The sequence below is a fragment of the Nansenia antarctica genome, assembly GCF_963989245.1.
Source record: "Nansenia antarctica genome assembly, chromosome: 12".
Classification (NCBI taxonomy): Eukaryota; Metazoa; Chordata; class Actinopteri; order Argentiniformes; family Microstomatidae; genus Nansenia; species Nansenia antarctica.
The window spans coordinates 13,970,256-14,042,344 of record NC_137682.1 but is presented as its reverse complement, the minus strand read 5'-3'; the positions used below and the strand labels follow the sequence as shown (position 1 = coordinate 14,042,344).

General features: G+C 41.5%; 5 protein-coding genes across 5 annotated transcripts in view; 3 read left to right on the top strand and 2 right to left on the bottom strand.

Moving 5' to 3' along the window:
• commd3 (COMM domain containing 3) overlaps nt 1-5,178 on the top strand; it is a gene marked incomplete at its 5' end in the record, with an annotated part of 5,568 nt that extends 390 nt beyond the window's left edge. Inside the window, 7 exons of the mRNA XM_080542799.1 lie at nt 335-446; nt 644-707; nt 1,055-1,089; nt 3,078-3,138; nt 3,230-3,286; nt 3,394-3,453; nt 4,907-5,178. Coding sequence (XP_080398925.1) covers nt 335-446; nt 644-707; nt 1,055-1,089; nt 3,078-3,138; nt 3,230-3,286; nt 3,394-3,453; nt 4,907-4,966 — 449 coding nt within the window. The 3' untranslated portion in view covers nt 4,967-5,178. The remainder of the gene's footprint in view (nt 1-334; nt 447-643; nt 708-1,054; nt 1,090-3,077; nt 3,139-3,229; nt 3,287-3,393; nt 3,454-4,906) is intronic.
• Nucleotides 5,179-6,254: 1,076 nt separating this feature from the next.
• bmi1a (bmi1 polycomb ring finger oncogene 1a) lies at nt 6,255-14,649 on the top strand (the record flags this gene model as incomplete). The annotated part of the gene is made up of 10 exons (XM_080542798.1): nt 6,255-6,372; nt 10,393-10,523; nt 10,909-11,005; nt 11,120-11,175; nt 11,395-11,445; nt 11,811-11,934; nt 12,865-12,910; nt 13,687-13,785; nt 14,013-14,093; nt 14,320-14,649. Exons 2-10 carry the CDS (start codon nt 10,406-10,408, stop codon nt 14,647-14,649), a joined length of 1,002 nt encoding a protein of 333 aa, XP_080398924.1. The 5' UTR covers nt 6,255-6,372; nt 10,393-10,405.
• A 16,765-nt stretch (nt 14,650-31,414) lies between these two features.
• LOC308168881 (sal-like protein 4) lies at nt 31,415-43,173 on the top strand (the record flags this gene model as incomplete). Its single annotated transcript, XM_080543524.1, has 4 exons — nt 31,415-31,610; nt 40,213-42,318; nt 42,511-42,815; nt 43,084-43,173. 4 exons carry the CDS (start codon nt 31,415-31,417, stop codon nt 43,171-43,173), a joined length of 2,697 nt encoding a protein of 898 aa, XP_080399650.1.
• A 15,549-nt stretch (nt 43,174-58,722) lies between these two features.
• Nucleotides 58,723-59,564, bottom strand: LOC308168880 (uncharacterized protein; the record flags this gene model as incomplete). Its single annotated transcript, XM_080543523.1, has 2 exons — nt 58,723-59,156; nt 59,294-59,564. The coding sequence occupies 2 exons, from the start codon at nt 59,562-59,564 to the stop codon at nt 58,723-58,725; spliced, it is 705 nt and encodes a 234-aa protein (XP_080399649.1).
• An 8,597-nt stretch (nt 59,565-68,161) lies between these two features.
• pip4k2aa (phosphatidylinositol-5-phosphate 4-kinase, type II, alpha a) overlaps nt 68,162-72,089 on the bottom strand; it is a 28,616-nt gene continuing 24,688 nt past the window's right edge. Inside the window, exons 7-10 of the mRNA XM_080542702.1 lie at nt 69,574-69,687; nt 68,956-69,196; nt 68,683-68,786; nt 68,162-68,272 (exon numbers count right to left, since the gene is read on the bottom strand). Of these exons, the coding sequence (XP_080398828.1) occupies nt 68,192-68,272; nt 68,683-68,786; nt 68,956-69,196; nt 69,574-69,687 (540 nt within the window). The 3' untranslated portion in view covers nt 68,162-68,191. The remainder of the gene's footprint in view (nt 68,273-68,682; nt 68,787-68,955; nt 69,197-69,573; nt 69,688-72,089) is intronic.

Genomic DNA, 72,089 nt, shown 5'->3' with positions numbered 1-72,089 from the left:
CTGAGCCAGTGCAGCATCACCCGGTAGCCTAGCGGTGTGTAGCTACACTAGATGGGAGAGCTGCAGAGAGCAATGATCTCTGAATAATCGTAGCTGCAATTTAAGCCTGTTGCACCTGAGGAACGTATTGATTATTTGACTTCGGATTTCTTAAGACTGTCCGTTATTCGACAATGCAGAGGGAGAGAGAGACAGAGAGAGAGAGAGAGAGAGAGAGAGAGCGCGTTTGAATGTACATATTTTATTTGCATCTCATCATCTGCATCCCATCGTCTTCCACAGAGTGCCATATACACACATACATAATTAGACAATCATTTGTTTTGTATCGCAGATCAACCCGAGTTTAAGCGCATTGACCAGACCCTCTTGAAACACTGTCACGTGTCAGCGACCACCTGCATACTGGAGGGGGTTAAACAAAACGCGGACAAATCCACAATAAGGTGAATATTTATTCTGGCGTCTGATGTTTGAATAGAAACATTGAAGTCATTTGTCCACATTTTAAGTCATTTGTCCACACAATGTGGACATTTGCCTCCATGCACTGTAACAATAACAATCGACAAAACACCTATAACAACGTTAAAACCCTAGATTCTTCCTGTAGTTGATCTGTGTTGATCCTCTGTCCTTACAGCTCGTGTCTGGAGGAAGTTAGATTTGATGCGGAGCAAACGGAAGTGTTCTACACCTCATTCCAGGTGATAACTATGTTGACTATGTTAGGCCTAGGTCGATACCTAGCCTATGTTCAATTCAACTTTATTCGCCATGTGCAGTGCACTAGGAACATGACTTGGTATTCTACCATACTAAACAAGCTACAGTACATACAACAACAAGACGACAACACGACAGTACTCAAGACAAACTATACAGTACCGATATGAGTGGATACTATGAATAAATACTGTACAACTAAGTGCAAGAACATGTAAAGTGCAAGTTTAGTGTTGACTAATATGTTAGACCTATCATTATTTAATGTAGACTAAAGATTATTCAAACTGGTGCAGGATCTCAATTCTACCTTTTTTGTCCCCCCTAGAAATATAAAAGTGACCTGGAAACTCTATTGTCAAGGTAAGCTTAGTATGTCCTGCGCAATGACTGTGCAAAAATACCTACAGAATTAGGCCTAATTTGAGGAATGTGTTTCCACATCTTATTTTGTTGTGCCTTGCAGAAGCTTTTTGGCTTGTCAAACCAGCTTTTAATATGAACTTTGTCTGTAGGCATGGCGATTATTGTTACATTCCAAAATGCAATATAGCCTATGCAAGGACTTGTAAGCTTTATATCAATAGAAAGCTCTAGATGAGATCTAGCTAACGGCAAAACAATGTGGCTGAAATCCTCAAATCGACTGAAATAGATGGTAAAAACAAAGGTCCCATCACAGCATGAGGGGTTCAGCTTGATGGCAAAATTCAACTCATTGCTATTCAACTCAGCAACATGACTTGATCGTGTTGTGCAAAAGGCAAGTGACAGTAAATTGTTTGTGATTTTCGAAATATTTGTTCAGATTTTATTTTGCCTTCTTATTAACTGAAATCAGATCTTTCTTTAAGAAAACATAAGTGGTTTTTACATTGTTGTTGTTAAATGTAATAAACACTAGACTTAACAATCTCAGATTTGTTTTGGCTTTCCTAAAAATGTTAGAAAATGTCACTTATGCTTTGGTAGTCTACTTAACATTTTATGGAAATCCATTAAAAGGCAGTCTATTAGTACATCCATGTTTGGAATAATTAGATATAACCATTGGAGAACATAAATGCATCATGAGCTTAGTTTAACTTATCAGAACACAAAGTATGAGTTTGTTTTACTCCATTGTTTGTAAACGATCAAAACATGGTTAAAACCATCATTTTGGTAGTTCATAGTTTCCTCATGGATGGTCAGTCTTTGCATTCACATAGCCCAGTTTGTGAATTTGAGAGTGGTTACATTTCACCAGCCTCATAGTGTTAACCAACTAAGTGGTTGTTGCTAGTATCCCAGATTGCCCTTTAAATTGTGTGGCTAGTGTGCCAAATTTAGCATATTTTAACTACACAAATTCATGTTGAAACATGCCATGCCAAATAAAATAAGACATCAAACAGCCGACAGAAGCTGAATGAACCAGACTCTTCATTCCTGATGGGATTTTCATGTGACACTTTTGAGCAGTTAAGTTGTCCAGAGCACATGGCACTAGAAGCATTGAGTTAAATAGCCTACAATGATTTTAAAGCTTTTGTGAGGGCAGGCAAGTCATCCTTTTTTGCAAGCCCATGAGATGATTAAGTTAAGCCAGCAACAATGCACATTTCGCCAAATGATTTGGGGATGCATATTGAAAGGCCAAAGTTGTGAATCTATTTTCTAATTATTATTATTTTTAAATTTCTTCTAAAATATAGACCTGTTGCTACTAAACTATCATGATTTGAATGGGTAATTGTAAAGAGTCCAATAGCAAGTACGCTATAGACGTGAACCTGCACATTTTGTCATTTGTGACAATGTTTTTACCCCATTGTCCTTTGATGGCTTAAGTTAGTGAAAGCGTCTGCTTGACAGCAAACACTTTAAATCGGTTTATTTTTCTTAGAAAAAGCACAGCTCTTTTACAGGGAGCGTTTGTTTAGCGCATTGATAAAGGCAGCTTTTACATTGTAATTAATCACGCTGATTGTCCCTTTTGTCATTGTCCTGACAGGCAAACTTCCAAAACGTCTCACTGGTCCCAAGCTATATGTTCAAACGTATCTTTCCCGATGTAGATATTTTAATTTGAACCACACAAGTATGATCAACCTCATAGGACGAAAGACTACAGGGAGGTTACTACTACGGGAATTATTCACAAATCTGTAGGCCTATAGGCTATATCCTATATGTTAAACTGCCAGTACCTATTTTTTTATTTTTAATTCTGAAATCATTCCCGTTTCTTGTCCAGGAGTGTATTGCATTAAGATAATGTGGGCCTTCTGTTCTGTGTTTGTGCATGTTTAGTATAGGGAGATGCCCACCTCACATCAACCTTCTCTTCTGTGTGTTTGCATGTTTAGTATAGGGAGATGCCCACCTCACATCAACGATGTGTCCTGGCGCTTGGAGTACTGCATTAAGGTATTTTGTTTGACAGCGATCACGGTTGGTTGGATTTTGGTTATGTGGATTAAAGTCTTAAAAAGTCTAATTCATGTTGTCTCCATGGCAGAACGGGCACGTGCATAAAGTCAACGAGCCCTCCTACCTGATCTCATTAAATATCGAGGTAGGCTACACTATAATAGCCTATACGTCCAAGAAGAATTGAGTATGAAAGGCAAACTGTCCTGTATTAACTTGTGTGTCAGCATATAACAAGTGTTGCATTTACAGAATGGCGATAATGGAGGGTCGTCAGAAGTCAACTTTAGCTGCACGATGGAACAACTTCAGGTACAGTTATTTGGAACGCAGTAGAAATGTGGTATGCATACAATGCATTTGTACAGAATGGCTATAGTCATGTTTTACATTAGGCATTACATTACATGGATACAATTAGGCTACATGTATTAAATAATCTACAACTATCACCATACACTGTTGTTTCCATCCTTCGGATTAAATAGAATTCCAGAATTCAATGTTTAATAAAACAAAATAGCAGACAGAGCACTTGTGAACTCCTTTAACTCCACATTGATTTCCCGTTATTAATTGTGTTTATTTTGTTTAATGAATGAATGGGAAATGGCCAGAGTGGATGTGTGAAAAGTAAAGCATTGGAACTTGTATCGCCAAGTCCGTTGTGCTTCGAATATGCATCGAGTCTTTCAATTATCTTTCTATGATCTGTGTCGAGATGATCGTCTTGCTGACACAATGGCGACATTGGCCGTAACCTTTTGGCTACCTATACTGCAGATGTTTTTTTGATATCGAATATTTCTGGTCTATATAAATCCATTGATTGTGACATGGAGTCTGTGCTTCAAATAATGTGCTACTGTTTTGTCGTGTGTGAACGTCGATGTTGTAGTTTAAAGCAGCCTATCCTCCTGAAAGATACGTGCAGGAGGACCGTGCTTAAGTGACACGAGGCTTCAGTGACGTGTCCGGTTTAAATATGTGCCTGTGTTCATCTCACCTGTTCCTTCTATCTGTTTATAAATTGTCTTATTCGAGAGTTTGATGCATTATTTCCAACAGTCCTCCAGATAATTTGTCCGCAAGGTTTCCCCCCTTGCCCCTGCACTATACTGGTTAAAGTGTATTCTCTGTTCCAAGACTTTACTCTGTTATAGGTATATCTGTGCGGAGGCTTCGGTAAATGAGAACGCCATGTTTATGAGGGATAGCCTCATTTTAGGATTAATGAACTTTAACGTTTGCATTTCAATTGACGTCAACCTCCGTAATCCAAATAGCCTATACTTAAATGCAACACGCAGGCAATATTTTAGGACCTTTAGGCTACATTGAATCATCTTTAACCATGCCATGTTAATAACATTTTTGCCGCATGTGTAAAAGTTCAGTCATGGGCATGATTAGCTCTTATTGAAGCAGCGCCCATGTTTCAATACAGACACTTTACTTTTCCCGTTAGCCGATACGGAAGAATGACCCAGAACGTGGCTATGGACCATGGACCTGTGGTTGCACGGTCTACATTTGAGATGCAAGTCATGGTTCTGTCGTTGACTGCTCAGTCATGAATCGCTTAGGCTATAGAAATCCCTTGAATCCAAGTGCCTTTTTGATAAATTATTGAATATTTTTATTCGTGAAATGCTGCATTTCTCATTTTTCTATTTTTCCAAACCATAAAATGTATGGTGTTTTAAACTCCCCCCATACTCATTATGTTGAAGTGGACCGACTATGTGACCTTGTTTTTTTTCAGGATTTGGTGGGAAAGATGAAAGACGCGGCCAAGTGTCTGGAGAAAGCTACGCAGTTGTGAGCTCGCCCTCGAACCGCCGTGACAGAACAGCGGAATCAGGTTTCGCAAGTGACCCCCTTCCTCTCCTCGCATCACTGACGTTCAGCAATTCAACGTGGAGTTGATATCTATTTTTTTTCTTTGCATTTTTGTACTTGTTAGATTGATGCGGAAAAAAATCAATTATGTTCAACAATGATATTGTAAGCAATAAAATGTTCAATTACATTTTTCCTTCATTGTCTTCTGATTTATTTATTGCAGCTGTTTAGGTGAGAAATTACAAGGACTAGCCTAGCCTACTACTTAAACTTTGTACAGGTATTTTTCGGTGATGTCCTTGAAGCCCGACCTGTACACTCCAGTGTTCGACTACACTTCCTGACTGACAGTAAAGGTGTCCAATATAGCCCATCGCGTCTTTGTCAGTGCGATACATCAACCTTAAGGTCTGGCGTCTTTATGACAAATTAGAAAATCCACATGAAATGAAACTCTGTGCCACTGGCGAGGCGAGGACGGTCGTCAAACGCACTGGTTCGGTGACGTAGTGGCTTTTGCCAGCGCAAACACGAGCTGAACAGCATCTACATAAAGCAACGTCCCAAACGACCCATGGCTCAAATTCCTAAACATCCAAGACACTTCTATTGCCTCTATTAATTCGTAGTCTAATTTTGAGTCAACAGTGTAGCGTCTTGGTGTTTTATGCATTTATCACAAAGACGCATTTTTGCTTATAGCTGAAATGGTTTTGGAAAAGGAGACGGCAAACGCACCGTTCCGAAAAGAGAATCTCTATAGGCTATTGTAGAATATCAATGTTGCTGTAGCAGCTGATACAAACACACCGTAGCACCACTCGAGTGTTGTCAATGTGTTCAAAGGAAATGATGCGACAGGGCAACAACATGGGTTGAATATGTATATTTATTTGTGTCATTTCTCGAAGCATCGTGAATTGGCCCGACTGGAATAGCCTAGTGTAGTACACCGACACTAATTTCCAGGCCACCCTTAAGGAATGGGACCACGTGACCAGAGCGGGGCGGTCGAACTACAAGCCATTTTGGGGACGGTGTCAGTTTCCACACAGAGCACACACACTGCTGCATTTTTCAAAGAGCCGATTTTGGAGGCAAACTTGTCCGAGAACGAAGTCCGACCGTTCGGAACGCACAAGCCAGAAGTCTGGAACCTTCAGCGACAGAAAATACTTTACGCGCACGATTTGCAAAGCGGGAGAAAAAGACGAATTGTAACGCGTCTGAAATGAGCTCCGGGTTGCCTTGCGCTCTCCGCAATTGACAGCGTCTGCAGCTCGTTTCAAGATGGCGGCTCGGCTCGCATTCTGTTTCTGCTGATCGCCTTCTAACTTTCATTGTCTCCTCGTCTCCAGTCGAGCCGTTCACCAGTCGAGCCTTGGGGTATGTAATCATTCGATATCTTCTCTTACCGTAGAATAAATAACGGTAGGGTTCTCGGTGCGCGTATGTGTTTTTTTGTGGGTTCAAATGGAGATCGAGCCCGTGGTGGATGCGGGGCTTTGACGGTGGCTCGCGCTCACCGACGTGGAGCTCTTCTGTCCTCGCTCTGCTTTTTAAAATGTGTTCATTTCTCACGCACGCTTTGGCATTGCGCTACACAGTCCCGCGCATGAGATTCTGTACTATTTATTGTTGCGGTCTGTTATGTTTGTTTATGGAATGGGTTTGGTTGATGTTGTTAAAATGTCCACAAAGTCCGTGATCTCAAGCGAACGAGACCGAGATGGATGAGATGTTCACGGCAGCACGAGCTCTAGTGGTTCTCCTTATTGGTAAAGTTCCATCTAGTGTCCCCATTTTATAGAAATATGACCTCTTTGATGTTGGGAACAGGTTAGTGTAGTTGTATTACGCATATGTTGCGATGCGTTTGTTTTATTAACTTAAGTTCCCCCTTGGTGAATACTGGTCCCTGTACGTTGTGAGTGTTAAACCTTTTAATTATTCATCATCAAATCGTCGCTATCAGTTGGTAAAGACGGGATCAGAGTTATCCACGCCAGATGACTGTGTTACAATATTGGCGCACGTGAATTTGGAGTCAAACCACTTTTATGATTTTTTTCCTTACTGATTGGCAAGATGTTGGCTACGACCTCTGATTAATAAGGATCATTTCAGCAATAAGGCTCCTCGCGTGCAACTTACTTGACATTATCTGTCAAATGTAGATGACCTAATAAGAATGGATGGTTTAAACATGGCTTAATGCACCATAAACCTTCTTGATGTCAAAATGGACAGCCTATGACACCCTATCCTCTGCCAAAACAGAAGATTGTGTTGGTTTCTCGCAGCCTAATGTTTGAGTGAGCAATCTCACCTCCTCTTGTTGGTTCACTGTTAGGAATTGTGCATTGAATGTTAAAAATGCAGTTGATCGTGCGTAAAAATCTATCTTTCAACAATCAAACGCTAGTTTTGCACTGAGTGAGAACATCATGTCGTTTGATAAGTGCAGGCTGAACGAGCCAAATGTGTTGTTTGTCCCATATGCTTTGTAATAAGGTCCTTTTGATCATGCGTTATCAATGCAAATGCTCTTCTGTGGAAGTGAACAGTTTAAGTGGGAAAGAATATGTTCTTGCAGCTGACAGCCCATCCATGATGTTTTCATTGAGAGTGAGGTTACAAACGCGGATGCTTGTTACATTAGTCAGATCTGTGTTGATACAATGTTGCTACTTTTCACAGTTCTAGGAATGCAAATATGTATATTTTATGTCCAGCCATGGGGGCCAAGCAAACGCTTTCGCCATGCAGAAACACCCCTTTACAGAGGCCTCGACCCCCCCCCCCCCCCTTGTCAATGATGTTCATTTTGATATCTGGTAAAGTGGTCTCCCATCAGCTCCAGTTGACATGCTTGTGCCAGTATATGACTTGTGCACTGGCACCTCAGATGGATATAAAGATGGTCAGCATCATCAATTAGGCTACAACAGGAGAACTATTCAGTGATGAGCTGTCTGTCTTCATCCATTGTGATGTGCTGAAATGATAATAGCTGGGCTATAAGTGATCATGTCCATGTCCGTATACCTTTTGGTCGAAACAAATACAAATATAGCCTATATATATATTGACTGTAGCGTCCACGTCCTTACAGGGGCTATTTGTTGCGCGGGACACTGAATGCTGTTAGGCTACTGCAGATCACGACCGAAGATTAGAAAGCATGGGACCCGTTGCTTCATATTGAGATCATAACGTGTCTCCCAGTTCAAAGTTCAAAGTGGATATTGAAAATATATTCAACTTTGGTAGCCATCATTTGTTGCATATGTTGAAAATATTGAATGGTTTTCTACGTTCTGCTATGGATACATTTTTCGTGCTGCAGCTGCTTCGACATGGTGAAGTTGTCTTATATGCGTGTTTATGTGTTTCTGTCAGCATGGCCGTTTGGTTCTGCGATGCTCATCCCAAAGCAGTGGTATATAGGCTATAACAGTTGTGCAAACATCAGTTAGTTAATCGACTGATTGTGTAAAAGCTTACCTGTTTGCAATGCCATTCGTTTAACAATATTGAAGTCTTCAACGCTCCCGAAATTCGTGTTTTATTAATTTAGGCTCCAGCACACGATGTGCTAGTGGGTCGCTACCCCAGTGACCTGGATGGAGTTAGGAGGATATCTATAATTGTAAAGCCTTTCTCCTCGACATCAGAAGCCTCCTAATAGAATGAGATTGGAGGGTGTTCATCACGCACGCGGCATGCATGTTATCATTGTTGTGGTCCTAGCTACGTCACGCAATGTCGCTCGGACCACTTTTGATCCAACTCTGGATGTTTAATTTCTCGTGTACCATGTTTTATTCTTCATGCCAGTAGCTTAAACTAAAGCAACAATCCATGGTCATGTGTTTTAAAGGAGGGCGGCAATCTTTTGCAAGAGCAAGTCGTTGTATTGTTACGGCATTATAAATGTGTCTAAAATTAAAGGGTTTATGGTGAGAACAAAGATAGAGCGGTAGCAAGAGAATATAGACGATAACTTAACTTATAAGTTTGTCTGTCCTCCCAGACGTTGTTTCCAAACAACCCCGCGATGTCAGAGACATTTCCCCCCATTGCTCTATGCTGCTATTATTATTATTGTTGGCTAGTCCAGCTGCCCGTTGACACTTATTTAGTAGCCTCGCCTCCATGTCCCTTCGGCTGAATAGTGGCAAAGATTTGGTTGTGCTTCAACTTCTGTATTATAAATCACTTCTTCGCCGCCGCATTAGAGGTCGAGCCATGTTATTGCACTGTGCCTATGATAACCTATGTTGGCTGTGCAGGCAGCATGCACCACGGAAACAGCAAGCAAGGGAAAGCGATCAGAGATACAGTCTATTCAGACGAACGCGCACGACAGGGAGACGTGGCTCGAGAGCGACGTAGGAACCGTTTTAACACCCGTTGATGTGGAAATTGTTGTTCATTGTAAGAAATCGTATTATTTTCGAGCGAGACGTTTTTTTTTTTTTTTTTTTTTACAAAATGGCAGCCATGCTGTTGGGACTGACTGTAGCCTATTCGCTATGCGAGGGAAGGACGGATGATATTTATTCACATATTGTTGGGCTGTTCATCGGCACATCGTCAGCGCCAGTGATCATCGCTCTCTGGGCGAAGCACGTGTCCTCGTATCGGTCCCTGGCGAGATGCCAAGTGGTGCGAGCGAAGTTGCTATAGAAACGGTAAGAATGTCCATGTGTGGCACACCTGACAGCGAGTGAATTAACGTCTTCTGCATCCCCGAGAGAGAGGTGAGAGGATTAATTCACCCGAGAATGTCAATGACAAATTGTTGTTGCGATGGTCTCGGCCGATTTGATCTTGCGCATTTAGCCTACACAGTTTTAAATGAAATTCCAGAATCTAGATGTTCCACCACCGAGGCGCTCTTCAAATGTCTCGATGTTAAATATCTATGAGGCTACTTGATTCCAAAGCTACGACGTGTCTTGTTAGTTTTGTGGGTCTGCTATCAAATTCCCATGAGCGACCGAGGAGCACAATACTTAAGCGCTGGGAGGCATATGATCCATTCTAATAGATGGGGTTGATTTATGGCTACTCGGTGCGTTCAGCTTTATGTGCCCCCAACAAATCCAACGACGACATACACCAATTGTTGCCTATCAATCAACTGCTGGGTCCTCTTCTGAAACCGACCAGCCCCTCTCCTGGTTATTATACTATTAGCATAAAGTATGGTGTTTCTGTAGCAGAGAAACAAAACATCCTTCCAAATGGTTTACGCAATTTAAATGAATGCAAGCTTGATCAAGCTGTGAAAGAACTCATACCCTGATGTTGTTTTTTCAATATAAGGCGTTGTTCCGTGGTTACAGATAGCCTGGCCGTCTTGTTGTGTTTTAACTGTGCTCCTGTCTTCCATTGCAGGACTCTGCCTTCCATGACGATGCATCGAACAACTAGAATTAAGATAACAGAGCTGAACCCCCACCTCATGTGTGTGCTGTGTGGGGGATACTTCATCGACGCCACAACCATCATAGAATGTCTACATTCATGTGAGTGACACTCCTTCAAGATTGGGTCCAAGCACAATGGCTTGGTATTGGAGCCAAGCCACATGGTTTCTGAATGATCTGAAATTCGGGCTATTTTAGAATTGTACTATTCTAGGTAGGATAGTTCCTGCGGTCTTAGAACATTTTTGGTGGTAGGAATATAGGGCTATTTATACTAGCTACTGTATGTTGCAAAGCAAAGTGTTCTTAGGAGATAATCAATACTTTACCCTTTAATTTGTGAAAGATGCTAGATCGGTCCTAAATGTATGGTGTAACTGAAACACTTATTTTTTTCATGCAGGAATACAGATTTGCATTTACAGTAAATATGTTTTGTTGATAAAATAAACTAATCCAGAGTTTTTGTCTTTTATGGTTTCAGTCTGTAAGATGTGCATTGTGCGTTATCTGGAGACCAGCAAACATTGCCCCATTTGTGATGTGCAAGTGCACAAAACTAAGCCACTTCTCAACATAAGGTAGGCACATTGTTTTAGAAATATAATTTCTTATGCTCAGTGCTGCTACTATCTGGAATTCTGTAGTATTCGTTACCCATAATGACTGATCCTGAAACTGCTGTTCCTGTCAAGGTCTGACAAAACCCTTCAAGACATTGTCTACAAGCTGGTCCCTGGCCTCTTCAAAAGTAAGCACAATATATTTTGTGAATTGCTGCACCTCTATTTGCCATACTCTCTATGTTCCTTGTAAATGTAGACAAACGACTGTGTCCCGAAGGCGTCATTGGCCGGTGTTTTATACCAGAGAAGCCTTTTACAATAGGTTCTTCATTTCAGTGTGACATAAAGATTAAGCATATTTAAATATAGATGTATGTGAGTCACAACCATGTGTTTCCCTATAGATGAGATGAAGAGGCGGAGAGATTTCTACGCAGAGCACCCCTCTGTAGATGGTGAGTCTATAAGCGCTTGTACATACACACAGTGATGGATTGAGTTTCATTGGCGTAATCCATTGGAGTTTGATTCCATTGGAGTTGTGAACCGTCATGATTTTGCTTGATTTTGAAGTCATAGCTGGAAAGGTTGAACCCTATCCTCTGGACCTCTCTTCTGCTTCAGAAGTTTGATTCATTCATTTGAGTGAATGATGTGCCTGGTTGAGGAAATCATTTGTGTTTCTCTTAAATAGTCCTCTTCTGAGTCCAACCGATAATAACATAAATATTGTCAAATTATTTTCTTTTGCGATATACTTGTTCCCTTTTGGTTTGTGGTAAACTCTGCAACTTGTTGATTGTTTTTGTTTGTTTGTCAGCGACTAACGGATCAAACGAGGATCGTGGGGAGGTGGCTGACGAGGACAAGAGAATCATCACAGATGATGAGATCATCAGCCTCTCCATCGAGTTCTTCGACCAGAATAAGTACGTGTCGGACATGTCTGTCCATCTCATTTTCTAGTATCAAAATGGGGTACTGGTGGTGTGGTATAGGGGTAGTGGTGGTCTAGTGGATAGTGAGTTGGACTTGTGATCGGAAGGTTGTGAGTTCGAATCCCGCCTGAAGCCACACCACTACTAGTGTGCCCTTGAGTAAGGCACTTAGCCCTCAGTTACTCCAGGGGGAATGTCCCTGTAATTCGTAATTGTAAGTCGCTTTGGATAAAGGCGTCTGCTAAATGGCAAAATTAAATTTAAAATTAAAATGGTATTTGGGAACACTTCACCTTTTGACTTGTCTTGTAACAATAGAATGACTCTAGTGCAAACAATGTATTAGTGCCTGATTTGACAAAATAACATAATAATGGACTTTGAGCAACAAGAACATTCCCTATTACACTTCTTTAGTAAAAAAAAAGAAAAGAAAAGTAAACCCATTGCAATGGAATTATAAAGGCTTTTTTAAATCACACATTATAACAATTTTGTACTAAAAGTAATTTAAATATTAATCAGGGCAATATCATGTAAAGTGTGACTTTACATTTTGTATGACAAACATATTTGTATGATTTGTTTTGTTTCCTTGCACAGTCATGTTTTTTCTTTTAATTATTATTATTATACACTGTTGTGTTTTTGTTTTTTTGAAAACTTAAGTTCTTTTAGAACTAAGTCTTTGTTAGTGGAAGTGTTGTTTTTTGTGAACAGTCACCATTTAAAAAATCTTTGGTCAAAACACATAACTGAAACGTTGCTATCTTTCTCACATAAACGTGAAGTAGTAAGGAAGCGTGTGCTTGTTCTTTTTACTCTGTTTATTCATTCACCAGGAGCAAACTAATGTGTGCAAACATTTCTCAAATATCTTGTGTTACATTTCTGTGTGGTACTGTGAATGAACTAATTTAGTTGTCCTTGACCTAGGGTTAAACTGGCAGGCACAACAGAGGACAAGCAGACTAAAGAACAGGTACAGTGACCAAGTGTTATATTGATTATATTTGTGTAGTAGAAGTGGGATTTTATTTAGTTGTGATGTGGCATGCTCCTACCCAGAGATTGCAGATGCAACTTCAGATGCAATAGTTACATACATAAGTGTACATGTTAATAATATTATATATATATTTATATATAGGGGCCATTTAGCTGACACTTTTATCCAAAGTGACTTACATTGCAGGGAGTCTATACATTTTTCAGTACATATGGTCCCATCGGGAACCCTAACAGATGGAAAAGTATATTAAATGTTTCCTGTCTGTTCTTTGCTGTGTCCTATTGCTTGGTCTCCACTTCCTCTTGCTTTTTTACTGGACATGTTCTCTAACAAACAGCTTACCTACATTCTCATGCTGTTTAGTATTTACTATTACTAACAGCACTCCAATCACTTGGCACACACGGCTGCCGCTGCCTACAACACATCTACATAACACATCTATACAATGTCATCTATAGCTCTGTCGTATTGTTCACCGCCATTGGTTAACATTCTGTCACCACTGAACAGCACACCTCGTTTTTTAATTGTGGGCCGGAAATTTGAATTTACTTTGAATAGTCTGAAGAGAATTGTTTTTATATATCGAAAGGCAAAATGTGTATTACATCTGACTTTCAGTGGCTGTCTCTTGCTTAGACTGATGGTCCGATTTCTCTCTTCTCTCTTCAGAGATGTTTTATCTTAATTAGAAGGTAGGCCAACCTCATGATGATGATGATGATGAGTGTTTATTTTTGCAGTTGAATAATAAGAGGTACCTCCAGTGTCCAGCAGCCATGACAGTCATGCATCTGAGAAAGTTCCTGCGCAGTAAGATGGACATCCCCTGTGCCTACCAGGTAACTGAGCACAAAACAACAACAGAAGGGGAAATGTGATGTTAAATGATGGCTATAGGAGGATTCTGACCAAAAAAAAGCTTTTTCTCCGATTGTTAAAATTAACTGGCTTTAACTGTTATTTATTTAAATGCTGGTAAATTCACAAAGACTGCTTGCAGTTCAGGGGAACAACGAAGGGCATTCTACCGAACATACTCATGAAATGTTGTCTTTGCACAATGCAGGTTGAAGTGATGTATGAAGATGAGCCGTTGAAAGATTACTACACGTTAATGGACATAGCCTACATCTACACCTGGAGAAGGGTAAGAACTGACATAAAGAAGAAATCTGTCATTTTTAAGATTTTATTAGCCAAAGATATTGTTGGTTTTTATATGCTTTATATGTAGTTTTTATTTGGTGTCAACAGTTTGTTGGAGTACAATTTCGACGATTCTTTTTTCCCTTTTGTTTCAACATTTGATTAACCCTGAATTGGAATGTTAAAGTCGAAGTTTCAAAGGTTTATTTCTCCTAACCCTTTTTCAGAATGGCCCTTTGCCCCTCAAGTACCGTGTCAGACCCAGCTGTAAAAAAATGAAGATCGGTCACACACAGGAGGGCCAGAACACCACGGCGCGCTCTGGACTGGAGAGCGACTCAGCCAGCGACAAAGCCAGCAGCCCTGCTGGTGTTCCCTCGACATCCTCGTCGCTGCCCAGCCCCAGCACCCCGGTGCAGTCCCCACATCCCCATTTCCCCCACATCTCCAATGCTGTCAATGGAGCCTCCACCTCGGCACCAGCCCCCAGTCGGCCTTACACCTTTGGAAACAAACCACGGAAGGCTTCCCTGAATGGCTCCGCCTCCTCGGGATGACTGCACACACAGAACCGGATAGCCAACGCCAGACCGCTCAGCTATTTCCATGCCAATGTAGTTCCATTGTTGTAGACGCTCTCTTTTTATTATCGTTGTTGTTATAAATATACTATGTAAGTTTAACGTAGTGGAAGTGAAGCATTTCAATAGGAACATAGCCCGGATGTTATATTGCTGGAAGGTGACATTGGCGGTATGACAGTTGTAAAAAGGTTAGAATGTTGGAGCATAATGCCCCCTCAAAGCTGTGGAACACAATGCCCCCTCAAAGCTGTGTTTTATTTTACAGATGTGACTGAAGATCTTTATATTATTTTCTTTCCATTTTAATGTTTTCAAATCTAAATATGTGTCTATTTTAAGTGTGTATTTCAACCTGTTCCATAAAGCATGTCATGAAAACACATTTTATTACTCATGTTTGAAACGGTTGCCTCTGATTCAGTTCTTTCTACTGGCCTTTGAAAAGTGTTCGAGAGAGAAGTTGATAATCGAAATGATAGCCTACGGATACAACAATGTATAGTATTAGGCCCATGACATTGGGAGGAAGAGAAACTCCAACGATCTGCGAAAATGTACAGCGCTTTTATTACTCGGAAAGTTTCTCTCTTTTATAGCTGCAGTGGAATTGAATTGCTTAGCCTCGACACATATCCTTAACCCTGACACCAAGCAGTTCAGAGTCCACATGTATATAGCGAAATATATGCATATTTAATCAGCGATAATGTCAAATACTCTGCCCAGGAACGGACAGGCTGTTGGAAAGATACACCCCTCACCCATTTCATGCTGACAAATGTTTTGATGTCTCCCGTGTTCTACGTATTTGTATCGCTCGATTGTATGGACAACTATTGTATTGTTACTGTTGCACAGTATAAAAACATCTAAATAAAACATTTTACACTTGAGGTTTTCATTTGTGATAGGCCAGTATGAAATGCTGTTCGTGATATCTTTCAAGATTCCAACATCTTTTCATTCCAATCAATCGCTGGAATTTATTTAACTTTTTGGGTAAATTCATTTATTTCGAAGTTGAATATGTGTCTTATTTCGAAGTTGAATATGTGTCTTATTGTGAATTGAATTTTAATAATTTGCAGACAAAGCGCAGCTCCAAATGGCATTCTAAAGATGCACAGATGTCTCGTGCTGAAGCACCGTTGATTTCATTCAACTGACAAAACAATGTTGGACTAATGGGACGACTTCTGCTTTTTGTGTTTGATAACCTCTCCATCGCATGCAGATTGTTGAATGAAGCGGTTCCAGATGATTATTAATTGAAATTGAGAAACAAGCTGCAAACAATCTCGCGCAAAAGATAATATTTTTTCAGATCGCCAATTGCTTTAATGTAAACAGTTTCCTTCGCAATAGAAAATAGATGGTTTTTTCATGGTCAGTTTTATTGCGTTGGACAAAATACAAAACAAAAGAAAAACGTATTTTCTTTGGCTACATGAACCGTCGTCATTAACTTGTTTAAAAAGATGAACTGTTCTCATTGAATACACTTAGGCTCGTGGAGAGACCGATACAAATAGCGGAGCATGTATTGTGGTCAAATGTTTTTGCTGTCTGTGTAGACTATTTGAAAAGCAAACATATCATATCACGGTTTCACAGCATTCCTTTTTGGCATTGGTAGGCCTACTTTGACATTTTAGTCATAGGCTAGGGTAGGCTATGCCTGTGCTATACCGTGACGTTAGAATTATAAGGTTCTATCTCAATTTTTGTCAAAATTGAGTTTTTTACATAATCTGATCCATTAGGTGTTTATTAATGCCTGTGTGGTGTTATTTTTTTTAAATGTTGACATTTTTGAGTTAGTAATTCATAAAATACAAAGGTTCTATCTCACAAAACATAATGGAATGTCAAAACTTTGACGCTCAATATCTCTGAACTGCCCTAAACGGAGATAGAACCTTATCATTCTAAACGGAGATAGAACCTTATCATTCTAAGCTCACGATACGTAGGCCTACACACATCGTTCATGATCTTGGGAAAATACAGGGATCGGGACTTTCAAGTTCGTTTTCACTAGCAGCAGCTCGTGTTGTGACGTATACAATTTCGTGAATAGATAGAGACAATTTCGTTTTGCGATAGCCCATGTCTCACGTTACGCACTTAACATGGATCTGTAAATTCACATTCTAGAGTTATGGATGTGCTCTCCACCCTGCGTGGTCTCAAACGCACCTGACCATTGCCATTTTAAAATGTTTGGGAATTATTTTTCCGTAGTTCCTCCTCATATAATCCACACACACACACTCACACACACACACACACACACACACACACACACACACACACACACACACGCACGCACACACACACACACACACACACACACACACACACACACACACACACGCACACGCACGCACACGCACACGCACACGCACACACACACACACACACACACACACACACACACACACACACACACACACACACACACACACACACACACACACACACAGGTACACGTTTGTTCCTTCGTTTGTTTAAATAACATGTTGGCTACATAATGTAACATGATTGATAGGGTACATTGATGTAAGTGGTTTTATTTGTTCTCAACCAGACTTTCAAGCGACAACAAACCCTCCTTTTTCTCAATTGCTTCTAACACAACTAGGCCTATCAAAACCTTTGTCTATATTTCTGAACTTTTTTCATTGTCTTTACACAAATTGCAAATTTGCTTAAGACACTGCTTGCAAAATGTAGCCTATAAAATCTCCACTTTCATCTCATATTAGTAGTCAACTTGTCACATTTAAAACAATACTCTCCAATATAATTTCTCCAGACGGGATTAATGATAAAATAAATATTTCGGCCTGGAGAGGATTAATAACGAACATCATTTGTTTGGCATTGATGTTTTTAAACCAAATTGTTACATATATGCCTATATACAGTATTTATATACAGTAGTATATATACAGAGTTACAGTAAATGTAATGGTTTAATGGTTAGCTTTATTGTGTGAATGTTCACATGCAATTTTCACCCAAACATGCACTTTATTTGGCCTATTTTTACACATACATTTATTGACAAAAAGGGATTGTTTAACAATTTAGATGATTTATTTGATTGAAATAAATAATAAGATAATTACCTGAATTTTTCCCCAATGTAGCCTACTGAAATGTGTAGCCTATGTCGTATAGGCCCTTTATTGTTATAGGCCTTATGATAGTTAGGCTACCTTAATGAAAGACAAATCAAAACCATAACCATACTAATGTGATACACTTGATCACATATAATGTTAAGGTATGGCTTGTGTAGGTTTAAGACTAGAGTCTTGATTTGAGAGAAAGGCTGATGATCGGATAACGTGACACTCAAAGTTACCATCGTTTTATTGTTTCTATTCAAATCTTGAAGTAAACGTTGCAAATGCGTCCATGGGCCTAAACGAACCAGGTGGAGCCAGTTGGCTTTCATTACGTTTGACATTGTTCTCACTTTACAAATGTTTTTTGCGGGAGCGTGATGAGGGAAACAGGCAGAGGGAAAGAGCGATTTGATGTCCTGTATTTGCTTTCGGATTGCTGCTAGGGCCACAGTAACACGTTAACCTTAACAGACGCAGCGCACTTTTTTTTACTATTTATTATATATATTATTTTTTTAACAAAAATAAACATGTAGCCTATTGTGGTTGTGGTAAAACAAATCTATAGCAAAAGTGGCTTTATATTTTTTTAATGAATCTGTAAAAGACAGGTTAGGCTATACAAGGTCATCCAAAGGCAGGGCTGTCATGATTGTATTTCAAAGGGAAAGTTATGTAACGGACAGCCGCACCCAACGAATGTGATCGGCTAGGGCCTAGCTGTCTAGTTGCTATGTATATGGCCTCATAGGCCTGCATTAATGTTCGATCTAGATCTAAGCCTACATACACGTTTAGATTATTTAATCCTAACTTTAGCGGTCAATCTTAACTTTAGTTACCTGCAGCTTTAATCATAGGCTAACATATGTTTTACAATGCACACAATAAAACTCATATACAATGGAAACCACTGGCCTAGGCCTACTCCTAAATGACAACTAAAACATTGATCTTTGCAGTTGAAAGTATTAATAAATCAGCCATTGATTATGATTGTTCTTTTGCAGTTTTTGAGCAGTAGGCTACCATAAATCAAGAACACCATTTGTGCAGACTATTACTGAACCAAGTTGCTGAACAAGACCCCAAAATATAGAAACGTTACAAAATGCAGGTACATTGGCAGGAAGCCTGCTTCCTGAACATCTTGAGATGCAAGTGAGTGTGTGTGTGTGTGTGTGTGTGTGTGTGTGTGTGCGTGCGTGTGTGTCAGTCACCCTGTGAGGCCCCAGGGTCGGCCCCTGAATGGGAGGGTGTGTTGGCATTCCGCCCGGGGGTCACTCCAGAACCTAAGAGCCTCTTCACTTGAGAGCAGCGAGAGCAGAGGCTTTCTATCTCCCTAGCTTTCTCTCTCCCTCTCTTTCTCTCTGGCATCTCTCTCAGGGGATTCTAAGTGCCTGGGCAGAGGCAAGGAGTCTGGTGCTGTGCCAGGTTTTGGGGGTTCTAGGGGTTTGGCACGTCAACTGGTATTTTTTGGTTGATCATCTTTTAAGAATGGCTTCTTTGGTCTGGTTTGCTCGTAACCTTGGCTTCTGTGGTCTAGTTTGGTATTAAACTCTACTATAGACTTTAACCAACTAGATGTCTGCTCACTTGGCCGTTGGGATGACAGAGACCACACTGTGTGGCTATCTAGACAATGACAGCTACTCCTAGAAGCGAAAGCACATACAGATACGGATCACTTTCACATTCAGATTGTCCACCAATTACTTCCCTGTTAGTTGTACGGGTCTAGTCATGGGCCACAGTCACTGTTCTACATTTTCTGTAATGATTGTAGTTCTAGATAAGAGTGTCTGCTGAGTGAATTCAAAGAAGCCCTCATCTCCTGTGTGTGTATGTGTCTGTGTGTCTGTGTGTGTGTGTGTGTGTGTGTCCACACTCATCTCAGTGTGTAGACAAATCCCAGGTGGTACACGGGGGGCCGTGCCTCTCCTAGTGTTGTGTATCCAGGAGCCAGAGGTGGCCCTCAAATGCATCGCCACCTCTGCCCTCATCTCCAAGCGCTCCGCTGCTCTGGCCCAGGCTGTAGTGAACTGGAGCGTTGGGATGCTCTGGTCATCCCCATGCCTGGAGGAGTTTGACGCTAGGGTGAAGGAGGCTGCAGCCTGGGCACTGGAATACATAGCCCACCACAACGCACGCAAGGACAAATGTAGACAGACAGATACACAGATAGACAAACACACACACACACACACACACAGACAATGATCGTAAGGACACACTAACAAACATACACTTTATATAACAACACTCCTACATAAACATTGTATATACTGTAAGCACACACACACACACACACTCTGACACTCGTCTCTGTGCGTAGACCATTAATACATGCTTTTGTCACCTCCCTTCTCTGTGTTTCCAGCAAGGCCCTGAACTGCCTACAATATATCCAAAACTCAGCTGCCCGGACCTTCACCTGCACTAAACCCTGGGAGCACATCACTCCTACCCTGCAACAACTTCACTGGCTCCCCATAAAACTCTGAATCTCCTTCAAGACCCTCCTCCTCCTCACCTTTAAGGCACTCCATGGCCTGGCCCCTGCCTATACCTCACTGACCTACTCCAACTCTACATCCTTGCACGTGGTCGCCGATCCTCTGATGCTGATCTCCTGGTCATACCCCGCACTAGGCGTCGCACACTTGGCAACCGAGCCTTTTCTGTTGCTGCACCCAAGCTGTGGAACACTCCTTTCCACCAGCCATCCGACGCTCGGATACTCTCGACACATTCAAGTCCAGACTCAAAACACGTCTGTTCAGACCCGCCTTCGTACAGCATGGCATGGGTCCTGACTAACGCTATCCCCCATAGCTGCCTTTTTGTTTGTTATGTTTCTTTTTGTTGTTTATTGTCCTGCTTCTCTTCTTTTTTTTCTCTGTACAGTGTCCTTGAGTTTGAGAAAGGCGTTTTAAAATAAAATCTATTATTATTATTATAATTTTTAGGGCAGCATGGCGGCAGTGATAGATTACCTGGGTGATTGCCATGGTAACGTGTGGTTGCCATGGAATCATGATGCTGGGATGTGGCCGCTCACTCAAAGAACATGGCCATGGCCATCATTGTGTGTGTGTGTGTGTGTGTGTGTGTGAGTTACCCTCCACTCTATCAGAACATCTCACTATCATTTCCCTCCTCATCATATCTTTGGACCACGTTCTTCCTCCATGTTGTTTCCATCTCTTCCACGTCTCTCTACCTGTTGCTCTCCCTTCCCCCTGTCTCCTGCTAAGATTGGCCGACTTAAAAACGTATAGCCTATTTTTCCCTTTCTTTTTCTTCTTCTTCTTCCTCTTCTTTTCTTTTTTTCTTTTCATTGTTATGATCAGAGTTGAGGTCATTTCCATTTTAACTTCGGCAATTCAAAGAATTGGAGGAATGTTGGAGCAGTTCTGATCCCATCTCTCTGTGTCCCTGTGGTCCTCCCCTCCTCTAGCAGGTGTCCCAGCTGGCCAACTGCCTGCCTGAGGATCCCGAGGAGCACATCCAGGCTGCCACGGCGTGGACTTTCGGCCAGATCGGTCTCCACGCCTCAGAGCATGCCAGGGCTGTGGCTGCCTAAGCTGCTGGTGCTCTACATGGACACAAAACAACTCTGGGGACCTGCGGGTCAAGGTAGCCTCAACACGTGATGAGCCTGCAGATGGGAGGTCAAAGGTCAGAAGTCACACGACATTCATGTAGAGGTGCTGGACTGTGTTTTCAGAATAGGTCTAACTCAACAGCAAGATGCTTGGCCTCCTCTGTCTTGTCATTCTTCTCATATCTCCTTGTCTTGTCTTTCTACTGTCTCAATAAAATGTGAAAATACATCAGAGGGCTCTGAAGAGTATCCTACAGAAGTGTACCTACCTCCTTGCCCTGGATCCACGGCTCTATGAGGCATTGAGCGACATCCTCAAACAGGCAGTGTGCCAGTTCAGCAAGCTGGGGGCACATTCACCAAACTCAACAATACAAACACAACACTCGTCCAATCCTATCCATGAAACAGACTCAATACAATAGTTTCAGCAAGATAAGGGCACATTCAAGAACATAAATGATCTGACCCTTTTCCTATTGATGAGACTCTCAATATAGAACATCTCTGACTCCGCCAAACGGCCTCTCTTGTATAGGTGCGGCCCCATGACAGTGAGGTGCCCCGTCTGTTTGTGACCAGCGGGGGGCTGCAGAGGATCATGGCTGAACCAGGATCAGCCCTCCAGGAGTACAACAACTGCTACTCCGAGGATTTGTCCGGTAGACACACACACACACACACACACACACACACACACACACACACACACACACACACACACACACATGCTAGCACACACACTCCATTAGGCCTACTTTTCAGTTGTATGACGATGTGACCCCCTCTCATCCTGTTCCAGGTACTACTCCCCGAGTTACTCCGAGTCTCTGCTGGAGCGGATGGAGAGGTACCACAAGAGGACATGAGCTCATATCCTCCATTACCAACACATGTTTTAACATGCAATTAAAACAGTATTACGTCTCTTACAATAGCACCCAAATGTTGTAACTTCTACTCAGTAGTCCTGTGAATTGTCAGTTAATGTTGATTATTATGTAGCTGGGTATTTGTTTATTGTCACAGCACTGTATGCATGCATTCCTTAACAGTGAAACTGTTGCATTATTGATGAGAATAATGTACTGTAGATATGCTGTCCTCTGCATCTAAAAGTCACTTTCAAGTATGGACCTGGTAAATGTAGTATGCTGTATTCTTATTCTTCATATCATATTTTTTAGAAGGTTAGATTTTTTTTACAAGATTTTTGTTTTATTTTAAAACAACAAAACCGCATGCAATATCGTATTTGTGTATTCTGATAGATATGCCTAATAATACAGCTATGCAATTTCGGTGAGGCTAAACTGAAGAAATATTCTACAACGCCATAATACATGTTTACAAAGTAACGTGGTGGTAAAACATGATCTTTGTTTTACCACCACGTTACTTTGCAATCGGACATCTCCAGTCTTTTCGGTCCACATTTCCACCTTAAAATATTCATAGGAAGATCTAGGAGATGGATTTTCGTTCGCGGAAACATCTCAATCGTATCATCTCAATCGTCATTCATCCAGTTCAGTTGGACCATATCGACAAATTGATACCATCAGGTAGTCAAATGTTTAGTAGTAGCTGGTCGCTGTTTTCACTGCGAAGCCGATCCATCAGATGTGTTTTGTTCCCTGCCACTCGAAAAGAACTGACTATCTGCTGCCCTCTGGCGGCCGTTCTGTCCCCGAGTATCAGATTTCCTTTCTACAACAGCTGTGGCGCACATGGCGACCCCCTCTTTGTTTATTGTCTCCATTGGTTAATATTCCAGATTGCAGCCTATTGACCGTAAAAAAGAATATATATATATATTATAATATAAGAATATATATAGCCTATATATTATTTTATATAGGCCTATATATATATATATTACTTTTTACGGTCAATAGGCTAAATATATATTAATATATATATATTTGTGTATAATTGTATACACAATTGATACCAGAGAATAGCCAACAGAAAGTAAAAAAAATAGAAAGAAAGATGAAAAATGACATGTCATGTTGAGAATATGCAGAAATTCATTGGATTACATAATTTACAGAATAGGTGTTCAATATGGACATTCTCGAGGTTTGTGAATGAGCGTTAGTGACTTCAGTTTGTCTCAATAGGCTCATTTGGTATCCAAACAATTGGAAGAAAAATAAATAAACATTTTAATGGTAGCCCTCTCTGGGAGAATCATGTTAAGTTGAAAATGTTTAAATCCATCGCATAGGCCTATATCTGCCGTAGATTTTTTTTGTAGATGTTTATGCTATTTGAATTTCCTATATAAAATTGGCAGTATTTGTGTTCTATGATTCTATTCCTGATGGTATGGAAAACGTTTTTTTAAATTTATAAATAATTGATCTTTGGCATGCTCAGGTGGCCAAATTAACTCATAATTTACAAGAATGCTTTAATGCAGTATTTGCAATATATGTTTTCGTACATATGCCAAAGGTTGTATGCCTTTATCAATTACTCAATGACTGGAGATCAAATAAAACTGAACATAACTTGTTTTTCGTTTGGACATTACTGGCCAATTTATGGTAAGATCTTGGCACGTAAAGGTCAACACCAATGAACATTCAGACATACATGCCTAGGCTATACTTCCGAAAACGAATCGATGCGTTAAATGAGAACATTGCATATAGCATAAATTAATCGGTTCTGCCCCCAAATCTATATATTGTTTTTAATTCGCGGTTTTATCGGTACACAAATCGATTCACTTGATCCTCATGTGAAATATCATAGGCTATCTGTTGAAACAGAATTATTTTTGTGGTAATCCTTAAATTGCTACGTGATGAACATATTTATTACAGTAGCCTTAACTAATCGCACGAAAGAGATAGATTAAATTGGCCGAACATTTCTAAGAAAACATTGTGAAAGGTCATCCTTCACGCCCTGGAACAATATCTGACAGCAGCCATCGCTGCTTCGATTACTTCTCTGACATTATACACACATTATAACTTATCAATTCAATGTTTAATGTCAACCTACAAGAAAAAAAGAAAGAAAATATTGCGATACTGTTTTTTTCACACCTTTTTTCAGTGAAAAAAGGTGGGAAGGAGCTTGTATGTGAAATGTGTTATTGTTTTGTCGACTCTTCATGCTTCTGTCTGTATCTGTTGGTGTCCTGACCACACCCCCGTTGTCTCAATGTCAATAACTGGGATAATAAGCAACAAATTAATTAAGAAAAAGAAAAAAGAACAAAGTAATGAAGGGGGAAAAAATGACAAATTAGCAGCATGTCGAGTTTAGCAGACCAAGTGCTTTATTGATTTGAGCGAATGTTTATGGAATGGTGTGTATTAATTATTATTATTATTATTATTATTATTATCATCGTTATATGTGTAGAACAATAAACATCACAGAACATGTTAGCCTCCCTCGCAGGAGAGAGAACTCCCACTGACCACCGGCTGACAGCAATAAACACACTTTAGCAACGCTTAGGAAGTACTCTGAGTCACCAGAAAGGACAAGATCGAGTCCGCGGGGAAGGTTTCATATGCAATTTGTCTTCATATTCAATTGTACTTGTTCATGTTCTGTAACAATAGTTTAATAAACAGTTGAATCCGCAATTACTTAGATTTTTAAATCTATCTTTCTACGGGCATAAGAAAATTCTGCCCCTGCAGATTCCGTCTGGCCCAAGTCATCATCATCATCATCATCATCATCATCATAATTTTATATCCCTTAACACTTAAAATACCACTAGCCTATCAGACACACACACTTCCAGATTTCATACAGGAAATTAAACACATTCTATCAAGCCGATACATATACACCATACAATATTTTCAAGCTCAAGTGGGATCATTTGACTGTAGATGGATGCAAAGATAAAGGAACACTGCTTTTGTCAAAATGGAGGTGGGGTGGGGTGGGACCACTGGGCCTCACACGGGGGAGGGGTTTGGAACAGCGAGTGATATCATCCATCTCCCAGTGGAATGGGCTCAGGGTCGGAAGGGGTGTGTTATCATCTGTAGTTTGTGTCAACCCCCCCCCCCCTGTATGGATCCAGAGTTCATCTTCCCAGAGCCAAAACTCACTCTCCCAGCCATAGACGGATCATGAAAAAATGGGCCCCTGGGCCTGGACGTGTAGAAAGCCCCCCCCCCCCCCCCCCTCCCCAGCGCAAACACAACATTTTTTTAGAGCGCAAGTAAACACAATGCCAACAGCATATAAGACATAGCCTACGTTCACCTGCATCTCAACAGGTTTTACAGCGGAGGAACACTCAAAGCCAACAGCACAATAACTAGAAAAAATTCACCTGTATTTCAACGACACAGGATTTACAACACAGGCATGCCACACTCAATTGAAGCCAACAACAGTACATGTACAGTAACAATATACACCGCTTTCAACCAAAAACAATTGGCAACACTATGGTGTCATATATAGCAACCACAGGATGGCTTTATAAGACTAAATTAATCATAAAATAGTCTTACCTATGCAATGCATTTTTTCCTGGCTCTGCTTCGTGCAAAATCATCCACGATATCATTAAAGTCCAGTGATTTGGTCAGTTCGCTCTCAATTGCCATGAGAGAAAGAGCCTTGAGACGGTGTTGCGTCGTTTTAGTCCGCAATTCGTTTTTAATCCTGGACAGCACAGAGAATGACCGCTCCCCTTCGCAATTGGTTACAGACATTTGGAAACATAGATTGCAGGCCACAATCGATAATTACGCGGAGTAGTCCTTGTGGGCTTTTATCATCTTCAGCCTTAATAAAAGATCTGTAAAAGACCTGCACCAGTGTGACCTCGTGACCTGTCCCCAGTACACAAACTTTAATGGCGCCCTCTAGTGTCTATAGCCTACTCATTAATCTAATGGGAATGTAGCCTGTATTCGCATTATAATCTGAGTAGGCTATAGAAACTATGTAGCCCACACAAGCTTCTCTTTTTTTTGCAAGACGTGGGCCCCTATAAAATTGTTCAAAATAGTATATTCAAAATAGTTGTTTTACGTTCATATAAGGAATCTCATTTGTCCCAGTTACAGTAGGACATTTTCTACCGGCATCCCTGCGACAAGAAATGCAAAGGGCCCCCTGATCTCTGGGCCCCTGGGCCTGGGCCGTTCAGTAATATGTCATTGCTCCCAGCATGCTCTCTCCGGAAGCCTCCCAGGAAGTCTCCAGGGCCAAACAGCCAGTATTCTCCCAAGAGGTTTCTGTTCCCTATTTCTCCTTTTCTTTCACAAGTCTCTCTCTGTGTATGGGGACAGAGAGAGCTATCCATGTGTGTGGGGACAGAGAGAGCTATTCCATTTAGTGAGACTACATAGAGTGCCTCCAGAAAGTATTCAGACCCCTTCACTTTTTCCATATTTTGTTGTGTTATAGATTAAATTTAAATTGGATTAAAATAAAACATAATCAATCCACACACAATACCCCAGAATGACAAAGCAAAAACAAGTTGTTGTTTTTTATTTCAGTAAATGTATTACATTTGAAATACAGAAATACCTTGTTTCAGACCCTTTGCTATGACACTCTTAAAATGAGCTAAAATGCAAACATGTCATCAACAAACAAATCACTCAATAAATGGTTCTTGTCATGTTTTCATGTTTATTTTCATGTTAATTTTTTAATATCATTGTTTTTATAGGGTCTCTGATTTGCATAGGAATCAATTACAGCATGTAGATTAGGATGTCATACAAATGTCATACCAAATGTTTTTCTTGATCCTGACAAACTCCCCAGTCCCTGCCAGTGACAAATATACGGTCCATAACCTGATGCAGCTACTATTCTTCACATGAGAGATGATGCGGAAACTGCAATGCATCTGCTGGATTTGCACAAAATGTAATGCTTTCAAAAAACACATTTCCAGCCAAAACTTTAAAGACTATTCTAGTTTTAAGCAGAAAAAAACTTAAAGGGTCGTTTCTGATGTGGAAACAGTGCTTTTGTTGCTGGGCATGTAACAGAATGTGAGATTCTATCTTTAACAGATAAAAGTGCAACGTTTTGTTTAGTTTTAAGGTGCTGATGACCACAGAGGGTCAAGGGTGAACAACGTCTCACACAACCACCGCCACAGGAAATAAGCAACAGCCACTTCCTGTTGGGACTTCTGGGTATCCTGTTCGAATGATATAAACAAGGATCATACAGTGATGTCATTTGTTTTGCCAAATTCATCTTCCAGTGAATAGAAAATGATTGAAGCCATTGAATGAAATGTCAACTCTGTCAAATCCTTCTTTATTCCATTTGAAGGTTCCCTCCTCCTTCTCCCCAATACACCACCTACACATATGTATATTGTAGTGTGTGTGTGTGTGTGTGTGTGTGTGTGTGTGTGTGTGTGTGTGTGTGTGTGTGCTTGTGACAGGGCTATAACCTTGGAGTCTGGTCATCTAAAGACAGAAGGGTGAATGGGGGAAGAAACATCATTTTGTCAGTAGGAGGAGCTAAGGGGAGAGTGGTGGATTAGGGAACCAATAGGAATGATGGTTTGGCCGGGTACATGTGTGGCAATAGGGTGGAACGGCTGTCAGCCTATTGGAAGGCTGCTTCCTACTTCTTGAAGAGGAGCGATTGCATTGCACATTTACATAATTTTACATTTTTGGAATTTAGCAGATGCCTTTATCCAAAGCAACTTAGAACAATTACATTTGACTAAGTAAGTGAATCATCTATTCACCAGTCATAGCAGGAAAAATAAATCTATGATTGGGCTAGGGGCCATTGGCAGTCGTAGTGCTGGAATAATTAATATTTATTTTCTTTAATTTTAACAGTAGAGAAACACTGTACAGGGGGGTAGAAGGGAAGTCGATGTCTCAGAACGAACCTCAAGTTGCACTTTCTGGTCACTTCCTGCTCAACCCTATTTCCTGGGAAAGTGTCTGTGACAGTGATTACCCAATCAATGAGTGCCGTTGAAAATTGGCTACATGGGGGTCCCCCATATAATCACACTTAATTTGGGGGGAGTGTGCGAGAGGAGGGTGGTTAACTAACTCTTATGCCCTCCACTCACTGTCATTGCTCTTGATGGCGTAGACGTCTATGGTGGGGTCAATCTCCCCAGGCGAGAGGAACTTGAGAATAGAGAGAGAGAGAGAGATATGAGAAGGACAGAATCAGTCTCCCCAATCTCCCACTCCCACATCGCCCCTTTACCTCCACGTCTTTCCTCAGCTTCTCCAGGTTGTCTTTGTAGGTGGGCAGCTTCTTGGTGGGGCAGTCCGGTGTGGATGGTGACCAGAGCTCAACCACAACCACAACCGCAAATCAGAACAGGATAGCGGAGAAGGCTAAAACCTGGAGGCCTGTTGAGCCGGTCTACCTCTGCTTCAGCCACAACCACAAAGCAACTGCAGAACAAGCCAGGCTGAAGAAGAAACACAGGGCCACAGGACTACGCGTTTACCTTCTTATAATAAGATGATCCTCGAACTAGCTCCTTCTAGATGGATCCCAACGTTCTCCAGCCGTGTATATCTGTAACCCAAAACAGTAGAAACAAGTATATATAGGATATCTATTCATGTTAGAGTCCCCTACCCCTCTGGCCCAACTGTCTGCAGTACCGGGTGTTGCCAGTGGAGGGCAGGTGTGTTATGTTTGTTAATGTGAGAGGGGAGGAGGTGTTGTCTGTGGCAGCGTTTCTCAACCTTTTTTCAGTCACGGCACCCTTCAAAAGTTGATAAAATCTCAAGGCACCCCAGTCTAAAATATAGCTATTCAAAAACGACACTGCATCACCCAGACAGCCACACACACACACACACACACACACACACACACACACACGCACACACACACACTCAGCGGCTATTGATACAAATAAAAGTTGTATTATTATTATTATTGAGAGAGAGAGAGGAGGGAGTGAAAAAGGCAAGTGTGCATCAAAGGCATCAGGCACGTAACCGTGCTGTATAAACATGACACAGTGACCGAACAAACGCGGGAATTTATGGAACACATTCATTTTCATATTCCCACATTTGATTGGAAACACCTATCCAGTCCATTCAACGTAAACACCGGGGATGCAGAGTTATTAAGCCAGAAAATGCGTCTCTCTCTCCCGCTGCGCGCATCCTTGTCTGGATGTATTAAATTCATTGCATGAAAACGAAACCGTGCGTTATTTCCCGAACTTTCCAACCCTGCTTAGCTTCCGAAGTCGGACGAGAGAATAATGTCACCGATCATCCATATAGAACAACCACCTCCACACGCTGCCGGCGAGCGAGACTGCCCTGCCCGATCGTACCCTTTTTCGGGAGCGGGGAACATAGGATAGGACCCTTTTACATGTCATTGATTTGCCTTCCAATTGTACAGTCAGACAGCAGGACCTTTGCTATCTCTTTTGCAGCTTGTGGGCCTAGCATGTTATTAACTATTGCTGTGCATGCTGGCAATATTACGGACTCGGCTATAGTGTGTGGCTTCTTCGCCTTAGCAATAATTTCGGCTACGAGGTAGCTAGCCTCCAACGCTTTATCAGAAACTTTGGCGCACTTCATCATTACCTGTTCTGGACGGCTATGGTGACTTTTCATCCGAACAAAATATTCAGCATCCTTGCTAGCTTGTGATGGATGATCTGTTGTCAGTTTGTCATGTTCCATGATTCTGCTTGTTCGCTTGTTCATTGCTCTCGAAAATGTCTTTGCGCGGTAAATGAAAAAACAATGCAGGCTAATTGCAGACACACTGACCTTACGCTGAACCCGGTATTGACATTGTGACATGGGAAAGGGGCGCGTGAGACAGATTTTGATGTATTGCATTTATTTATTTATTTATAGATTTATTCATTCATATGAACGTCAGAATATAGAATTATTTGACGGCACCCCTGAAGACGCCAGGCGGCGCCCCAGTGTGCCGCGGCACCCCGGTTGAGAAACGCTGGTCTGTGGAACGGAGGCTGTAGTGAGCAGGAAATGGGGCAACGGGCAGCAGCTCTGATGAGAGAAGCGTTTCTACGGCAGCAACACACAGCAGCATGGCGGCGACACTGGGTTGAGCATCTTCATCTTTGCAGCCTCGGAGGATAAACCGTTCTGTAAACCACTTAAAAATAAAAGAAAAATTGTGATACATTTTAAAAATTATTATTAGATAATTTTCAGATAGAATATGAGCATTTGATTCTGACTTTCAGTCTCTCTTGCTTGTGCAGACACGAGATGTTTTATCTTAATTAGAAGGTAGGCCAACTTTATGATGATGATGATGATGATGATTATTTAAGTCATGCATCTGAGAAAGTTCCAGCGCAGTAAGATGGACACCCCCTGTGCCTACCAGGTAACTGAGCACATTACCAACAAAACAACAACAGACGTGGAAATGTAATGTGTACTTCTGACCAGTATTTTCACACTTTGATAATGATGTATCAGCTTCATCCGAGTTGTAAGTATTGAAGAAAACGTTGAATCATTAATGTACACGAATTTACAATTTAATAGTGGTATTCTATTTTTACATTGTGTTCACTTAAGCTTTTTATCCAATTGTTAGAATTAACAGGCTTAACTGTTATTTATTTAAATGCTTGTAAATTCACAAAGACTGCTTGCAGTTCAGGGGAACATCAAATTGCATTCTACCGAACATACTTATGAAATGTTGTTAATTTGTTCATGTTTGTTTGTTCATAATATGCTTCATGTTGTATTTGGTGTCAACAGTTCGTTGGAGTATAATTTAGATACTTTTTTCTTATTTTTTCATTATTATTATTATTATTATAATATATTTTTTACATTGTTTCAATATTTGATTAACGCTGGATTGGAATGTTAAAGTCCAAGTTTAAAAGCTTTATTTTCCATTTAGGGAAAGATTGGGAAATGTCTCTTTAAATATGCAAATATACATTTTTTTTTCAGAATGGCCCTTTGCCCCTCACTGAGTCAGACCCAGCTGTAAGAAAATGAAGATCGGTCACACAGGAGGGCCACAGGAGGGCCAGAACAGCACGGCGCGCTCTGGACTGGAGAGCGACTCAGCCAGCGACAAAGCCAGCAGCCCTGCTGGTGTTCCCTCGACATCCTCGTCGCTGCCCAGCCCCAGCACCCCGGTGCAGTCCCCACACCCCCAGCACCCCGGTGAAGACTCAGTGGCGGCTGGTGCTAAACATTTTGGGTGGGGCACAGCAGTGTTTCCTCCAGGATTTTTCACATTAGTGGCGGGGGGTTCTGTTTTTTTCGCGTGCACGATTTTTTTCGCGTGCACGCGCACGTTTACCCGTACCTCCGCCGTTCTGTTCGTGGTGATTTTAGAGGCAATAGATTTTTAAAAAAGATATTATTACTAACACCAGAAGACAAGACATACAAACTGTGGTGAGCTACATTGCTTGTGTAACATTAGCTAGTAGCTATCCATTTTTCACTCATACATGGCCGGAAAAGTGAACAGAAATACAACGCTGACTTACGGTGGTATCTTGCGGCTGTCTTCACAAAGAGCTCCAGGATGCTTTCGCTTGAGGTGCTCGTTCATTGCAGATGTACTCCTGTGATAGGCCATTTCATTTCTGCACAGTTTACAGACCACCACATTGTTTTCTTTTTTTGTAAAAGCCGGAAATTGCAAAACGTCACGTTTGACGTCAGACTTAACAACCGGATATTCAGCCTAGAAATAGGCGGTGGGCCGAAGCTGTCTATTTGCTTTCGTTTGTGAAATGATCGATCTACAACTACAGAATAGTTGATTTGTTCATATAAGCTAAATCGTTTTTTTTGGAACATGTTTCTGTCTGTTGGTAGCCGATTTTCGATCGACGTTTTATGAAAAGTAAACTTACGATCCATAAGTTAACTCTTTGACTGCCAGCCATGTTCAGAGCGGAGAGCTCCACACTGCCAGACTTTTGGGGCATTTTCGCTGAACTTTGAAGACCCACCAAATATTGACTTTTCGGACTACATAAACATTGAACATATCTAGCAAAACTTTAGACTCTCTTCTTTCATCAGAAAAAGAAAGTTTGTTTCTAGCCTCTTTGAGTGTTTAGAAATCGGCCGTAGAACATAGGGTGGTTTCAGCAAAAACACCTGATTTTGACCAATAAACAGAGAAAACGAGCTTTTTCTGCAGAACTTTTTTTTTTTTTTTCTGCACTTTTTCTGTATCATCCGACTCTGAACTGTTTGAAGAGTCGCGCGATGGCCGCGCTGCTCCGCGATGCTCCGCAATGCTCCGCGCCGCAATGCTCCGCGCCGCGTTTGGCACATACCCTGATCCGTTTCGCCATTACTACAACCCACAGCAAGCCACTTCCTTCTCCAGGCTTTTATCGAACTACTGCCCCCATCTGGGACCGAAATACATTACACCCAAGGCTGAAATTCAATCGCTAGGTGTAGAACATGTCAATAACGCGATCCCCGCGATTTTTTTTTTTTTCTTCTATAAGACGCCAATTGGCTACTATGCCGCTAACCAATCAAAACCCGTTAAAGCGTCACCTGACTTGACGTCTGCCAATGATATTCCTTCAAAATACGTAAACAAGGAAGTAAACAACGTATTATCTGGAAAGACGAGAAGACTGAGTTGTTTCGGATAACTTTACTGTCAAGTAATGTTTCAGGTAAGATTTGCATGTCATACTAATTCATATCACATATTAATGAACACGTCCATGTCATGTTGTGTCAATACAAACATGTTCTAATATGCTATTTTAGTGAAAAATCCGACCTAACCTCACCCGCGATTGTGAAGCTAATTAATTAACAAGCTAGTTATCTAACTTTAAAGGGTACAACAGCTAATTTACCTATGTCAACTATGTCTATTCTCAATAATTTCAGTAATAATTGTGCCAAATTGGGACCAGTAACATTAACTTGTGTGTGAGTATGTTATATGTGTGTGCAAGCATGTTTTTGATTGTCAATCGTCTCACTTTTACGAGGTGAGCTGGTAAGACAAAACCCAGATTAAGTGTATCTTCACTTGCCTTGCCTATAATTGACGAGACTAGACAAAGATTCAAGTGTTAGAGAACATTTATAACACTAGTGTGTTTTCGCAGTGCAAACACAGACACATGTCTGTACATGGTAGGTTGTTAGATTTGCATGTGCATCTCCCTTTCACACATTTTGTTTTTTTGCAGGAGCAGTATACAAGCTCTAAAACTGCGACTGGGGCTGGGGCAAGTGACATCCAGTCAATCTCAAAGAAATCTCCCTCTATCTTCCAGCCATGGCTCATTGGCGGAGGGATGTCTGGCTGGCTCTCAAGGGACCTCCTGTATATGGCTGCCTGGTAGTTTGCCCGCTGAGTATGTTTGTGCAAGGCATCCTTATTTGGTGGTAGACTTCGGTCATTGCACTTCCCACTCTTAAACATTTGACACCTAGCTAAATGTACATCCCTACAGCCTTTGTGGTCGTAGAGGTCGCATGTAAATGCCTCAATTTCCTCATAAAGCTGTTGGCAGTTGAAAAGCTGTTCCCAACTTTTGGAAAGTAGCACAATGCTCTTTGTTGGACAGGAGTGTTTTTACGGCCTTCACTTTTCCATTGCCGTGCAGTGCACTTACTGTATCACAGCCGGTGAAACAGTGAAATCCAATTAGCGCATCAGAGACTTCATCTCCAAGATGGCTGTGTATTCTCTGTACGTGTATGGTGCGTTTGTTTGTCCCTTTCCCTGTGTGGAAGTACAGGTTTGCTCCTATTTCCTTACAGAAAGCGATAGCCAGTACAAACACATCTGTGTCAGGACTGCTGATCACAACATGTGAGCTATACTGTGAGGCATGTGCACAGTGAAGCAACAGCCGGGTGTCTGCCTCCTCCTGTATTGAGAACAGTGTGAGCAGTGCCAACCTCAAGTTCTGTGCCACTGCTGTTGACTCTGATCACATGACACTCAGACCCATTTTATTTAGGCTGAACGTAGTGGTAGTCTTTGAGCGGAGAAGTCTAGGCTTTGGTGGTGTATCATTTTCAGTTTGACCTGGGAGAGAGAGAGAGAGACATATGATACTCTATGCATTGTAATAGTAATGCTTCCAAAGTTATAGCCTAGTTTATTTACAACTCTCCTAATCTGTTTCCCCAGGTAACCCCAGATGCTCAGCCCTGGACTGCACTGCCATTGATGCCTTGTTCATATCTTGTTCATGTCATATCTTAGCTTGTTTATATCATATTGTTAATAATGTTCATGTCATATCTTAGCTTGTTTATATCATATTGTTAATAATGTTCATGTCATATCTTAGCGTGTTTATATCATATTGTTAATAATGTTCATGTCATATCTTAGCTTGTTTATATCATATTGTTAATAATGTTCATGTCATATCTTAGCTTGTTTATATCATATTGTTCTTATAAATAACTTATATTGCTATAAAACACACCTGCAGCCTCCTGTACTGATTTTTCCCTTCTCTTGCGGGCTCTTTCAATGTTTCGTATGTTGGCATACTGCATATAGCATTGTCTATGATAGCCAATATTAGCTGGCACATCTGGAATGTAACTGTCTACTACTTGGCTATATTTTTTTACAGCCCTTTCTGCAATTTGGCTTTCTGCAGTGTGAAGATTCACCCACTGTAGAGAACAATGTACAAATTTGGTCCAACTTGCATCTGAAAATGCTATAATATTGTCCGTTCGGTTTGTTAAATGCATACAACACTCCATCATTCATCACATCTCGTTATTTTCCCGCGGGGTTAACAGCCAGTGTTTACATTTCGGGGTCCTAATGAAGCCGTACTCGAATTCTGATTGGTTTATCAACTAGAGCGACCAGCGATGTGCCTGAGCAGACAGACTATTAAAAAATAAGTTTGTGAAAATCTCCGACATAAATACAGCTGAAAACAAATTGTTATAGACTTAAGAGAATTACTTAATATCATATGTAAGAGATCGTTTACTCTGTAGATGGAAAAAGATAAACTTCGCGATAAACGCATTCGGCCCACCACCTAAAATAGGAGACAGCCAATTGGAGCGCTGCTACAGCTCACGTGTAAGCGAAAAGTATTCGGCCTGGCATAGACTTGCATTGACCGGCGCCCCGACGCCTCCCTCTATGTATTTTAACAGTGAATTTTACACACACACAGATAAAATGTTTATTGTATTGGAGGATTTTTAATGAATGCTGATAGGCGCCGACAGAATATCAGCCGCATTTTGTGAATAAACAATGTTTATTTAAAAAAAAAAACTTTTCCAAATCAATAGGAAGTGAAGGTGGGGAACTAGGAAGTGAAGGTGGGGGCGGCGCCCCAGCGCCCTCTAATCGGCCAGCCGCCACTGGTGTGTTCAGCCAGCTGATCCTGTATCAGTTCGTTTTCCAGCACCCCGAATTTACAGAGGCTGGCTAGTCCCCTCAGATCAGCCACGTAATGGTGGATAGACTCACCCGTCTGCTGCCGACGTTGGCGAAACATTATCCGCCGGAGCATTACATTCTGTGGAGCAGCAAAATGTCCATTGAGCAGTGTCACACAGTCCGCGTATCTCGGAGCGGGTCCGAGAGTCTGAAAAATCCGCTGTCCCTCGCCGCCCAGTGAGTGAATCAGCAGGGCTTTTCTTCGTTGGTCACTAGCACCGGCCAACCCGGCGGCTACTATGAATGTCTCGAAGGACTCACACCAGCGAATCCACGGGACCGGTGGATCGCCAGGCAGGGCGAGGAACGGGGGAAGAGGTGAGAGTAGAGAATCCATAATCCTCGTCGCCAATGTTATGATCAATAACTGTCCGCACCTTGGATAACAGTCAACACTTTATTCGCTTCACACATCGCTCTGCTTGCACTCTAATGGTGCTTTTCCATCAGCAGCCCATGTCGGCCCAGTTCGGTTCGCGTCAGGTCGGCCCAGTTCGGTTTAGATCAGTTCTGGTTTTCCATTATACACAAACCGACCCGGACTAGTAGGAGGAGTAGACGATAGTAGGCGGAGTTACGCGTCACACGCAGCCTGGCAAAAAGCTTCCGGGTGTACACAGCAACAAGTGCTTTTTTTGGAGAGAAAGAGAAAGAGAGAGAGGAAGCTATGTACACATAATAAAGTCATGTTTTTTGAACCCTTAAAACCACTGCCTTCACTTGTCTGCTTTATGAACTGTAGTATCATCATCGGGAAACGCCGACAAGACGCGAATCTACCGGCATTTGACTCATGAGTGAACGGTGAAAATGGCTGGACAGCACAGCAGCAGCGGCCGGGTGAACTCCCGGTTCATCGAGTTTACGGTTAAAAGCATAACTTCTCGGGGTGTCAGCGCGGTGGTTAAGGGCTCAAAATGACCGTAGACAGATGGTGAAGTTAGCAAAGGAGTATTGTGTTTGTACCACCTCCACAGCCGGAGTTATTCACAGACAAAGACGGTGCATAATAGCGATTTTTGTGTTGTGCTTGTTGTAAATAAAAGTTCTATGATTCATTGAAATGACATTAAACTAAGATAATACGATGGTCAGCATAATTTTTCGAATCTTTATTAATAAGCTATTACAGAAACTGTAGTGACATTTTCCTAGAGTGAATGTGGTATTTCAAGATGGCAGTTAGTGAAGAAATAAATATGGACTTGGGATGACGATTTTCCATTGACCAATCAACGGTGTGCAGCGTCACACGTCACACGCAGCCTGGCAAAGAGACCCGGATATGAAATTGTAGACCCTGGGGTCGATGTGGAGCTAAAGAAGCGAGCTGACCTGGGACCGAACCGACCTGGGACGACTAATGGAAAAGGGGAACGAAGCGGGCTGACCCGGGTCAGCACCAGGTCAGCACCGTAGTGGAAAAGCCCCATAACAACACGTTTCAACCGGGGTTACCCCACTAACTTCCTGTGCCTCTTAAAGGCGCAGTCCCACAAACATAACAGGGAGGAGGGGGTCGGGTGTAGTGTGAGTACACACACACACACACACACACACACACACACACACACACACACACACACACACACACACACACACACACACACACACACACACACACACACACACACACACACACACACACACACACACACACACACACACACACACACACACACACACACACACACACACACACACACACACACACACACACACACACACACACACACACACACACACACACACACACACACACACACACACACACACACACACACACACACACACACACACACACACACACACACACACACACACACACACACACACACACACACACACACACACACACACACACACACACACACACACACACACACACACACACACACACACACACACACACACACACACACACACACACACACACACACACACACACACACACACACACACACACACACACACACACACACACACACACACACACACACACACACACACACACACACACACACACACACACACACACACACACACACACACACACACACACACACACACACACACACACACACACACACACACACACACACACACACACACACACACACACACACACACACACACACACACACACACAACTGACAGTGTAATTTATATTAGTCCATTTATACTATACAAATATACTCAAATAATTGTAATTGTGATGTGTCCTCTGTGTGTGTAGTGTCAGTCCCACTCTGACCACTAGATGGAGGAGTCTCTGACTATAAAGTCTTCAGGACTGTGTCAGTGTAGGTTTCTTCTAGCATTTAATATTCTAAGCCGATTTCGGTCTTGCCATATCATAATTTTCCACTGTGACAATAGTTAAATGTGACAATAGTTAAATGTGTTAGGCATGTTCCTATTGTATCAATTTAAGTTACCCTTATAATTAAGTGAGAACCACTGTGTCGTTTCACCGCGTGTCGTGATGAACAACCCTGCCAATAGGTGATCTGATACAACTTATGCGCCGCCAAGCGGTCATATTTGTGAATAGGGCAAAGGGGGACAAGTAGCCTATGGATAGGCATTACTAGGACAATTTGGTAATTTGCGCTGCTAAGGCTTATGTTCTTTTATTGTTGATAATAAGAGTATGCATATTTCCTATATGCCGCCATGGGTAATTTCTTTAAAAAAAAAATAAATAAAATAAAAACATAGTCAAAGATAAGAGGACGTTTTTCCTGCCGCCGACCGCATTTAATTTCACTTGTTGACAATGAACGGATTTTGAATACAATGCCATTTGCAACTTTTTCACCCCACTCCAATCGCCTGGTGAGCAATTAACAAGTCCAACAGTTTCGTTGGAAGAATGCAAACAGGTGGTCTACCCCCCCCCCCCCCTTTTTTTTTTTAGAAGGCGCATTAGCATTTGACAATGCGACCGGGGTTGTGAAATGGCCTCTCAGTGCGCAGACAAATTAAAATGCCCACTTGAGGTATTTATTCCGGTTTGACATGTTCCAAGAGTGGCTGAAATTGACGTTGCATGTAAATGATCTGATCTGATATGAGATGATTGCTCTCACATCTAAGTGTGAATCCTAGAGGCGCATTTCTCCAGGGTGCTAGTGTAACAGGGTTATAAATTATATTTAAGTTATAGGTTGAAGTTCATCAAAATCGTTTGCTTTTTATCATTTGGTAAAGTGTTTTGAATTGATTTACCCATGGCTGCATACGGTGTGTAGCGCCCCTAGTGGTGGGCGGACTGGCCGCATTGTTATGACGAAGGCAGCAAAGAGCGCCCCTTTCGTCTGTGTGAGCGGTGGGGATGGTAGGTATGCTCCAGTCCCCGTTTTATATTTCCTTTGATAAAGAGTTGCCACTAATATAAACCGAATGTATTATTTGAGATTAATGTTTACCATTGGTTTTTATGCCATTACTTTTGAGTTATGTTTTGTTTATTTGTATTTTATGGATGGATAAAGTTGTGAGCTAACTAGCTAACAGCTAGTTAGCTACTTTGCCAGCCAGTTAACGTGAGCTAATATGGCGGCAATGTGGCGTGTTCTGAATGTTTTGTTTTGCTGACATGCAGGGGTGAGAGCTGTTTTGTGCTGGAGCCTACCATCAATAATAACCATCATTTTGTTAATTGAATTTGAAACCGGATTGTGAGGGGTTACACTAGCAATAGCTTTCCAATGTAACAGAATGCAATGACATGTTCTGATTAATAGTCCTGTGGTGTTCGTTGCATGTAATGGACTTAACCAAGACTATTGTGTTATGGTTAAAACAATACATTGTCATAGCACTTAAGGATATTTAAATCGAGATTTTATTCAGAACAAAATTGCCACAGACTAATCTTTGTCTTCATGTATATTTTACTGGATTAAGCGTTGCCCCTGTAGTGTTTGTCTCAAATTAGAGATGATGATGATGATGATGCCATCTGCTGGCTCTGGTTGCACTAGCCAAAACCATACAGAACCTTTGAACTAAAGCAACAAACCCTTTTTCAGTCACCATTATTTGTTGTTGAGTATATTTTACGTGTGTGTGTAAATATATATGCCACATTTTCCACAGGAGAGGCTATAGACTTGATTGAAAACTGCTATATTAGAAATACCCACAATATTTTGTTATGTACAGTGATACTTTTTGAGGTCTTATCCATTTATGTTTTTTAATTGAATAATTCTTTATTGGAGAGTTTGTTTGTAATGTCTAGGTTGAGAAGTTTGATTTTAAATGATTAGGTAGGGACTTCGTTTGTTTAGAAATTGAGTTGTGACGTTAACCTCATATTTCCCTGTTAGTTTTTTTCATCAGGGATTCTACAAGATGGTCAAACTGAAGAGGATGGGAATGAGATGAAAAGGTTCAGGATGGATGAGACCAGGGTTTGCAACAAATGTTGTGCAGAATTCTTCAATGAGACAGAGTTTCTTGAACATCAGAACAACTGCACTAAAAGTCAGCATCTAGTCATAATGAAAGACTGCAATGGGAGTGAAGTGCCAGATGAGCTCTCCCAAGGCTCCCCTGGTGGCTATCCAAGTGACCACGAAGACGGCCTTTCCAGCAGTAATTCTCTATCGAAGGCCAATACAGCATCAACAGATAGGGTGGATGAAGAGGATTCCAATGGTGAAGAACCACCCAAACAAGAAAAGACTGAGATGTCTGCCAGCCCTGATATGAATTACCAGACGTCATCTAAGTGCCAAGATTCAAATGTCACCCTGGAGTCCATGGCTGCCACCAAAGTGGCTGTCACTCAGCATTCATCGAGTCGCAAGTCTCCACTCTCCCAGGACACATTGAGGGCCATCCCCATGATCCTGGAACAGCTGGTATGTCTCCAGCAGCAGCAGCTCCAGCAGATCCAACTCACTGAGCAGATCCGCATCCAAGTGGCCATGATGGCCCCCCAGAATCTCCACTTTGCCATAGGGGCTGCTGTGGACCCCCTAGAGGCTTTAGGTGCTCACCTCTCTCAGCAGCTCTCTGCCGCAGCAGCCCTCATTGGGAAAAGGACGGGCAGTCAGAGCCTCTCTATGGAGACCATGAAACAGGGTAAACTACCTCACCCCAATGGCATCCCCAACTCTATGACTGGGTCCATGCCCTCTGAAGGAGACATGTTAAAGGGACTCCCAGAGCTGGCTAGCCGCCTCCCAGCATTACTGCCTCAGTCCCCAGGGACCATGGCATTCCAAAGCCCCTTCACTGGTCTTCCATCAGGGGTGGATCCTTTGAAAAAAGTGAAGAGTAAGATCCCCAACATGATGCCAGACTCAAAAAACATGTCTGGTGACAACATGTACAAGCACAAGTGTAAGTACTGTGGGAAAACCTTTGGCAATGACAGCGCCCTCCAGATCCACTTGCGCTCCCACACTGACGAGAGGCCCTTTAAATGTAACATCTGTGGAAATCGCTTTACGACCAAGGTAAATCTCAAAGTGCATTTCCAGAGGCACCAGAAGTACCCGTTGAAGAAGTTCAGGATGAACCCACACCCTGTGCCAGAGCACCTCGACAACATTCCCACCAGCAGCGGCATCCCCTATGGCATGTCCATGCCCATAGAAGAATCCAACATGGTAGACATGAAGCCAATGCCTACCCTCCCCATCCCAGGTTTCCAACCATCACCGCAGCAGGGCTTCAAACCTTCATACGATGGCTTTGGGGGGGACTCGTTCTCCCATGGGCCCTCATCATCAGGAAACAGTGGTGCATCCATCTCCTCAAACATGTTTAACCATGAGATGGGGTCGGAACAGAACCAGGAGCCCAAAGACCTGATGGGAGCGCTCCATCACATGAATGGTAACTCAGAAATTGCTAAGCTACAGCAGATGGTGGATGGGCTGGAGAAGAGGACCAATGACCCCAACGAGTGCTACATCTGCCACAGAGTGCTCAGCTGCCAAAGCTCCCTCAGGATGCATTACCGCATGCACATGGGTGGTCAGATCCCCAACACCCCTCTTCCAGAGAGCCAGTATGAAGCCTCTGAGGAGATGGACTCTTCTCTGCCTGACGAGAAGTCAATGGAGGCCAACGATTTTGATGAGAGCATGGAAGATCAAGACACTGACACAGCTTCAGAAAGTGACGGAGCACCCAAGAAGTCCCCCTCAGCACCTGGGGAGCAGGATTACCAGAACGACCGCAGTCCAGCAATCTCCGACACTCTGTCCTTTCACTCCTCCTCCCCAGTGAACAGTCACATAGGCAGCAATCAGTCCAAGTCTCCTCTGTCTGCCATGCATGAGGATTTTGCCCGGAATGGGCAAAGACCAGATTCTGACTGTGGCAGCCAGGATGCCAATGAGTCTAGCGGAGCTCTGGACTTGACTGCTCCCAGTTTCACCCCAAGATTAATCAAAGAAGAACCTGGCCTGCCTTTCACCAATGGCGAATATTGTGAGTGTGTAACCTTTTTTAATTAATCTAAATTACAAACGCATTACATAAAACATTATTGAAATCGCCTCATCAATTCAATTCAATTCAAATTCAAAGATACTTTATTTATGGCTAGGTGAATTGAGTTTGATTATTCATTTGGAATATTGTACAAAAAAATAATAATAAAATAAATTCCCCCCTCAACAGCTCCCAGCCATATGCCTTTCATGAGGGTCCCCCCGAGTCTGGTCAAGCTGGAAATGCAGATTCCTCCAGAGAGCCCCCTGGGTGCCCATGGCCTGTATAGCTCCCAGATGGCCCAGGGGATGGGAGGGCAGCCCCCTAGCTCCAGTGCACAGCGCAGATCCACCAAGCAGCACCTGTGTAATGCTTGTGGCAAGAACTTCTCCTCTCCTAGTGCCCTGCGGGACCATGAGCGCACTCACACAGGGGAGAAGCCCTTTGTCTGCACCATCTGTGGCAGGGCCTTCAACATCAAGGGAAACCTCAAGGTAAAGCAGAATATCATAGAGGGAAACTATTATTGTCTAGCCTGGAAGTATTGTTTCCCGTTATGTGGCTGATGTAAAAAAAGAAGCATTTAAAATACTTTTTAATTAGTAGTAGAATTGAATAATGGACTATGGTCCTTCCATGTGATGTACAGTATGTGTTTTTGCTATTGCTTGTAAGTCAACATTCACTTTTAGTGCATGATTTCGTAAACAAGCCATTTCTATTCCTGATGAAAGTTTGAATATGTGTTTTATTTTTTTCTAGAAGCATGTTGGAACTCATATGTGGAACAATAGGCGTGGCCAGCGTCTCTCCTTGGATGATCCATTGGATTTATGTCTTTATTGGTACTAGCCACTTGATCTTTATCGGGCACAATCAATACTTTTCAAGCGTAGAACTCTCAGTGGATATAATGGTGCAGCTCATACTTTTGCTATCCTTTGAATAACTCACCCCTTAAATAAATGTTCTCATAGTTTTTTTTATTTATTATAACTTGATATAACTACTGTAGTTGTATTAACTGTTTTGTTATTTTCCTAATATGCGGGTATTTTTGTGTGAATCCTTTTAGTCTTGTATCCAGAAGTTGAATGTATGGCTTACTTGAAACTGCTTTAAAATTCAGAATGTCTCCCTGATGACACATACTTTGAAGGATTTTGTCTAGCATTAGAAAAGCTTCAGGGTATGGTCGATATAATAGACACAATTGTTTTAGTGTTTATGATAACCACACTGTTGTTTATCCTTTTTCCTCTGTACATGACTGACCTACTGTTCTCCTAATTGTGTGACATGACTTTTTATAAAATTGTACAGTTTTGTAATGGTGAATGTTGTTGGCATGTTGCCTCAGAGGGAAGTTTTTTGATAATTCAAAATGATTGGAAGATTCTCTGAGGCGCTCGATTGAAAGAAATACCCTTCAGGTGTCATGTCCTTTCCTTAAATGCAGGCTGGCTTGCTCAGTCATGCATTTTGGATGTCATGGTTATTTCCTAACTGGATTTCACATGAAGATAGTTTGTCTTCTCTCTAAAACAAAAACCTCATGCGAAGTGCCTAGCCTGAAATGTTGCTATTGTCCTTTTTTAAAGCACCACAAGATTGTAATGAAGGTTGTCTGTATGTGTTTGACTGATACTATATTGTTCCCATGTATCATTGCATTGTTTCTGGATTTATTTTTTCCTCAATTCTTATTTACGAAGATCTGTTAAACATGTTCTTTCTGCTCCCAATATTCCCTTTATGTAGAGCTTCTAGGTATTTTGGTGGGTTGTGTTCTGAAGGCTATAAAATGCTGAATGCTCTCAATCATGCCTGCACTTTATATTTCTTTTTTTTGGTAAGCTATGATATTCTACAGTTCCATTTGAAACCAGTCATCTCAACGTTGTTATTGTGATGTTTATATTAGAGAGGGCACATCAGCTTTTCTTTCCCAGTTTCTTTTACTTAAGACGTTGAAATATTCACTGCAGAATTTGACTCTACTTCTCTCAGTTATGTTCAAACTTAAGATGAAATCTCAAATCCCTGTTAAGGTTGACAGTTCGACTTTGAAATAAAAGTTTTTCTCTACATTCTTAAATTGTTATAGCTTATTAACTTTGTTATTTATGTTGCGTACAATGCCAATGCTTTTGGGGGCAAATCTCTACCTCATTTAGATATTATTATTTCCCCCCCCCCCTCTCAATGGTCTGTACATTATCTGATGCATTCTGAGTAAGCAATGATATGCTTTCATTCTTCTCATCTGCTGTGTTTTATAGACATTAATGCATCACTGGACACTTTGCACAACTCAGAATGCTCAGAATAGCTGTGGACTCTTGCTGTACATTCCCCATTGATATGCATTTACCATGTTTTTTTTAGTTTTTTTAAAGAGCAAGCCATGTCAGAACTGCTTTGAGGTTGTCTCTACAATTCAATAAATGTTGAGCCAGTTAGGCTTGTTTACAATGACATTTGTTTCCTTCATCTAAATGTTACGTTCTGGTCTTTTGAAAAATAAAAATCAGGGTGACCTTTCCAACATTGTTTCCTCAGTTTTTCTACCACTACTAGTATTGCTGCTCTAGAAAATGTCTGACATCGCCATAATAATATTAATATATTATTTCAAAGTGAATAACTTTGACTGCTTTAGGAGTGTTGTATCAAAACGTACTCAGGACAAAAGAATAGGACTGGGTGAGTTCTTGCTGCTTTACTTTAATTTGCATATGGGACAACTGATTTCCATCGAGTCTCCTTCAAATGACTTTCTTGGAGTAGTTGCTGATCTCATGTGTCCCAGCAATGGAATACACTCTATTACAATGTTCGCTGTACAATCAATTTGCATCCTCAACCAAATCAATTTGCATCTTCAACTAAAACTGTGTGCCTTCTGGTCACATTGTCTATCCCACAATCAAATCTAATAATTACAGTCTCAACTAGTGACCAAATACATTGAGGTCAAAATAATGAAATATTGGTCTTGGATGTATTTATCTAACACCACTAAAACAGTTGGGTAGGCAAAACAATGATAACCAGGTATCAAAAACATGGAGGTAGGTTTTTTTTAGGGAGGAAAATGTCATTGATCCAAGATCTATAGCTTATGGTTTTTAAATGTGACATCTTGCAGGCTGGGAGCTACATAGTTTCTACGGATGGAGAGGTGGGGCAGGTGCTCATAGGCATGTCTCCTTATCAACAAAGTCAAAATACGTCTAAAGCACTCTAGGATCAATAAAAAAACACTTTTATTAGAACTACATCTTACTTAATTGCACTCCAAATCTATCTTGTTTGATGAAGTGACATAGCATCAGCACTGATAAGGCACAATAGAGAGAGGCCAACGCAAGCCAGTCCAAAGCAGCCACTGACAGACAGCGGGGTGGATTTCGCCAAGCGTCAACGGGGGCTGCAGGAATGACGGACAATATTCCTTTACAACCAGTGAGACACAAAAAAAGACACGACAATAAAAACAGGAATGGGTAAGAACACTATGGGCGTTGAATAGAATGTAAATGTAATGACTGAGAACGATTTTAGGCGGAGTGAGAGGCTGTGTTATTTCGCTTGTCCGCTACTAACGAATGAATGTAATTGTTTACAATAGCGCGGAACTGTAGCTGACATTATATATAACGTTCATACAGAATATGCGTATTGTAACCACATTTTGTAAAACAAGTGATTGACGGGCAACTTGCAGTCCCCACCCCCCCATGTCCCCCACATCTCCAATGCTGTCAATGGAGCCTCCACCTCGGCACCAGCTCCCCAGTCAAACCACGGAAGGCTTCCCTGAATGGCTCCGCCTCCCCGGGATGACTGCACACAGAACCGGATAGCCAACGCCAGACCGCTCAGCTATTTCCATGCCAATGTAGTTCCATTGTTGTAGACGCTCTCTTTTTATTATCGTTGTTGTTATAAATATACTATGTAAGTTTAACGTAGTGGAAGTGAAGCATTTCAATAGGAACATAGCCCGGATGTTATATTGCTGGAAGGTGACATTGGCGGTATGACAGTTGTAAAAAGGTTAGAATGTTGGAGATGGGGAACATAATGCCCCCTCAAAGCTGTGTTTTATTTTACAGATGTGACTGAAGATCTTTATATTATTTTCTTTCCATTTTAATGTTTTCAAATAAAAATATCTGTTTATTTTAAGTGTGTATTTATTTCAACCTGTCCCATAAGCATAGTCACGAAAACACTTTTTATTACTCATGTTTGAAACGGTTGCCTCTGATTCAGTTCTTTCTACTGGCCTTTGAAAAGCGTTCAAGAGAGAAGTTGATAATCGAAATGATAGCCTACGTATACAACAATGTATAGTATTAGGCCCATGACATTGGGAGGAAGAGAAACTCGAAAATGCGAACAATGTACAGCGCTTCTCGGAACGTTTCTCTCTTTTATAGTTGCAGTGGATTGAATTGCTTAGCCTCGACACATATCCTTAACCCTGACACCAAGCTGCTCAGCCACATGGGGTATACTAGTGAAATACACTGACGAGTCAAAAGATGATGACCACCTGCCTAATATGCTAATATCGTGAGCTTAAAATGATAAGGTTCTATCTCCGTTTAGAATGATAAGGTTCTATCTCCGTTTAGAATGATAAGGTTCTATCTCCGTTTAGGGCAGTTCAGAGATATTGAGCGTCAAAGTTTTTACATTCCGTTATGTTTTGTGAGATGGAACCTTTGTGTTTTATGAATTACTAACTCAAAAATGTCAACATTTAAAAAATAACACCACACAGGCATTAATAAACACCTAATGGATCAGATTATGTCAAAAACTCAATTTTGACAAAAATGGAGATAGAACCTTATAATTCTAACGTCACGGTGATAGACTCTCCAAGGCCCTTGAAGGTGTCCTGTGGTATCTGGCACCAAAACACTAGCAGCAGGTCCTTCATGTCTTGTAAGTTAGAGTTAGGTAGAGAGATTGGCACATCCCACAGACGCTCAATCGGATGTGTGGTTTGTCTATATGCATGTGTGTAATGAGCGATAATGTCAAATACTCTGACCAAGGGAAGGACAGGCTTTAGAATGTAAAACAGGCTGTAGGATGCTATGACAAATGTGTTGATGTCTCCCGTGTTCTATTTGTATCGGTCGATATGGACAACTATTGTTACTGTTGCACAGTAGGCCTATTAAAAACATATAAATTAAACATTTGACACTAAAATTGAGGTTTGCACTTGTGTTAGGCCAGTATCAGGTGCTGTTTTGCCTACATTTCTCCAACCCAATCGTTGGAATGTATTTAACTATTTTGGTTAAATTAAGTTATTTCTAAGTTGAATATGTGTCTTATTGTGAATAATAAGAATATGCAGACAAAGCGCAGCCCACGTAGCATTCTAAAGATGCACAGATGTCTCGTGCTGAAGCACCGTTGATTTCATTCAACTGCAAAACAATGTTGGACTAATGGGACTTCTGCTTTTTGTGTGTTTAATAACCTCTCCATCGCATGCAGATTGTTGAATGAAGCGGTTCCAGATGATTATTAATTGAAATTGAGAAACAAGCTGCAAACAATCTTACACAACCGATAAAACATGTTCAGACTGCCAATTGCTTGACGAAATGTAAACATTAAAGAGATGATCCATCCTTTTCAACATCCATAGTCATTATTTCGTAGCTGTTTTTTTGCATTCTTTCATTTGGAGGCATTTTCTTTGGCAATAGATAGTGATCTCTTTTCATGGTCAGTTTTATTGCGTTGGACATCAAATCAAATACAATAAAAGTTTATTTGGCGACATGAGCCTTCGTCATTAACTTGTTTTACAAATGAGAAACGTTTACATTGGATACACTCAGGCTCGTGGCCAGACTCATATTGCAGAGAATGTATTTGTGGTAAAAAAATAATAATAATTGCAGTCGGTAGCCTATTTGAAAAGCAAACATATCAGGGTCCTTATCTGTAAATCTTGATTCCTATTCAACCATTTCACAGCATTCCTTCTTGGCATTGGTTGTATACCCGCACATCGTTCATGGTCTTGGGAAAATCCAGGGATAGGGACATTCAATAGTACTTAAAGTTCGTTTTCACTATAGCAGCTCATATGGTGACGTCTGATGTCTTAATCTTATATCATTTCGTGAATAGATTGCCACCGTCTCACGTTAGACATTAAAATGTATCTGTGCATTCTACACATTAATCTTGTTAGAATGTCATTGCACTAGGCTACACATGGCTTGGAAAGTTGCCATAGTTATTGTGTGAATATTCAATAAAAAGGGAAATTAAGACAGAGAATTAAGCCCTGGGTGGTCTCAAACTCACCTGACCATTGCCATTTTAAAATGTTTTGGTATTTCTTCGGTACACGTTTGTTCCTTCATTTGAATTCTTGTTTAAATCACTCAACGAAATGTAACGACATGCGGGGATACGGGATAGGGTACATTGAGGTAGCCTAAGTGGTTTTATTTGTTTTTCTCAGCATCAAACCATTCGCTTTTTCTCAATTGATTCTAACACAACTGTCAAAACCTCTGTCTGTGTTTCTAAACTATTTTCATTGTCTTCACACAAGACATTGCTTGCAAAATGTATACAAAAAGCTACATTTTCATGTGATATTAGTTGTCACATTTACAACAATATTTTCCAAGATATTTTCTCCAGACTGGATTAGTGATATAATAAATATTTCGGCCTGGAGAGGATTAATAACGAACATAATTTCTTATGGCATTGATGTTTTTAAAGGAAATTGTTACATACAGTATTTTTTTTACTTAATATTTGGAAATCAGAAATCAGAAATCAATCACTTCCTGTAATCATGAATGAGTTTCTTACACCTCTCTACTGGAATTTTGGACCACTCTTCTTTTTGCCAACTGCTCCATGTCTCTGTCTCCAGGTTCTTAAACCATTTCTGGGTGTTTTTTGATGTAAGCTTTGGGTCATTGTCCTGCTGGAAGACCCATGACCTCTGACGGAGACCCAGCTTTCTGACACTGGTCCCTACATTGCGCCCCAAAATTATTTGGTATTCTTCAGATTTCATGATGCCATGCACACAGTCAAGGTATTCGGTGCCAGAAGCAGCTAAGCAACCCCAAAACATCTGTGAACCTCCACCATGTTTGACTGTAAGGACGTGTTCTTTTCTTTGAAGGCCTCTTTTCGTTTTCTGTAAACAGTAGAATCATGTGCTTTACCAAAAAGCTCTATTTTGGTCTCATCTGTCTACAGGTCGTTCTCCCAGAATGATTTCGGCTTCCCCAGGTAAGTTTTGGCAAACTCCAGTCTGTTTTTTTTATGTCAGCAGTGGGGTCCTCCTGGGTCTCCTACCATAGCGTTCTATTTCATTCAGATGACGACGGATAGTGCAAGCTGGCACTGTTGTACCCTGTGTCTGCAGGTCAGCTTGAAGTTGTTTGGAAGTTGATTGAGGTTTTTTATCCACCATTCGAACAATCCTTCGTTGCAATCTTTCATAATTTTTTCTCTTCCGTCCACGTCCAGGGAGGTTAGCTACAATTTAAGAGTGAAAACAAACCACGGTAAAGCAGCATTCAGTCACTCTGCTGCATGCTCCTGGAACAAACTCCCTGAAGAAATCAAACAGGCCCAAACCCTACAAATATTTCAAACTAAGCTAAAAACCTTTATGTTCTATGCCTTCTATCCATTAACTATTATCTCTTTTTTTACTGAGTTACATGCTAAGCTTGTCAGTGTTAACTAGTATATATATAGAATGTAAAATGTGATACGATCTGGTGAAAAGGGCCACATGTAGGCAATTCTCAAGTAAATTTGGCGCAAATTAGCAGTTTTAGGATCACTAAATAATAATCATTTGTGAATTGGATTCACTGTCTCGTCTGCCATAGGCTACTGAGTAAGTGATACATGGCTTGTAAACAAACATACGTTTTAGGACGTGCTCACAAGGACTATGTGATCATCTGATTGTGAAAGGGGTAACAAGACGGCAGCTGATTTAATGTTTGGACTTTTACTTAAAATGTTAAATAAATGTCAGTGTTGTTGAAAATCAATGACACACTCGCTAGTCAATAACACAGCTTGTTTTGTGAGCCTGCTAACAATGTAAAGTAGTGTTAGAATTAACTAGGTAGCAGTGGAGATTACTAATCCATTGCATTGCAATATTTTGGCTTGACTAGTGAGTGTGTGTTTTCAACGTTGAAATGTACTTTCGTGTTTCAAAATAAAAGTTTTGATTGGTTGCCGACTTGTTCCTCCTTTCACCAGCTGTCACAATTATGTGTAGTTATGTGTTTTTAGCTGTTCTATTCTGTTCAGTTTTTTGATGTTCTATCAGCATGTTGTGATAAACATGCAGTTAGATGTTCGTAGTGATGTTCCTTTTTAGTGCTAGCTTACTAGCAGCTGTTTTGTTTGTGTTTTGACTTTGACTTTGATTTTCATAATCTGGAAAAAACAGAAACATTTACCAGACCCTGTCACAAATGTTGTTATTCAACTTTGGGAGGATTCAAACAGACTGTGCAGTGTGGATATTACTCTTTCCCCTGTTTGAGACTGCAGCATATGAGCTTTTCTATGTAGAGGTAGTTAGTCAAGTCAGTTTATTTACTGCAACATCATGGCTTTTTGCTGGGACTGTTGTTAGAGGCTGAAGCTCTACAGGAAGCTAAAACAGAACTGGAACTATTTGGGTCAGAGAGATGAGGCCAACCGCAGTTTACAGTGTGTTCACTTGCGCACGCACGCACGCACGCACACACACACACGCACGCACGCAAGCATGCACACACACAAACACACGCACAGGTCTTAGTGACATAACTCCCAACTGTTTAGCAACAGTAATAGAGTGTTATTTATTTAAGTGTACACACAATCCTCCTTCCTTTTAAGTCGGAATAGTGGCTAAGGGCATTGCAGAATTGTGGAGAATAAATGCCGATAAAGAACAGCTCCATCTAGAGATGGGAGAGAGGCTGTTGTTAGTGTGTAGGTGTGAGTGTGGGTGTTTGCATGTGCAGGTACACACATACTATAGCTTGATGTGTATGACTGTGCACTTACACTAGGCCTTATTGACAGGCCCCACTCCTTCCAGGAACCATTAAGCCTATCTGAGTTGGAGAGGGGGAGGAGGGGTGCAACAACTCCCCATCCACACAAATGTTGGCCAAAATGTCTTCTGCTCCCTATAAATGCTCCACTGGGCATGGAGACATCACTGTGTTTTATGACTAAATAATCTGTTCTGAAAGAGGGAGCATTCAGTACTGATGCCTCATGCCAGACACATTAATCTCACACTGTAGAATCCAAACTAAATCTCTCACAAGCTCCATATGTAAATTAATATGCTGGTCATAACTTTCATTTATCATTTGCAGGCTTTACTATGTTGAAGTGAATAAAATATCCTGTACTCTGTGTTAAAATATAAATGCTTGAAACTTGGATCATCATTACCAGTGGCGGCTGGTGGTGATACTGAGTGGGGGGGCTAATAAATCCATTAGGCCTAGGGTCTATACCAGGGGTGGGCAATTAATTTTCACAATGGGCCACATGAGAAACCGGGACTATTGTGGAGGGCCGGACCAGTAGGCTGAACTTAATTCTGCTCAATATTACTTTTATCGCTTTATAAAAAGCAGTAAATTATATGATTTTGACTAGCTGCTACTGGTAAGAATACATGTTATGATAAGGCTATGAAAATGTGGAGTAGGTCAAATATAGAAGAGCAAGAGGACTCATTTAAACACAGGGAAGTAAATGCAGCTATAGTTTTGACCTTTTGCAACATCAGTTTGTGCCTATTATTTATTAACATTACATACATACAACATTATGAGTCACAGTGTAGTATTTCTACCTTCTGAAATGATGGCTAGGACTGGTGATATCAAGCAAAAGGTTCTTAATATACAAATCTGCTGACATACACTTGTGATCACTTTCTTTTTCAATAAAACGAGCTATTAGATATTCACTTTCAATTCAATGTACAATTCACATTTCTCAAAAACAACAAACTGTCAACTTCTTTCTACAAGACATTCTGGAACCTGCAGTTCTTCTTCTTCTTAGCTAATACAACAGAAATGTACTTCTGTCAATCAATCATGTAACATATTAATCAATCTATTTTAACTGTGAATCAATCATGTAACACATTAATCAATCTAATTGAACTGTGAATCAATCATGTAACACATTAATCAATCTATTTTAACTGTGAATCAATCATGTAACATATTCATCAACCTATTTTAACTGTCTAACTAACTATAAAGTTACAACACACAGAGCTAAGCATCTGAGTAGAAAAAGCAACAAGTGCTTTTGATATTTTTCAGTTCTTTTTTGTGTTCAGTGAGAAAAGTCCAGTCTGCCTTGGGCTTGAACAAGTGCACTGAAGTCTGGTTGAATGTCTGAGGTGGAGATGCGAAGGACAGCTGACAGGTGATCATCAGTGAGAGAGGATCTGTATCTGGATTTGTTGAACTTCATCACTGAGAATGTTTGTTCACATGTGTAGGTAGATCCCATCATAGTTAGCTAGATTACTTACTTAGCTAGCTTACCTTTACTTATCAAATGTACATTTTGTGATATAAACGCAGTGCACTATAGTGTGATATGGTGTTTTCTCCTCACAAAGACATCCTGTAGAAAACCACAGAGAGATACAAAGACAGAGACAGGGCCAACAATTCTCTTTAAAGTGCAGAGATGGTCTCGTCATACCTGTGACATGCTTGTTGTAGGTGTGTGGGTGTGTATTGCATGTGTAGTCTTATATTTACTTTAAATAATTTGGTTGAAATAGATCATGAGTAAAACTTCTGAGTTCAGACTGTTTATTCAATCAAAGTTGCATTTACAGGTTATAGCACTCCTCAGCTGGGTGGAAAGGAAGAGGTCTGTTCAGCTGGTGGTAAAGAAAAAAGAGAAAGAGCTTTGTTCAGCTCACATATTTGTATACCTCCAATGATATGCTAATAGAAGTCTATGACAAGGCATATATACAGGCCTATACAGGCCTATCACACGCCAGAGGGTCAAGGTGTGAAAGGGAGTTACGTTACATACAGTGTCACTCAGGTTAAAGGTCAGGGGGAAGGTCACAGGAAGGGAGGCCATCTTGAACATGCGCTATGACAAAGAAATGACCATGTGACTTCTAGGACAAAGGAATGCTAATTCATAAACCCCCCCCCTTGTTAGTAGAATCCTTACAGAACTATACAGATCTATGAATGTGTGTGCAATAAGACAAATGCTACAGGTCTATACATAGGTTTATGTGTGTGTGTTAAAATATACCACACATGGAATCAAGATGTCAAAGACACAGTACAGTAGTGTTCTATTAGGTGAGATCCTGTTCTAGAGACGTTGTTGCTTTATTGCCTTAACTCTGGTATTGACCATGTCTGCTTAAAAACTCCCCTTCTCTGCTGAAGCCTTCTGCACATTCAAACACACATAAGCGTGCAAGCACTCACACTCACGCAAACACACTCGCTGCTGAGTCCCACCACAGGTGACCCATTTACCACTTCCCACATCTTGAGTAACTGTGGTGTTTATGTTGTAGACTAGAGGAACAATGTGGGTGGCTATGACGGAACACAGGCGAGGTAGCTGACAGTTTAAACACATCCACCTAATGCTCTGCTGAGTGAGTGGTGTCAAGTAAGCGTGGGAGGTACCTTAGAGGTAGTTTAGATTTAGATTTAGAGAGTGCAACTGATATAAGGCCTTGTCAATACCATACTGTTTTTTATTCATATTGTCTTATATACTGTATCTCACAGTACAAAGAGGAACAGATACAGAGTGAATCATACATTTCAAGCAAACTTTTCACTGTCAGTCACAGGTACAGGCCCACTGTACAATACATAATGCAAACTCATGAGAAGGATGGTTTTGAATGGTCAGACATGGTCAACATACAGTGTGTTGATACTGAAGACAACAGTAGGATAATAATGGCACAGAGCTCAACTATCTTTCCAATCTTTGTGAAAAAATAGTCACACAGCAGTACCTTTCTAAGTCAAAGGGAACATCATCTTTGTTCTGAAACACGCCATCTCATGGATTAGAAGAAAAATTATTTTGTTAGTGTAAGCATTCGATTGGCTGCCCAGTAGGTCACAAACGGAACAAAAACGTTTCTATGTTGTTGTGAGGCCTGAGTCACTATTTCATTTGACAAGGTGGGATGTTATCTTGTCTATCAGGTGCCACTTATCATGAACAATGTTGGAAGGGCAAGCTTGTCTTATTATGGCCCTTGGTCTTGGAATGACCTACAGACTACTTTTAAATTAGAGGCCCTTATTTCCATAAGTATCTTCAAGCGTAGATTAAAGGATGTGGTCACCGCTCGATGTACCTGCTTTGGTTAGACTTCTCAATGTTTTAATCACCTTGTAAATACCCCTACCATTGTTTGTCTATTGTATTGTTGCCACTGTCTTATGTCCTGTCTTGTTATTTGAACTGTTTTTTAAGCTACTATTTTGACCCTGTCTTGGCCAGGTCTCTCTTGTAAAAGAGGTTTTAACCTCAATGTGACTTCCTGGTAAAATAAAGGTTAAAAAAAATAATGAAAAAAAGTCACAAAGCATAAGTCAGCCAAAAAGTCCATAATTATGTTCAGTGTACAATTCAGATTATTTAAACATATAATTTTCTGTAGTGTAAGTTTTTTGTTCAAGCTTTATTTTGTCCCCGCAGGTTTAGGCCTGACACTGCACTGTATACTGAGGATCGCCTATAAAGGGTTGCATGGTGTGTAAAGGCCTGTCATGGAGCAGCATCACATGACATCTGAATGACTCAACGAGAGACTGACTGGCCAGAGAAACACAGAGGACGTCTTCATCTCCATTAGATCCAGTGTCTCCTCAACAGTCAACTTCATCATGGTCAACAGCCCACACACTTGAGAATGAGAACATGACTGATCACACTGATACATGTGAAAAGGGCCAGAAGGACTGACTGAGATGTAGAGAGGACCACAGTAGCAGGCCACAGAGTTCAGTACTGTATGTACAGTAAGAATCTCACTGTGTGAGTACGTGTTCAAGGGGCAATCTGAGATCGCCACATTTACTTTGTTTTAAATGAATGATATAAAGCCATTGATTCTTGAAGAATACCATTTATAAATGCCTCACACAAGAGAGGGCCCTATCTATGACCAGGGGCCTCATTTATAGGAAGTACTTTGGATCAAATTTGATCTTACCCGTGGCGTATGTCGAAAACCACGTCTGGTTAGTTGTCATGATCAAACGTTACAAATGCAACTTACCGAGAAGCCACCCTTCTCTGCCCTCTCCCGCTTCCAGACGAACGCCTACCCTATATTCAACTTTGTAGATGTTTGTAAGTCTCTCCAGGCGTCAAGGTCACATTCCTGAGCTGTTTTGTTCCTCTCCATTTGCTCAGTTTATAATGACACATTGATCCATCCAGATCCATACACTGTGTAATTGATTCCTATACAAATCAGAGACCCTATGAAAAATAAATATTAATTCCAAAATGACATGAACTATAATCCTTGCATTAAAATGGACTCAATTCAATTTGTGTTGAGAATCCTGTCCAGGAATCATTTAGACAGCAGTGATCAGTGTGAGAAGAGTCCTGAGGCTGGGTCTCCTTCACAGAGCTGTGTCTATAACCTCCCCAAGAGGAACCTCAGCCTCTCTGTTGCTGGGACTTACTACTGTGCTGTGGCCTCGTGTGGGGAGATTCTGTTTGGAGTGAAGGGAGCTTGAAGGTACCAAGCTGGAAATTGAAGGTGAGAATGCCCAAAGGCGTTCATATATAATATTTTAAACAATTATTATTTTTCACCTGTAGAATTCTCTCCTTTTGAACTGCATGTATTTTCTCCTATCCAACTGGATTTCTGGAGTATATCATCTTTGCTCTTGTTCATCATCATCTTGGTAGTAACTAACATTGTCCTGCTTCTCCTGTGGAGGAGAGCTCTGCAAAATTGTAAGTAGTTTGCCAAAGTGTGTTTGTGTCTTTTGAAACCTCACTGAATGTTTCATGTTCTGCAATATCTAGCTTGTAGTTCTATTCTTCTATTCATGATTACAGGTGCAATGTCACCACTTGTTGGTAGACAGCTGAGGGATGGGGCTGGAGATGTAACTACTCTCAATTTCCTAGACAGAGCTATGGATGCAGATTTGACAGTTCTACCGTTAAAGTGTTGTATTGAAATTATTTAATACCTACACAAAGCAATGCTCTTATTCATAACTTTGGAAAGATGTTTGTCACTGCTTTTGTTTGCAAATGTAAGAGCATTTATTCACAAATCTTTAGCCATATTTACAAATAATTTTGCATTGATTAAAATAATGATTTACAAATACAAATCAAGAGGTGTTTGTGTGTGGATAATAAATTATATTTGTGTTTTTTATTAACTTTATTTATTTACAATAATATCAGTAGTAATCTACCTCCATAAAAGATGGCTAATGTTTAAAACAACTCTAATCAACTATATCACACTGAATATTGTTTTTGTATTTTATATTAATAAAATAGTCAAGCCAAAATATTTCAATTCAATGGATTCGGTGAGCAATCCCCCCTACTACCTAGTTAGTGTAGAGTTGAGATTTTTTATTATTATTCCCCCATACATTAAAAAGAGTTGTTTCACAAATGAAATCCTCAACATTGATCCAAGTGTTTCTGACTGTTTAACTGACAATGTATTAGAAATCGTGAACTGCTCTCTATCAACTGGCATTTTCACCACTCCCCTAAAATCTGCCATTATAAAACCACTAATTAAGAAAGGAAAGTAATATAATTCTGTTTTTCTGAAATTTCAGACCAATATCTAACCTTCCATTTCTAAGTAAATTATTGTGAAAGTACGAAAGACTTGTATTAGAGTAGTTTAAATCTTATCGAGCTGGTAGACATTTCTCTGTTGTCCTGGGAGACTCTGTTTCTGATCATGTTGACATCACATGTGGGGTCCCTCAGGGGTCTATTCTTGGTCCCTTGCTCTTCTCCCTGTACATGATCCCATTGGTGTAAAAAAAAAAAACATGGTGGAAATGTTCATAGTTATGCTGATGATACTCAGCTGTACATATCAGTATTGCCTGATAATTCCCATGCACTCAGCTCGCTGGAGAATTGTCTCCGAGATATAAAACTTTGGATGTCCAACAATTTTCTACAATTAAATCAGGACAAAACTGAGATTCTTTTCATTGGACCAAACCACAAAAAGACAAATTGTTGAATATTGTTGGAACCTTGCTTTCAAACTGCAAACATGAAGCAAAGAATCTAGGTGTGATTATAGATTCTGACTTAAGCTTTGAGCCTCACATTAAATCTATCACTAGAAATGCTTTTTTAAATCAAAATTTAGACATTTTCTCCGGCAAGCTGATGCAGAAGTGTTAATACATACTTTTGTTATTACCCGTTTGGACTATGGTAACGGTCTCCTTTCTGGTCTTCCGAAGAAATCTATTGGCCAGTTGCAATTAGTCCTGGCACACCCCCAGAATATCTGAAAGACCTTTTGCTAGCATATCAGCCCAATAGAGCTCTCAGGTCTTCTACTGCTGGCTTTCTCTGTGTACCACATGTACAAAAGAAGAGATTTGGTGAGGCTGCATTCTCATTTTATGCACCCAAATTGTGGAATGCACTGCCAGTTTACATTAGGGATGCAACTTCTATTTTCAAGTCAAGACTAAAAAACATTTCTTTTAATATTGCCTTTAAATAACTAAATTATTAAATGATGATTATATAATGATTTTTCTAAGGAAAAGTACTATAGCAGGAAAAGTGCTATAGAAATAAAGGTTATTATTATTATATTATTAGTACTATTATTTAAATGTTTCTGAATAAAAGTCTGAACATTTTATAATTGGTTGCCGACTTGTTCACACTTTCACCAGCTGCTGTCACAATATTCTCTTGGGATATTTTTAAACTCATATTGTCTGTGTAATGTGCCATTATTAATAAAGAAGGGAATTGTATATCAAGTTTTTTTTCTTCATATTTATTGGTTGAAAGTATTAGGTCTGAACAGAAACATTATGAGGTCTTCAAAGCCAACATGTATCAAATTGTATCTCAACATTTTAGCCTTACTGGTAAAGTATACATATTCAGTTACCTGTTGAGACACCTATCTTTTAAAATCTATCTTATGAATTTACATTCTAGCCCAAGCAGAGAAATACTGAAAAGTTAACACAACATAAAGCACATTTGCTTTATTTATTACATTTGAATAGTAAAAGGATTGAGAAATGTACTGGATCATTATTTCTTTGCAAGGTAGAAGACAATACAAACAATCAGGCAAATGAGCAGAACTCCGGTTCTGATGATGGAGAGCCAGACCAGGATTCTCAAGTCTTCACTCTCAACATACAGCTTGGTCCCGTTCCCGAACAGAATCTCCCCACACGAGGCCACAGCACAGTAGTAAGTCCCAGCATCGGAGAGGCTGAGGTTCCTCTTGGGGAGGTTATAGACACAGCTCTGTGTAGTAGGAGACCCAGCCTCAGGACTCTTCTCACACTGATCACTGCTGTCTCCGTGGGCATAAAGGATTCCTGGATGGGATTCTCCGGAGCCATGTCTGAACCAATAGACACTGTGTCCTCCTGCACAGGCCCCAGTGTGGATTGTACAGTTCATAGTCACAGAGTCTCCTGGATGGACTGAATCAGACACAGGCTGCTGCTGTACAACTATTCCAATTTGGGACCCTTAGCCAAAGAGGAAGGTTTAAGGTCAGCAAATATATTTTATAAATGTCCCAATGCAACACTTTAATGCATTTCATTTTGGAATTTTGAAATGTAAAACAATTAAGAAGATTAAAGACCAAACTCTGTACCTTTTACATTGAGAATTACTCCTTTTCCAAATTCCACTACATTTGAGTGAGCACTCCCACAGTAATAGTTAGCTGAATCGGAGAGCTTCAAGGCTGAGATCTTTAGGTGATTCACTCCTTTGCCACTTTGCACTGAAAATCGAGGGTTATCCTTAAACGTATGGTGAATTGTGGCATTTCTATCATACTTATAGATGGTTGATATGAGCTGAGGGTTGTCTCCGAAGGTTTGCTTGTACCAGGAGAAGTGCATTGCCATCTCATCATGATAGTAACAGTGCAAAGTCACTGTGTCCCCAACACTGGCTGACTTGAGACCGGTGTCCTGTTGTATGGCTGGGGACAGTGGAACCACCACATGAACTAGAACCACAAGAAAAAAACATGATATGGATTATTCTACCTGTTATATACTATATATAAGTGTTATATAGACCTCAAAAATACAAAGAAATAGACTTACAAATGTGTTCAAGAAGAAGAAAAATCATACACAATGTGAACATCGTTGAAGCTGTCATCCTCCTCAAAACCCTCTCAGAACCTCCTGTGTCTTGAGTGACAAAATCTTCACAGCACATCAAAATCGGGGTTGCAGTTGATTGGTTGCTGGTAAGGATAGCAACTTTTTTGCTGACGTCTCATACTCAAGCAAACATCGTTGTTTTAATGGGCATTGATTATTGATAACAAAATAAATGCTAGTAGTGGAACAATGACAATTGTGTGAAATATCTGTCAGGGTGATGGCACATACAGTATAGATATTTTTAACAATGCAATGATAGAATAATCTGTATAGGGTTAGAGCAGTGAGCAGTGAATACAATGCGGAAGGTAAGTACATGCCCCTGTGGTGACATGACCTAACCCAGATAGAGAGCAGATGGCCAAAGACGGAGCTGAGCATTTCGCTGGTCTGACACAATCAGAAATATCTATAGGCCTACTTTCAAGCTCAGAAATTGAACTTTGGGTGGAGCTGAGCATTTTGGTGGTCTGACACAATCAGAAATATCTGAGGTGGCCCCACCACCTCTGCACCAACACGGCTGTCACGTCTCTTCACTATACTGGCTCCCTGCTGGTGGAACGAGCTTTCTGCGGCTGTCAGAATCACTCCCCATCTTCCATGGGAGACTGAAGACCCATCTCTTCAGGCTACAACTTAACTGTTCCTCCTGAGACATCTACTACTCCCTTGTACAGGTTCCCCAGTGTCTATTCATATTTTACAAATTCTTCCTTCTTCTAGCATGATGACTGCCAAGGCCCCTGGTATGAGCATAGATTCCTTTTCCTTCTACGACTGGTGGATAGATGATTCACTTACGTCAAATGTATTGATTGTAAGTCGCTTTGGAATAAGGCGTCTGCTAAATGCCAAAAATGTAAATGTAAATGTTGGATGCTCTGGTCATCTCCCTGGAGAAGTTTGACCCTGGGGTGAAAGGATCAGACAGACACACACCCATTTGTATGCAAATCAAGAAATCAGGCCTATAAAAACAAATAACAAATTGCAAAATGACATTAACTATTATCCTTGCATTAGGACTCAATCCAAGTTATTGAGTGATTTGCTTTGGATTTTAGCTAATTTGTGTCATATAAGGGTCTGAATACTTATGTACATGAGGTATTTCTGTGTTTAAATTTGAATACATTTACTGACATTTCAAAAAACGTGTTTTCACTTTGTCATTCTGCTGTATTGTGTGCAGATTGATGCCAAATTATTTTAATTTAATCAATTTTAAAAAGTGAAGGGGTCTGAATACTTTCCGAAGGCATACATGTATAGGCTATTTGAATTTGCTACATGAAATTGGCTATAGGTTTACCTTTTTTCTACGATTATATTCCTGATTTATATTTTTAAAAGTTCTAAACTTAGAAACCTATATCTTTTTTAAATAAATCATTTAATTCCACATCTTTGGCATGCTCAGTTGGCCAAATTAACTTAATTTACAAGAATGCTTTATAGTGCAATATATGTTTTAGATGGTTATATGCCTTTATCAATTACTCAATGACTGGAGATCAAATAAAAAATGAACTGAACATGTTTTTCATTTGGACATTACTGGGCAAGATTAGAGATAAATTAAATTGGATGAATATAAAAACAAACAAAAAAACAAACAGTGAAAGGGCACCGGCTGGAGAAACATGTGACAGAAGCGCCATCCGTCGCTGCTTCGGTTACTTCTCTGACATTTTACTGAACTATGAATTTAATGTTAGAAGTCAACCAACAAGAAATATATATCGATTTTGCATACTGTGTTTTTTCATGAACGAAAAGGTAAGAAAAATGGTTGGGAAGAGCAGCTTGTATGTGTTATTGTTTTGTCGTCTCCTACTGTTTTGTCGACTCTTCATGCTTCTGTCTGTATCTGTATCTGTTGGTGTTGATGTGGTGTCTTTTGGCCTGCACGACCTCTCCACACCCCCGTTGCAGTGGCGTACCGCAAAATCCCGAGGCCCACCCGCAAGGTGGCGGCGGGGGCCCTTTCGCAACGGAGGTTAACGCAAACGGATGTAGCGGTACATTTATTTTAAGGCTGCATAAAGCCTACAGCATAGACCCTATGGTTGGCCTGGACAGCTATCAGCTACAGCGCGCTGGCCGTTTGCTCAGAATCATTCTGACACCGTATGTGTGACTGTGTGTGTGACATGTCCATACACAAACGGCAACAAGAACAGACCGACAGGCTACCCACCACCACCCCGAGTTAATTTGATTCATAGATTAATACATATCTCTAATAATATCAAATAATAATAGACCATTCTTACCTTTAACAATGACCAACACGTCCTCTCCTCCTGGCATTCGTCTGTGCGAAGTCCTTCACTATGTAACATAGTATGTTTGTTAAATCCAGTGGCGGGCGGTGCATTTCACACCTAGGCCTTCAGTGATGTCCGACACATTCCTACCTGAATTATTCTACCTCTTAATACCATCGTTATGACGCCATGGCTCTAGAAACTAGACAGAAACACAGTATAACCGGGCGTTGCATCACCTTAACATAGTCAGACAAGTACAACAGAGTTATATTAATATTTCCGAAGCATTTTTAATCAATAAATCCGCATTTACAATGAAGAGTGTTAAACTAACATCTTTAAGATCGCTACATTACCCACGTCTGTTGTCTCGTCCACCATAATAGCGACAAAGGGTGCCTTTTTAATCTCCATTTTGATCTCTTCTTCCATCACTTCAGCAATAGCAAAAATCAGGTCGTTTTGTATTTTGCCTGACGTCCCAGTAAACACTTTGTTTGTGGACAGGTGGTAATGTAAATCTGGGTTGTTTTCAGCCAGAAAAGAAAGAAGCTCAACGTAGTTTCCTCTGTTTGTGGACTTGGCGCTTTCATTGTGTCCCCTAAATGAAAGTTATTGTTTACCCAAAAACAGGACACAATCGATCAGTATTATCGATCAGTCAACGAAAGCTTTCTTTGTGAGGCTCCGTTTCCCTGCGCACTTTCAAAAGTTTCACATCTACCGGCATAGTTCCGCATCTCAATAGTGAATATCAATAGTGCGTATCAATAGTGCGTATCAATAGTGCGTATCCAATCAAAAGACGTGCTGGGTGCTGACATCATTGAGCCTTACAGCAGGCGCCGTTGTTGCTTTTGCTCGCATCTACGTAGGTTTACTAGGTACGCCACAGGTTTTCTCGTTCCAATGTTAAGTTACAGGTCGAATCCGCAGCACCGTTTAATGTGAAGGCGGGCAGATTTTTGAGCCCCCTAGCAACACATTTTGATTGGATAAAAGCTCTAACATAAAGGCCAGCCCTCCAAATCTCAATCGGAGACTGGAAGCAGCGCAACCAAGAGGAAAGCTATGAAATGAAGAGAATAGACTATGGGGAATCATTAATACATATTTGTGGAAAATATATATTAAAATAAAATGTATATTCTGATGATGTTTAGGCCAGCAGAGAAGGCCTTGCTGGCCCTGACGGCACACCACTGGTTAAATCCATTTGACGTGCGCGCTGGCTTTCAATGCTGAGAATCGCTAGTCTGGAGAGTCTGTCCTGGGACATGGTGCTTCTCAGATAGCTTTTGATAATTTTGAGTTTTGAAAACGATCTCTCGGCCGGGTCAGCCTGCTGCAGTAACACTGACCTCTACAGCGGTGCCACAGGTGCATCCACGACGTTCGTCCCTGACCCAGTGCTAATTGCATCCCTACCCGCGTCAGTCGCAGAAGCTGCTTTGGGTCGGTTTGTGAGAAAATATGACATTTTGGGAAGTTTCGCTGCATTTTGTTACATTTTATATTGCTCTTGCCGTTTTTGCGCACCACTGAGGTACTTTCGCTTGCTCATTTTTCTGCAGGGTCTTGTGTCTCGCTGCCTACATTTTTTTAAAATAAAAAAGTTTGTATCGTAGTGCCGAGAGACGGGAGTCGTAGGCGGCGTATCAAATGACAAAGCTAAACGTTTAATGAAGGACATGAACGATTGTCAACAACACACTCAAGCAGTAACTGAATAAACAACTCGGGTACCACGCACTTAACTGTCAGTGCGGAACAATACTCCCAACCCACCGTGGGTGAATTATGTCAACCCACCACAGTATCCAATGTTAGGGGGCCACCTAGAGGCTGGGGGCCCCCCCGCGGTGCGTCGCTTGCGGGCCCGTCCCCTACGCCACTGCCCCGTTGTCTCAATGTCAATAACTGGTATAATAAGCGACACATTAATTAAGAAAAATAACAAAGTAATGAAGGGGGAAAAAGGACAAATTATTCTGAGCAGGTCGAGTTTAGCAGACCAAGTGCTTTATTGATTTGAGCGAATGCTTATGGAATGGAGTGTATTAATTATTATTATTATCATCGTTATATGTGTAGAACAATAAACATCACAGAACATGTTAGCCTCCCTCGCAGGAGAGAGAACTCCCACTGACCACCGGCTGACAGCAATAAACACACTTTAGCAACGCTTAGGAAGTACTCTGAGTCACCAGAAAGGACAAGATAGAGTCCGCGGGGAAGGTTTCATATCCAATTTGTCTTCATATTCAATTGACAAATGTACTTGTTCATGTTCTGTAACAATAGTTTAATAAACAGTTGAATCCACAACTACTTAGATTTTTAAATCTATCTTTCTACGGGCATAAGAAAATTCTGCCCCCGCAGATTCCGTCTGGCCCAAGTCATCATCATCATCATTTTATATCCCTTAACATTTAAAATACCACTATAAGACACACACACTTCCAGATTTCATACATGTAAAAAAAAAAGAAGGAAATTAAAAAATTTCAATCAAGCCGATACATATACACCGTACAATATTTTCAAGCTCAAGTGGGATAATTTTACTGTAGATGGATGCAAAGATGAAGGATTTGTCAAAATGGAGGTGGGGTGGGACAGGGACATGAGGGGGCCACTGGGCCTCACACGGGGGAGGGGTTTGGAACAGCGAGTGATATCATCCATCTCCCAGTGGAATGGGCTCAGGGTCGGAAGGGGTGTGTTATCATCTGTAGTTTGTGTCAACCCCCCCCCCCCCCCCCTCTGTATGGATCCAGAGTTCATCTTCTTCTCAGAGCCAAAACTCACTCTGCCAGCATGCTCTCTCCGGAAACAGCCAGTATTCTCCCAAGTGGTTTCTGTTCCCTATTTCTCCTATCCCATGTGTGTGGGGACAGAGAGAGTTATCCCATTTAGTGGGACTACATACAAGTTCCAGATAACCACTGATAGAGGGTCAGATATGTTTCCCATCCCACCAATGGTTAAGACTCGGAGTGGGGTGGGGGTAATCTGATCCAAGATCTTTGGCCAGTCTGTGTGCAGTGATGATGAGGGGCGACAGCAAGATAAAGATGGTGGATGAGCGGGGGGTGGGGGGGAGATGAGACTCCAGAGAATGAGCCCAGTTAAAGAGGGAGAGCCGTCAGTCAAAGGAGAAGCACAAGAAAACACTGTCACAACAGTCACACAGATGTACCCACTCCACAGTCATGACGCACGCACGCACGCACGCACACACACCTCCCTCCCTCCGTCCCTCCCTCCCTACTGAGGGGTGGGGTGAGGGAGGTTAACATCAGCACAGGGGCCGTCTCCATCTCAGGGAGGAGGTACATCTCCACCCAGAGCCTCCACACCAGAAACGGCCCTTTTAGTTTTTTTCTGTTTTTTTTCTTATGCCCTCTATTTTGACCGGAATAGTCAATAAAGTTGATCAATTTGAATCGATAACATTAAGAGATTTTAATACATACATGGGGATGGGGGAACAAAAAAACCTGTTGAATATAAAGTTGGGATACATTTCAAAGTAACCAACCTATTATTAAAATAACCTTTTACCTTTGTTTTAAAAAAAGATGAAAAAATACAAAATTAAATAATTTGGAGTATAAAGGCACACCTCTTGCACAGTGTATACAATGAACACACAGTTTAAAGCAGGTAGGGGGGACTGACTCAGTTAGGTTAAGAGAACACAGATCTGGTTAAGTATGTGGGATTGAGGTACGATGGACCAAGACAGCTACAACACAGAAGGAGGAAGAAAACGTATTTTCTGCAACATGCATTTGTTTTGTTTGTTTACATTTCATACAGTAAGCATTGTACAAATTCAAGCAGTATCATTCTTCATTTACCACAACACTGTCATTCACTCAAAAACGGTGCTTTAAAATACAATTATATTTGATGACTAAAATGCAATGTAAAAATATATGTGAATATAATCTATCCATCTAAAACAAACATACCGCAATGGAAGCTTTTTGCATGGGTTAGAATAGTCAAGGAGGACAACGTTACTCACTTTTAGTTGGTTACCCAGAACTGATACATCATCACACACAAACTCTTCTCACTTGGTACAGGTATATTGCGTTTCCCTTGTTAAGACCACGTCAACCAATTGGGATCGTATGCATAACATTTGGTTCCTTTTTGTCTTGTGCAAAATATACAAATTTACCACGTCAATTCAAAACCCGCCAAATTCAAAAACACAGAAAAACAACCTTTCAACAACAACAACGACGACGACGACAACAACAACAACCACAGCAACAACAACAACAAAAAACCTGAACAACAAACACACACACAAAAATGTTAAAGGAGAAACAGACAGGTTGGCATGACGTAATGAGTTTAAACAACAAAACCCTTCCCTCCCTCCCTCCCGGAACACTGAAACACACAGCGCTAGCTCCGGCTGATGTGTGCTGGTACGATGCCAGAGGTAAACTGTCGTCTGTCTGCCGTGAACACACACACATACACCCTGAACACACACACATACACCCTCTCTCTGTCTGCCCTGAACACACACACACATACACCCTCTCTCTGTCTGCTGACGGCAACACTTGGCCTCTGTCTCAAGCCTACACCTAGACCCGACTGACACACCCTAGGGTACTTCTGACAGAACTGGATAGGTGTCAGCCCAATGGAAATTGTCCTCTAATACTTCGCCTATCAGAAGGCAAGGTGAAACTGGGTGAAACTACCAATATACATATTCAACAATGTGTTCAATAATGCCAAACAGTGCTTTTGTTACTGGGCATGTAACAGATTCGATCTTTAACAAATAAAAGTGCAACGTTTTGTTTTAAGGTGCTGATGGCAAGGGAGGGTCGAGGGTGAATGAAGTCTCACATAACCACCGCCCCGTCCCACCACAGGAAGTAAGCAACAGCCACTTCCTGTTGGGACTTCTGGGTGTCCTGTTAGAATGATATAAACAAGGATCATACAGTGATGTAATTTGTTTTGCCAAATTCATCTTCCAGTGAATAGAAAATGATTGAAGCCATTGAATGAAACGTCAACTCTGTCAAATCCTTCTTTATTCCATTTGAAGGTTCCCTCCTCCTTCTCCCCAATACACCACCTAACACCATTAAAGTTGGCCTGGGGAATCAGACTCAGCCACTGTGTGTGTGTGTGTGTGTGCTTGTGACAGGGCTATAACCTTGGAGTCTGGTCATCTAAGGACAGAAGGGTGAATGGGGGAAGAAACATCATTTTGTCAGTAGGAGGAGCTAAGGGGAGAGTGGTGGATTTGGGAACCAATAGGAATGATGGTTTGGCCGGGTACATGTGTGGCAATTGGGTGGAACGGCTGTCAGCCTATTGGAAGACTACTTCCTACTTCTTGAAGAGGAGCGATTGCATTGGACGAACCTCAAGGTGCACTTTTTTAGTCACTTCCTGCTCAACCCTAACCCATTTTCCTGTGAGAGTGACCTCACAGTGATTACCCAATCTCTGAGTGACGTTGAAACCCATACTATACCACACAACCCCCCCCTCCTGCCTCCCCCTCACGTCTGAAGGGAAAGCAAAAACAAACAATCACAAACAACAACAACAACAACAACAACAACAACAACAACAACAACACAAACAATGCAGAGTGGGGGGGACGTTGCGTTAGAGGCAGTAAAAAAAAAAGGAAAAAAAAAGCTGTATTCCCAAATCAACAAACAAAAACAAAACAACAACTTATAAAAAGTAAATGACGAGAACACCTGTTCTCCTTCCACACCCTTATGGTCCCACATAACAAAGAACAAACCAACAGAGGACAAGTTACATTGTAAACGAATGATGGTTGTAGCTGCAGAGAGGGGCACCAGAGGGAGAGAAATATCGAGAGAGAGAGAGAGAAAGAGAGAGGGGAGAGAGAGAGAGAGAGAGAGAAAGAGAGAGGGGAGGGAGAGAGAGAAATACAAACTGACCCCCAGCCCCTCTCCTCTCTCTGCACAGGTTTTCCTCCATCACTTCTCCTCCCGTCTCCTTTTCCCCACCGCCCCCACCGACGTGCCGCCCAGCTCTCGGTGGCTATGATAGGATAGTGGTGATGAAGTCATAGAACCGCTTTGAGTACTGCTCTGGGTTCACTGTGGAGATCTCTGCTCCAGCCTGCAGGGGGAGACAAAGACACATGTCACCACAGGGCCAGTTCGCAGTGTTCCCCTATCCTGCTCCACGCACGCACGCACACAGACACAGACACAGACACAGACACAGAGAGACACACAGAGAGAGCAAGACACACACACACACACACACACACAGAGAAAGAGACACACACATAGACACACACACACTCACACGCACAAAGACATACAGACACAGACAAACGCACACAGTCACACACACACACACACACACACACACACACACACACACACACACACACACACACACACACACACACATACAGAGAGAGAGAGAGACAGAGACAGAGACAGACACACACACACACACACACACACACACACACACAGAGACACAACCTCTCTCTCTCTCTCTCACACACACACACACACCCCGTGCTTGACCGTCTTGGCAGCGTGAGCGGCCTTCTTCTTGGCGTCGTAGTGCTGCAGGATGTCTATGACGGCCATGAAGTACACCTCCTTCCTAGGAGCACCTGAGAGGAGCACACACACACACACACACACACACACACACACACACACACACACACACACACAGGGTTCAAGCATCTAGGAGGAGCACACAGTTCCCCATATAATCACACTTCATTTGGGGGGAGTGTGCCCTCCGGTGGTTAACAAACTCTTATGCCCTCCACTCACCATCGTGGCTCTTGATGGCGTAGACGTCTATGGTGGGGTCAAACTCCCCAGGTGAGAGGGGCTTGGTGCTGTCCAGAGTGTTGCTGGGACTGTCGGGCGGGGTCCCGATGCCCCCGCCGTCGCTCTCGCCCTCCGACGCCCCGTCGTTGTCCTCGCTCTCCACCTCCTCCTGCTCCGCTCGCTCCACATCGTGGATGCCCACCAGCAGACTGTAGTCCATCAACTTCAGCTGGGCCAGGAACTGCAGGAGAGGAGGGGGAAATTGAGCAGAGGGAGGGGGAGGATAAGGAGTGGAAGGGAGGGGAGAAGAGAAGAGGAGGGAAGGGGGAGGAGAGGAGGAGAACATGGAAAAAGAAAAGGAAGGGAAAAAGAGCCAGGAGAGAGGAAGAACATGGAGTAGAAAGAGAATGAGAAATGCAGGGAGACGGGAAAAGAGAAAGAGAAGATTTTGAAGAGAGAGGGGGAGAGAGAGAGAGAGAGAGAGAGAGAGAGAGAGAGAGAGAGAGAAAGAGAGAGAGGGGAGGGGGACACGGTCAGGGGACATATTTTTCAACCCAAAAATACTGAACACCTCAAACCGAGATCCCCCAATCTCCCATTCCCACACAGCCCCTTTACCTCCACATCTTTCCTCAGCTTCTCCAGGAACATCTTCTTGTTCTCCTCGTCGATGTAGATCTTCTGTCCGTCGTTGATAAAGTCGTTGTCCTTGTAGGTGGGCAGCTCCTTTGCCTGGGGGGGGGGGGGCGTCCGGTGTGGAAGGTGACCAGAGCACACAACCACAACCACAAATCAGAACAGGACAGGGGAGCTAAAACTCTGAGGTCTGCTGATCCGCTCTACCTCTGCTTCAGCCAAAACCGTAACGCAACCGCAAAATGAGCCGGGCTGAAGCAGAAATACAGGGCCACAGGACTACGCATTTACCTGCTTAGAAAAAAATCTATCCTCGAACTAGCCCCTTCTAGATGGATCCCAAATTTCTTCAACCATTTACAGTGGGGGAAATAAGAAATTTAGTAATAAGAAACTTAGACCAGACATTTGTATTAACTCGATAAAACTACACAGCTAAATAAATGTAACACTCTAATCCACACAAAAAAGTTATGTGCAACAGAGGAGAATGACACAGGAAAGAAGTATTGATACTGCATTTAACTGAAATACTTGGTTGAGAAGCCTTTGTTTCCAATGATAGCTTCAAGAAACAACCCATTTCTCCTCCAAACATGGCCTGTTGGAGTTGTAGGAGTTGAGAAGTCCGTTGGTAACCAGTGCCATTACTAGGCTGCTTAAGAACAATCTTGTTGCGAAGGTCTTGGGAGAGCATTTTGCCTCTACCCAACATGAGGTGTTTTTTGGAGGAAAGCTTGGTGACAAATGATTAGTTTACTTGCATTTAGAGGTGGGAACCCCTATTTCGAAGTGGAAGAGTCTTCAGAGTGGAAGTACTTACCCACTAACACAGCTGATTCTAATTAGCGCAGGTAGGAGAACTCATTTGTAGCATAAGCTTAGTGCATTTCCTTACTGCGTTCAATACTTTTCTCCTGTCTCATTCCACTTTATTGCACATAGCTTTTTATGACTTAGAATGTTGCAATTTCTTAAGCTTTATTGAGTTTTATTGAGTTAATACCAATGTCTGGTCTACATTTCATGTGAATAGCTGTAAATGCTGTTGAATATTTATTTCCCCCACTGTATGTCTGTGACCCAAAACAGTAGAAACAAGTAGATGATGGGACCTATTAGGGTGTCGTGTCGTGACATGTTGTGTGTGCGCCGGCCCAGCTGTTTGCAGTACCGGGTGTTGCCAGTGGAGGGCAGGTGTGTTATGTTTGTTAATGTGAGAGGGGAGGAGGTGTTGTCTGTGGAACGGAGGCTGTAGTGAGCAGGAAATGGGGCAACGGGCAGCAGCTCTGCTGAGAGAAGCGTTTCTACGGCAGCGGGAATGAAGCAGCAAGACACAAGAGCACCCGGCGACACTGGGTTGAGTCGAGAACGCCGTCTCTCTCACACAGGTGTTGTGAGGTCACACAGTGGACAAAACACACAGAGATGACACTTAGACACACGTATATAAAGCACACATATATAGACAGACACATTGAATGCGGCAATGGCAAATGCTTATCCCCTTAAATCGTGAATATTAAATCAAATGGAGAACGCTGATAAGGTCACCCACGGCTCGTCCTCAACCTTCCGACGCTGCCTGAATCTGAACCATACTTAACTGTCTTCATCCATCCATCCATCCATCCATCCATCCATCCACCCAGTCTCACCATGCGTCCTCAATCTGTTCACAAACACGTATCCGTCTACTCATCCATCCTTCTGTATTCCATCCTTCTCACTAGCCACTCCAGTCAGAGTCAGACCTCTGTAACGAGAGGCCTTGACGTGCCGTCTAGCCTAACCTCTGTTGACAGAGGGGGTGTGGCTCAGTAGTGGGTCTGCTAGCGTGTCTGAGATGGTAAGAGAGAGACAGAGACAGAGCAGGAGGGAGGGACAGCGGCGGTGGCCCTCAGAGACGGATGGGAAGGCCGTGAGCTTGGATGACAAGTTTCTATATAGACACAAAATGGATGACAGCCATGCCGCGGTCTCGCTCCGGGGTCTCGGCCCGGTGAGACTCGCTCAAGGACAGAGCGTTGAGCTGAACGACGGACCCAAGTACCCGGCGAAAGTGAAAAACTCTGAACACAACAACATCTTCAATAACCTCCCTGTGAAAGAGGAAGATTTTATCTTCAGCTGGGCCCTTGAGAGAATAAGGTCGAATCAATCAAATGTAAAAAAAAATAAAAAAGGAAGAGAAAAAGAAAAGAAAAGAGAATAGAAATGTCAGTAAAACAGCATGATGTAATGGGACCCTCGTTAGCGGCCAGGAGAGTCCTGACTGGAGGGGGATGTAGAGCAGAGACCCCACCTTAATATGGCTGCTAGTCCCATCAGCCTCATCTCAGCCTGCCAATACTAAATCTGGGTCAGCCTCCTGTGGTACACCAGCGTGCGTGCGTGTGCGTGTGTGTGTGTGAGAGAGGGAGAAAGTGATTGGGTCTGAGGGAGAATGTACATTATGGGTCAGGATATGTACTGCGTGTGTGTGTTTGTGTGTGTGA